Source organism: Leuciscus leuciscus, assembly GCF_965113295.1.
Source record: "Leuciscus leuciscus genome assembly, contig: HAP1_SCAFFOLD_179, whole genome shotgun sequence".
Lineage (NCBI taxonomy): Eukaryota > Metazoa > Chordata > Actinopteri > Cypriniformes > Leuciscidae > Leuciscus > Leuciscus leuciscus.
The window spans coordinates 21,811-93,899 of record NW_028118509.1 but is presented as its reverse complement, the minus strand read 5'-3'; the positions used below and the strand labels follow the sequence as shown (position 1 = coordinate 93,899).

General features: G+C 41.6%; 2 protein-coding genes across 4 annotated transcripts; both read right to left on the bottom strand.

The window, feature by feature from the left end:
• Positions 1–16,977: 16,977 nt before the first annotated feature.
• On the bottom strand, positions 16,978–22,571 carry LOC309491374 (uncharacterized protein). 2 transcript variants are annotated; one of them, XM_082190403.1, is made up of 3 exons: positions 18,360–22,571; positions 17,570–17,589; positions 16,978–17,192 (listed from the first exon to the last, which is right to left on the bottom strand). In XM_082190403.1, exon 1 carries the CDS (start codon positions 22,383–22,385, stop codon positions 20,925–20,927), a length of 1,461 nt encoding a protein of 486 aa, XP_082046529.1. In that variant the 5' UTR covers positions 22,386–22,571; the 3' UTR covers positions 16,978–17,192; positions 17,570–17,589; positions 18,360–20,924. The 2 variants fall into 2 exon arrangements, with proteins under 2 accessions (XP_082046529.1, XP_082046528.1); XM_082190402.1 differs by having other exon boundaries at positions 16,979–17,589.
• On the bottom strand, positions 17,667–62,898 carry LOC309491375 (uncharacterized protein). Of its 2 annotated transcripts, XM_082190404.1 has the most exons (10): positions 61,926–62,898; positions 61,345–61,434; positions 60,073–60,263; positions 40,803–41,120; positions 40,386–40,721; positions 39,805–39,894; positions 39,389–39,451; positions 26,093–26,140; positions 25,867–25,947; positions 17,667–25,755 (listed from the first exon to the last, which is right to left on the bottom strand). In XM_082190404.1, the coding sequence occupies exons 3-10, from the start codon at positions 60,131–60,133 to the stop codon at positions 25,700–25,702; spliced, it is 1,053 nt and encodes a 350-aa protein (XP_082046530.1). In that variant the 5' UTR covers positions 60,134–60,263; positions 61,345–61,434; positions 61,926–62,898; the 3' UTR covers positions 17,667–25,699. The 2 variants fall into 2 exon arrangements, with proteins under 2 accessions (XP_082046530.1, XP_082046531.1); XM_082190405.1 differs by lacking the exons at positions 17,667–25,755; positions 25,867–25,947; positions 26,093–26,140; positions 61,926–62,898 and adding an exon at positions 35,240–35,801 and having other exon boundaries at positions 61,345–61,657.
• Positions 62,899–72,089: the final 9,191 nt, after the last annotated feature.

Below are 72,089 nucleotides of genomic sequence, written 5' to 3'. Positions count from 1 at the left end.
AACCATCGCCCTGAACAAAAATAACAACATTTATGACAACCTATTAGCTTGCATACCATCTAAGTATGGCTTGTTCACCTTGCTTTGTTTCTGATTGCATACTTGGAGCAGTTAGTCTGGCCAAAGATGTGTTGTGTGTATGTTACGTGGTTTGGTGACAATTAAAGAGCGCCACATTTGACAGTATGACAAAGCCAGAGTACAGTAACATCACAGCGGCACCGTAACATCTCTCTTGATGCCAGGCTAAACAAAGTCAGAACACCGTAACTCAACTTCAGCGTGCTGGAACAAAGGCAAAGAGCCGTAACAACTGTTACGGTGTTCTGCTGTGGTTTCTCGTATGGTTTTGGAAGTTACGGTTGTCATGGCCCTTTATTTTCTCGTTAAAACAATCAAATTGACTCACGATATTTATTCACATGATAAAGGAGGTCTCAAATACCACAAAAATGACACTAACTCATTTTTGACCAAACATGATGTTACGGCGTTTTGCCTTTGTAGGGCAGAATAGCAATCCGCTATGGAAAAAGCGCTCCTGCTCTTAAAGGGAATGTGAGATGACGCTCTGATTGGTTTATTTCACGTTACGCCCAAACCACACCTATGAATAATGAAGCTACTTCAGACCAACCCATTTTAGATTTGCGCCTGGCGCAAGAGTAATTTATCCCGCCGGTATAATAGCAACAGCGCCGAGACCCGCCCACAAAGTTACTTGCGCTTTGCGCTTGACACTTGCGTTTCAGATCGTTAAAATAGGGCCCATGGTGTGAATGGTCCTTCACCTTTTGAAGAGTTGCAATATTTTGATGTGACAAAAGCTTTACCACTGGACATAATGCACGATTTGTTAGAGGGTGTAATTCCACTTGTTATGAAGCTAGTTATTGGCAAAGCTCATACAGAGAAACATATAACTATAAGAGAAATAAATGAAGAACTACAAAAACTGTGAATTGGTCAAAATGACAAGGTAAACAAACCAGTACAGTTATTAGAAAGACTGCAGCATGTTGGTATTACTGGATCTGCTTCTCAAAAGTGGTGCCTTTTCAGGCTTTTGCCTTTTGTAATGGCCCACCGTGTGCCACCTGATTGTAAATATTGGCATGTTTTTCTGTTGTGTCGAGAGATTACTGAGATCGTTATTGCTCCAAAGAACCTTTTTTTTTGTTAAATGTACTTGTTCAAGAGTTCCTGACAGAAATGAAAGATGTGTTTGGGGGTGTTATTACTCCCAAGTGTCATTACTTAATTCATTAGTCAAGACTGATACAGATGTATGGGCCCCTGCGTTTGCTATGGTGCATGAGATTTGAGGCCAAGCACCAATATTTTAAAATGGTTGGCCATAACTGCAGACATTTTGTAAACATAGCTACAACACGGAGCAACAGACACCAGTTCAGACAGTGCTGGTAGTTTTGTGGGAGTATGCTGGGTGAATTTGAGAAAGTCCCGGTAAAAAGTGTGACCACTCCATTTTTATCTTTACCTGTGGAGCTGCAGAGAGCCCTGATGGTCAATCACAACCTCGGTGATGTAGATTTAACAGAGAAAGCCATCCAACGTGTGTCTGAAGTAACAGTCAACAATGTGAAGTATGCGGTCAGAGATGTATTTGTCATTGATGTATTGCATTCTGAGCATATTCCATTGTTTTGGCAAATCAAGTAGATATTTAACATAAACACCATGTGGATCCTTTGTGGAAAAATGTTGATTCCTCTGTCCTATGACCATCACTTTCATGCATGCAGTGTCAAGGTTGATAAAGAATGGACTTTACTGAAACCAGGAGATGAAATGGACTTCCAGGCTTTGGCCTTCATGGCTAAGGGTTGAATAAGTACAGGGCTCTGGTCGTTGTGAGATAAGGGCCCGGCTAGCTGACTGTTTAATGTTTCCCTGCCCGTGCGAACGGCGCTCATACACAGAGGCGCACGCTTGAGCGAGCACGAGTCCCCTATAGCGTCTACAGTGTGGGCATTGACACATAGCGGAGCATTGATAGCAGTGGGTACACGGTCTATGTTCATTAATTTTTCTACCCTGGCAGGGGGAAAAACTGGCACCGTGTTGGAATGTGTAGGGGCGCACAAGTTGTACTGGGCGCTCGAACTGAGCTGGCTCGAACAGCCTGAGCTGGCGAGAGCTTTTGAGGTTGTGTGAACAGTGTCTGAGACTACATGCACAGTGCTTGTACAGTGTGTGCGGGCCGTGTGAGGGGCGCACCTCCCACATTTGCTGAATTCGCAGCTTGAGGTGGCGAATTGGTAACTATGGGGATAGTGCTTATGTGCAGGCATGCAAACTTTATAGCGGGCACATGACCTACATATGACACATGAGAAAAGGAGCTCTTTTCTTGGATTATTTGGGTCGCCATAAAAACTGCATTTGTTTGCAGGTGAGCGTGCAGTGTGGCAGACTCGATTACTGCTGGCTGTACATTTCCAGCCGTCTGTTAGGGAGCTGGGAAATGTCTGGGGATTTTTAGAGAGATCGGTCCGGCCTCGGCGGGACTCGAATTCTCTCTTTTTCTCCTTATAGCTAGGAAAGCTTGCGCGGCTCGGGGTCCAACACAATCTTGGGTCGGGGTCCCCGCCTCTCAGGGAATGGAGCGCGTCTAGCAGGGCGAGATCGACGACGGACTCCAGCCACTGGGCGGGGCTGGGTGACCGGCAGTGCTGACTTTGCTTGCTGCGAAGGAGGCTTCCTCCTGTTCTGGTGACTCAACGCCGAGCTGGAGCGATTGGGGAGGAAATGGCGCATCGCCTGTGACACCTTCTGAGCCTCGGTGTAGCGCTCGGAGAAGTTTTTAACTGCAGGGCCGAAAAGGCCGGATGTCGAGACGGGGGAGTCCAGGAAGGCAGCTTGGTCAGCATCTTTCATGTTCGTCAATGTCAGCCATATGTGCCGCTCAAGCACCGTCAGGTTGGCCATACTTCTGCCGATGGCTTGGGCTGTGGATTTCGTAGCTCTACGCGCCAAGTCGGTGGCGCTGCGTAAATCCTTAAAAGCATCTGCGTCAGGACCAGACTCGTCCAGGGAGTGGAGAAGTTTGGCCTGGAAGACTTGTAGTACAGCCATTGTGTGAAGCTCCGATGCTGCTTGTCCGGCGGCGGCGTAAGCGCGGCTAGCGAGGGTGGAAGTAGTGCAGCAAGGCTTCGAGGGATGAGAAGCTTTTGTCTTCCATCCCGCGGCGGTCGAAGGACACAGGTGGGCGGCCACCGCTCTCTTTCTCTTTGGCGCCGTCCACATTAGAGAGCCTTCCTGGTAAAATAAAGGTAAAAAAAAAATGAGGGTTTGATACGAGCTGAGTGTGGTGCCTTCCACGATTTGGTCAGCTCTTCGTGGACTTCGGGGAAGAAGGGAGCGGGTCTCTGTTGGGGGGGTCTGCCGGCGCCCCTGCAGGAACCACTCGTCGAGCCTGCTGCGCGGTGGTTGCTCGGGTGGAGACCAGTCGATCTCGAGGTCTGCCACGGCCTCAGTCAGCACTCGAATTCGGAGTCCATGCTAGCTCTCACACTGTCCTGAGTGGATGGCGGTGGGCCGGAAATGGAAACCATTTTTCACCGTCCGAACCCTCAAGAGAAAGGCTGTCCTTGTCGTCCTCTTCCTCGTCTGAAGCCCCGAACGACACGAGGTACGCCGCTTAAAGAGAGGGGCGTTGCTCGGCCTAAACAGGACTGGCGAGGGGGAATGCTGGAGAGAGACCGAGGCACGGGGGGACTGAGCCGGCGTGAGCTCGCTCGTCTCGGCTGGCTCAGGCTCCCTCTGGGAGCGGCGCTTCTTCTTGCGCAGCTCGAGCAGAGGAGCGGCTTTGAGTGGGTCTACGTCGGCGAAGCTGGTGAGCTGCGCTCGCAGAGTGGATAAGTCCATGACGTCACATTCCGGGCAGCCGCCCTTGGCAAGTGCGGCTTCAGCGTGGTCACGGCCCAGGCATGAAGTGCACAGAATGTGGCGGTCTCCACCGACGAGTGGGCCTCTACACGAGGCGCAGTTAGTCCGAGGCATTTGAAACAATGCCTGAAATGAGCTCTTTTAGAGTGTGGATCGCAACGGCGAACACACGAAGCAGCGGAAAAAAAAAGGATATGCACGCCGGATGGCGCAGCAACACGGCTTGCTGAAGGTGGCTAGAAGCCGGCGTCCTCAGAAGCTCTATCCCGCTGAGTTGTGTTTCGACGGCGGCGAAGCTTTGTATTCCGGAGGTCAGCGAAGTGGATGAAGTCGCTGAAGGAGTTAGATCTGAAGTACGAAGGCGAGTCTCGCCAATATATAGCCTCTGACCACGCCCATATTGGCAGGCTGTGACACGCCAGGGAACCAAGCGCCCTGATTGGTTCTCGCGTCAGAGCTGCCTCGCTATAGGTTCGTGCAGTTGCCGCAGCACAGCCAATGAGCGCGCCCGCGCTCATTTGTGCTCGCAGTGCAGCTGCAATGTGTTTTAAAAGTTTACTTAAGTATTCTTGAGAAAAGGAGTTTTCCCATAGCGTATCCTTACGCAATATGAGAGACCTCTCGAAAGGGAACTAAAAGTCCATGAGAACAAAACTAAAAGAACATGACTGTTACACACTACTTGTACATTGCTGACAGAAAATGTTGCGGTTTTAAGTGGACTCGTTTTCATGGTAGGCCTACAAAATGTTCTTCTTTAGTAAGCTACACAGAATGTTCTACATTCAATATTTAGCTAACAGTCTGAAGTTACCAAGCAGCAGTGTATGTTAACGTTAGCTCAGTCAACGTAAGGCTAACATCAACAGGTGTAGACAGAAAATATGATTATCCTGACCTGAGCTAGTTTACTGAATCCACCAACTCACATCTCCTTTCGTTCTTTTCATCCATGATGACATTAAAGTCACCTGTTGTAGTATCTGGCATTTCATCGCTGACTGTGCCGCAACCGCAATACCACGGAGGAGCAGAACCGAGCTTGTGTCGATGCGCGCGTCCAGATCCAGGAACGTCGCGTGCACACTCTAAAAATAGCTCACTGAAGGGTCTAATGAGCAGGTATCGCGGTTGCGGCACAGACAGCGATGAAACGCCAGAAACAACAATAGGTGACTTTAATGTCCTTTAATGTCCCCCCTGTCCCCATAGGAAAGAATACCTTTGAGTACAGCATAGCTGAATACCACTGCATAGTATAATAGAGGAATAATTGGTAATGGGACATTGAATTACGGCCAGACGAAACAAACGTTGAAAGCAACGCTATTTAACTCAACACCATACCCATCAAACTCCCTCAGGCACAAAGAAATAACAGATGCAACCGCATTTCACCTGGCAAAAGATATGGCTCCCGTGACCACTGTTGAAAAAAATGTGTTTAAAAAACTGATTAAAACCCTTGATAAGCGCTATTGCATGCCCTCTCGTAATTATTTTTCACATGTTGCAATACCTTCTCTGTACAGCAAGTGTCGTGGAGCAATTGAAACGGAACTGCGAGATGTACAGTATTTTGCAGCAACTTCAGATTTATGGTCCAGAAGAGCAAAGGAACCATACATGAGCATAACGATTAATTTCATTACTCATGAGTTAAAAAGTCGGTGCCTACAGACTGGGTTTTTTCCTGAGGACCACATTGGCGAAGCATTGGCACAGGGATTAAAGGGGTGGTATAATGCCCTTTTCACAAGATATAAATTAAGATATAAAAATGTGAAGTTTTAGCTCAAAATACCCCACAGTTATTTGTATATAGCATGTTAAAATTGTCACTTTTTGAGGGTGAGCAAAAACGCACCGTTTTGTGTCTGTTCCTTTAAATGCAAATGAGCTGCTGCTCCCGGGACAGGGGGCGGAGCTACAACAGCTTGCACTCACACAGACATGCACTGAACATTTCAAAAACTTTTAGCCTTTTATGTTCAAACCGGATTCAGACAATGATGGAGAGACTCAAGAAGAAGTGACAACATGTAGAAGCAACAGGACATTTCTGAATGGTTAGTTGATGAAATTATGTAGCTTATGTGTAGTTATCTTCTAGTCATTGATTAGCATATTCTGTCTTGATAATCTATAAATCGTGTTCTGGGGGCGGGGTTTATGTAAATTGTAGGGTTGGTGATGTCACTAACCAGGGAGGAATGTCGTGTAGTCCATACCAGCCGTTTGTTGTAGTCCTTAAAAAGCGATTTCTTTAAAAGCAAATATCCCCCTTTGCTTTGAACATTGAGCTTTGTAACTTTGTAGATGTTGTTTATGCTCAAACAGCAACATTACACACTAACTAAAGTTAAAAAAGTGAAATCATAATCAACCACCACTTTAAAGGGTGCTCACATAAACTGGAAATTGGAGGAGGAAAATCTTGTTTGCATAACTACAGACAATGGAGCCAACATTGTAAAGGCCACATCCATAAATGACTGGACACGACTGCAGTGTTTTGGTCACAACATGGGACTGCATTATATCCTACAACATCTGGACAAACTAGGGACTTATGTGAGGACTTCAGCTCGGCCTTCAACACCATCATACCAAACATCCTCCTGTCCAAACTAACCCAGCCTCCGCCAACTAACTGCGCCCGCCTCCATCTGTCAGTAGATCACAAACTTCCTGACAGACAGGCAACAGTTAGTGAGGCTGGGAAAACTGTCATCCAGCTCCTGCATAATCAGCACTGGCTGGGGTGCGTTCTCTCCCCACTGCTCTTCTTGCTGTACACCAACGACTGCTCCACAAAAGACCCCACCGTCAAACTCCTCAAGTTTGCAGACGACACCACACTTATCGGCCTCATCCAGGACGGTGACGAGTCTGTTTACAGACTGGAGGTTGAACAGCTGGCTGTCTGGTGCAGTTATAACAATCTTGAGCTTAACACACTCAAAACAGTGGAGATGATCGTGGACTTTAGGTGAAACTCCCTGCACTCCCCACTCTCAGCATCATGAACAGCACTGTGGAAGCAGTGGAGTCATTCAGGTTCCTGGCCACTACCATCTCTCAGGACCTGAAGTGGGACAATCACATTGACATTGTCAAAAAGCCCCAGAAGAGACTGTACTTCCTTCACCAGCTGAAGAAGTTCAACTTGCCACAGGAGCTGCTGATACAAGTATACTCTGCAGTCACTGAATCCTCTGCACTTCTAGAACTGTCTGGTTCAGCTCATCTATCAGATCTCAGAAGACTACAGCGGATCGTCTGCTGAGAGAATCACTGGTACACCCTTCCCCACTCTCCATGAACTGTCCTCATTCAGAGTGAGTAAAGAGCTGGCAGAATCACCCTGGTTAAAGAACGACCTCGATCCATCAGGAAACGCCACATGGGTCGCTGCATTAGGTAGGCTATAGCATTGCAGTCAGACTAAATTCAATTATAGACTTTATTCACGAGATCACACATTAATTGCGGGTGCAAAAGTGATGTTGATTTAATGCAGTTAACATTTAACATTGTTTCGATGGTTGCTTGCTATCTGGCACCCTCATCAAACACACCTGAAGCAGCTAATCAATGTCTTCAGGATTACTAGTGTAGCAAATTAGCTCTATGAAATATTAATAATCAATCATAACTTGTTATAATTGATTATGAATATTTGGATCAGTTAATCGGATTAACTTGATGTAGTCACAATAACATTACAACCAATTACTCAGTTCATCCTGTGAACCCTCAATATTGGTTATTAATTGAAATAGAAGTGTACATTTCCGGGGCATGGGAAATGTCTTTCTTACTGTACAGTACTTTTCAGAGCCTGTAGCCAAAATCGATATGATTAGTGACTCCGGATATGAGCTTGAGACACGGACAACTTTACGTGTGATATGAACAAGACTTTATTAACTAGACTAAACATTTAAACTACTCTAACATACACATACATACATGCATACAGTTTGCCAAGGGAAAGAGACTGAAGCAGAATACAGGAAAGCAAGAAGTTATAGCATTGTTTCAAATTCAGCAGATCATCAGCCTTGAGCAAACCATCAGTTTAGTTCTAACACGGCCTTCTTATAAAGGGTTAAGGATACTTAATGTATCAAATAATGAGACAAAGTTTGATACTTGCATGTCCCACCCATTTGAATTAAACTGTCCTGATGCAATTTGTTGAGGCTCCAGTTGATCTTTCCTGATGTTGTCTTGATGAGAGAGAACCAGTGTGAGTCAGAGGGTCTTTGGTGAATGAAAAGACAAGGCCGAAGCCTGGCACAAGCTTGGGGGTCCTTGGGGGACTTCTAGTTCAGCATCATCTTCACATTAAGACTTCTCAGGAGGGACCAAAAGAGTAAGAGAGCAAGAATCAAGAGAGACTAAGAGGCTAACTGTGCGTTCACACCGGACGCGAATAGCGCGTCAAATTCGCGTCTACCGCGTCTAGTTTGACGCTTGACCACTTTGTGTTAATTCGCGCGGTGACTCTCTCGATTAATGCTAATGCTCGATAAACATCTAAAAAAGATGGCCGCCAACGGGTTTCGAAACTTTCGCCTCTGACGCGCGTAAATTTTGCTTCAAACTTTTGTTTTTACGCGCGTCAGAGGCGAAAGTTTCGAAACCCGTTGGCGGCCATCTTTTTTAGATGTTTATCGAGCATTAGCATTAATCGAGAGAGTCACCGCTCGTATATGCTCTGGAGAGCAGAAACAGCTGCGTAGGGGACATCGTCGCTGTACTCGGGTCCACCAGACCCTCTGGAGGGTTTCAGGAGTTTCACAATTTGCTCCAGGAGCTAGGTTTGGTGGACCTAACGGTGAGGATGCTGACGAGGACAGCGTAGGCCGTATAAGGCCTCAGCCTCGAGTGGTCTATGCCTGTCGAGCCCGCGCTCTACAGCCCGGCGCGAGGTTCACCCTCGCCCGCACCCACCTAATCTGTCATTTATTTTTGTTTTGATAATAAATGGAGCCAGCCTCCAAAAGTGAAACCTGTCCTGTGATTTAAAAAAAAGTTTTTATACACTAAATTGTGTTTGTTGTCTTTACATTAGAATAATAATGTTTCATATAATCTAGAATATGGAATAAATAGCATTCAATACAAAATGAGTATCTTTCATATATTGAAATCGAGTTTTTATGTGAAAGATTTGCTTTGCACACCAAGCATTTTAGTCATATTACAAAATAGTTTATCGAGGCCAAACATAAAATAACATTATAAACTGTCACTTCACCACGTGACAGCAGCAATTAGGCTCCTGATTGGTTAACGCAGCGCGAATTGACGCAGAAGTTCCGATTTTTCAACTCGGGCGGCAGACACGAATTCGCGTCAAACGCGAGAATGCACAAAAAGCACTACATGAAACATTTGTGTGTAACGCGCTTAACACGCCAGACGCTCAATTCGCGTCTACCGCGCCACGCTCTACGCCTCATTCGCGCCGCAAGAATTTTTTACGTGCTTAACGCGTCTTTGCATTGACTTAACATTGAAATCACTCGCGCCTGACGCGCTATTCGCGTCCGGTGTGAACGCACCATAAGAGAGGAGAGGCTAAGAGTGTGAAGATGTCACACCCTCTGGGGGTCTGTGAGCCAATAAGAAGTGTTTCCTTTGGAGGAAAATGTTTACGACCCATTGTGTTCTAGGAGGCATTTGAATATGTAATTTCATTGGGTGTTTAACCCTCTGGGGACGGATTGGGCGGTACCGCCCAAAATGGCATACTTTTACAAATGTGTAATTATCTTAAAAACTATTAATGATAGAGAGATGGGGTCTTTTTTGCCGTCTTCCTCAGACTCCGCTGAAAACAGTGGTATATGGTATACACACTTCCTTGTTGCGCAATACCACTGCGTATAAGGCCAATGAAATCGATGTTGTTAGGAATATTCCACGCGCAAAGACCAATGGAAAAATTGCCGCTGGGAGGAATATTTTTCTTGCCCAATCAGAGGAAGGTTACCATGACATATTCTAGCTAATCAGAGGACTCTGTCCTTGCAAGGGGTGGTACTATAGTAAGTGATATGACGCAAACAGCGTCGAGTGGAGAAGGAGACAGAGAGCGAACAGAGCGTAGAATTACACACACAGATTTATATGAGAGAGACAGAACAATTATAATGTTTATATATATAGCATATTAGCAATTATAGCATTATTATTTTATTGTTTTAGCACTTTTATGATGGCAAGCAGTAAAATATTTACCTCAGAACAAGCTCTGGAACAATTAACAGTTACTGGAAAGTGACGAGGAGAAATTTGAATCACTGGCATGCCTGAGAAAAAACGCCTCGGACTGTTTGTATATAAAAGTTCATTATTTAATTGTTCTTTACACTTTTGATTGAACAATTACAAATGTCTGTCAAGTAAAGGGTTTGAAAAATATAGATTTTGTTCAAAAACTGTTCACTATTGTTGTGTAAGGTGTGATTTTCAGTAATAAATTACTAAAATAAAATTTTCGTTTTTGAAATTATCTAGTTTATTTAATTTTTTTTACTCATACTTCCTTTATAAACACATTACATGCATTCTTATGTTAGCTTAGGGTCTTCTGAATCCATAGATACCAAACATCTCCGGTTACTTAATTGTAACCTTGTTCCCTGAGAAAGCGGAACGAGATGCTGCGCTGCTCAGCGCATTGGGAACGTCTTTAATCGTGACCAGCTGTGAATATTGTGTGTAACACGTCGATAGAATTGACCCGGAGGTAATATAGCCTCGGTCGGTGACGTCATCGGCGCGCTCCCGCGACACGAGGCTATAAATAGATGAGCCACAGGTGCATCATTAGGATATTTTGTCTGAAGAGCAGTCCCGGGACATCTTCAGCACGGCAAAGTAGCGCAGCATCTCGTTCCGCTTTCTCAGGGAACAAGGTTACAATTAAGTAACCGGAGACGTTCCCTTTCGAAAGCTACAATCGATGCTGCGCTGCTCAGCGCATTGGGAACGAGAATACCCACGCCGCCGTGCTTGAACATGTCTGGACTCCCACGGTTGTGCAGGTGTGTTTCACAAGAACGTAAGAAGGCCTAGACATTAGCTTGCGATGTTGACTCAAGGACATGAGAGCCCGGAGTGGAATGAACATCCAAACTATAAAATCTTATGAATGTGTGCGGAGAGGACCAACCTGCCGCATCACAAACATGTTGCAAAGGGGCCCCCCTTGTCAGAGCACTAGAAGAGGCGACCCCCCTGGTAGAGGGAGCCCTAAGGCCTATAGGCGAAGCTTGGCCGCGCGCCTCATAAGCAAGAGCGATAGCATCCCTGACCCAATGAGACATAGTCTGCTTGGTAGCAGCTCCTCCTCTGTTGCTGCCCCCATAACAGACGAACAGTTGCTCCGACTTACGCCACTGGCTAGTGCGGTGGACGTAAACCTGAAGAGCACGGACTGGACACAGTCTATGAGATCTCTCCTGCTCCGGCGTTGAGAACGGCGGGGAGCAGAAAGCCTCAAGAGTGACAGGATGTACAGCCGAAAATGGAACCTTAGGCAGGGAATCAGGATGTGGATGCAAAATCACTTTCACCATTCCTGGGGCAAAGTCAAAGCAGGATGGCGAGATAGACAGAGCCTGCATATCCCCAATTCTTTTCAAGGAAGTTATTGCCATTAGAAAAACCATTTTTAAAGTCAGAAGTTTGTCAGACGCTGATTCTATAGGTTCAAAAGGGGTGTCAACCAGACCCTCGAGAACTATAGCTAAGTCCCATGAAGGGACCTTGGTTCTTGCTGGAGGCCTCAGTCGCCTGGCTCCCCGAAGGAAGCGAGAGAGCAGAGGGTGTCTCCCAAGTGGTGCCCCGTCAACTAAGGCGTGGCAAGCCGAAAGAGCGGCCACGTAAACCTTAAGAGTGGCAGGACATGTGCCTGTTGATAATTTCTCTTGCATGAAGTCCAGCACTGAAGCAATCTGGCAGTTAACTGGATCTACATTGTGTTCAACACACCACCTTTCAAAAACGCCCCATTTACCGGCATAACTTTTTCTAGTGGAGGAAGCCCTAGCACTCAGAATGGTCTCAATAACATCCGGCGAAAGCCCAGTGTCTCTTAATTGGTACCCATCAGGGGCCAAACGTGAAGATTCCACAGGCCGGGCCTGGGATGGAATATCGTGCCCTCCGCCTGAGACAGAAGGTCCCTCCTCTCCGGAATCGCCCACGGCGAGCCGTCGAGGAGAGACATTATCTCCGAGAACCATACTCTGTTCGGCCAACGCGGCGCTATCAGTAAGAGGCAAGACCCTTGTTGGCGAACTCTGGCTAGAACTCCCGGGAGCAGAGAAACTGGAGGAAACGCATACAGGCGCATCTTGGGCCATGAGTGCGCCATCGCATCCAGACCCAGAGGAGCTGGGTGACTCAGAGAGAAGTAGAGGGGACATTGCGCTGTCTGCTGGGAGGCGAAGAGGTCCACCTCCGCTTCGTAAAATTTGGTCCAAATCTGTTTCACTACTTCTGGGTGGAGTTTCCATTCCCCCGTCGGTAGTGTCTGTCTGGACAAAAGATCTGCTCCCACATTCAAATGCCCTGGAATGTATACTGCCCTGAGTGACAGGAACTTGCCCTGGGCCCAGATAAAAATCTGTCTCGCTATTCTGTTCAAACTGCGTGAGCGCAGACCTCCCTGGTGATTTATATACGAGACTGCTGCTGTGTTGTCCACCCGCACTAGGACATGACAGCCCCTCAAATGATGGAGAAAATATTTCAGAGCCAGAAATATGGCCATCAACTCGAGGCAATTGATGTGCCAATCGAGCTGATGATCCTCCCATTCCCCTTGAGCTGGACGGCCATCCAAGACCGCTCCCCAGCCCGTCAGGGAGGCGTCCGTTGTTAGCAGTTTGCAACGACACGGCGCCCCTAGAGTGGGACCCAAGGCGAGGAACCGGGGTCTGAGCCACAGAGATAGTGTACGAAGCCCGCGGCGCGTCACTTTTATTTGCCTTAGAGGATTGGCTCTTGGATGAAATCCTCTGGCTTTTAGCCACAACTGAAACGGTCTCATGTGCAACAGCCCCAGAGGAATCACCGTGGAGGCTGATGCCATGAGACCTAACATTCTTTGATACTGACGAACAGTATGAACTTGGCCCAGCTTGACTTTGGTCATGGTCTGCCGAATGGTCTCGATTCGAGCGGGAGACATTTGTGCCCGCATCGTAACCGAATCCCAAACGATCCCGAGATAATTCGTTCTCTGAGCAGGAGAAAGAACACTTTTCTTGGTGTTGAGTTTCAGCCCTAGAGAAACTAGATGAGCTAACACGATGTCTCTGTGTTGGAGCGCCATCTCTCGTGATTGTGCTAGTATTAGCCAATCGTCGATGTAATTCAAAATGCGAATGCCCTGGAGTCGTAATGGAGCCAGTGCTGCATCCATGCATTTTGTGTATGTGCGGGATGACAGTGCTAGACCGAATGGAAGAACCCGAAATTGGTACGCTTCGCCCCCGAAAGCGAACCTCAGGAACTTCCTGTGTTGTGGCAGTATTTCTATGTGAAAATATGCGTCCTTCAGATCGATCGTGACGAACCAATCGTGATGTTGTATTTGCGACACGACCGTCTTGACGGTTAACATCTTGAACTTGAGTGCTTTGACTGTGCGGTTTAAGCCTCGAAGATCTAAGATTGGACGTAACCCCCCATCCTTTTTGGGTACTAGGAAGTATCTGCTGTAATAACCTGACTCCCTCTCTGGAAGAGGAACACGTTCTATGGCCTCTTTGCTCAGAAGAGTTTGCAGCTCTTGCGACAGTACATGCATCTGCTCCGGTTTCACGGTAGTGAAAATCACGCCGTTGAAACGCGGAGGACGACGAATAAATTGGATTCTGTATCCTAACTGTACTGTGCTTAATACCCACGCAGAAACGCCCGGCAGAAGTTTCCACGCTGCCAGACTTTCTGAGAGTGGTATTCATTTTAATACTTCCTTTTGAGGGGATATCAGATGTTCCGTGTCCGGAATGACAGCCGGAAACGACGGAACATCTAATATTTCGCTGGAAACTGCTGCCCCCCGAAGCACGAGAGGTGGCGGGGATGGAGTGGTTTTGTGAGGGTAGCGGGAAGGGACGAATAGTTCTTGAACGCGCCCCATCCCGCGGGGGGACTACCCCCACTAGATTGGGCGCCAGACCATCAGGACTTTCTCTTTCTATTGATAATAGTCCTGAGGTCTGACTTGGGAGGTTGGCGAGTCTGCCTCCAGTCTCTCTGAGGGGGAGCGCGACTCGCCACGCTCTGCTTTTTCACCTCCCTGGCTTTTGAAGGACCGGGGCGGGGCTGGGTGGCAGACGGCCCCTCCCTTTGAGTGCGGCGAGGAAGAAACTGAACGAACGCTTCCTCGTGTTTCTTGACTTCCTTAAAGCGTGTGACTACGGTGTTAACCGAGTCACCAAACAGCCCAGATGGAGATATAGGAGAGTCAATCAGAAACAATCGATCTTTCTCTTTAATCCCTGTCAGATTAAGCCACAGATGCCTCTCCGTGCTGACTAAAGCAGACATAGAACGGCCGATGGCACGGGCCGTGTGCTTGGTCGCACGGAGAGACAGATCTGTGGCATGACGAAGCTCCGTGAAAGATTCCTCGTCGATCGTACTGCCCGCACTCAAATCCTTCAACAGGTCAGCCTGGTACGCCTGTAACACTGCCATAGTGTGCAGCGCAGCACCAGCCTGACCTGCAGCTTGATAAGCTTTTCCCACTAACGATGATGTAATACGACAGGGTTTAGTGGGGAGGGTAGGTTTCTTTATCGAAGATGCTGATTCGGGTGAGAGATAGCCCGCGAGCGTCTCTTCAACCCGAGGCATCTCCGTATACCCCCGCGCTTTCGCACCCACGATAGTCGAAAAAGTCGACGTCGAGGGCACAAAAACGCGAGAAGTATATGGTTTACTCCATGACTTAGACAGCTCGTCATGGAGGTCCTCGAAAAAGGGGAGAGACTGATGTAATGTTCTCTCCCCCCTGCCACCGGACAGAAACCTATCCTCAAGCTTACTGGGTTTGGGGGTCTCTTGGTCGCGTGGCCAGTCAAGCTGTAACCTGGCCACCGCGCGAGTAACCACCTCTAGCAATTCCTCGACAGATTTCTTATCACGAGTGGAATGCTCAGAAGGTGGCTGCTCGTTATGATCTGACGAACCAAGAGATATATCATCCCCCTCATGAACCGAAGAAGCACCGGAGCGCGCTTCGAAATCACGAGAAGGGATGTTTGGATCTGGTGACGCAGCAAGCGAAAGGGACGGACCCGTCTCTTGCTCGTCATGCAGATCCATGCGAGAGCCCCACAATGGTAATGTGGGTGCGGACTGGAAATAGTTCAGGCGGGCGCGGAGCATCTTAACTGTGAGCTGATCGCACTGCTCACACCCGCCCTTCTCTATAGCCTGTACCGCGTGCTCTTCCCCCAAACAAACAAAGCAATAATCGTGTGTATCCAGCTCAGACATAGGACGGGAGCATGGAGGAACACAACGCTTACTGCTTTGTTGACTCATTTCACTTCTTTTTTTACTTTTTAAACTCTATGATGTAACGAGAGAGAAAAAGTAAACTAACTCCTAGCAACAGATCTGTATCAGAACGAAGGTAGAGAGAGAGTTTTTGACGCACACACTGCACAGTAATGGTCTGAAAACAAAAGACCTGATGATGCACCTGTGGCTCATCTATTTATAGCCTCGTGTCGCGGGAGCGCGCCGATGACGTCACCGACCGAGGCTATATTACCTCCGGGTCAATTCTATCGACGTGTTACACACAATATTCACAGCTGGTCACGATTAAAGACGTTCCCAATGCGCTGAGCAGTGCAGCATCGATTGTAGCTTTCGAAAGGGAACACATGGTGTTCCATCTCCATTACATGGTTTATAAGCCCAAATGTAAAAATAGAGAAAACTGACCAAAAAGGGCTTAGTCCCCAGAGGGTTAAGAGAAGAATCTTCAAGATTCTTATAATACTAATGCGTCACAAAGTTAGCAAAATGTAATGTAAATTAACAAATGGGGGACGAAGTTTGGAGTTTATAGAGACCAAACATGCAAAACATGCTTTTGGTTAACCATAGTTTGCAAAGTTTGAAACATTAACCCATTAGAGTTTACAAGAAAACATAGGCCAAACCACATAAAAGGAAAATCATGAGATGGGAAAATTAGATAAATGTTTATACATTTCTCAAGTGGTTATACAGTATATAGAATATATAGGATTAACAGGGTTTATTTCTCGTCCTCAGCTAGAATTAAGTGAGTGTCCCAACTCTCTGGAAATTCCTTTTGGGGTCGTAAAAGTATTCTTATCAGTCTTACTGTGTCCTGTAACAGGACACCGGGTTCTGCCAGTGTTTTCACTTCATTTGGGATGTTAGTTTCGGGGGAAGTTTCATAGACCTTTGTTGGGAGAGTGAGTTTGCTGGATTATTCATTAAATATAATGAATAATTAGTGTGTGTCTGATTGGTCCAGACGCTACACTAGAAAGATACAGGGAGGAGAGTGTATCAGGGCTGGAGCTAAACTCTGCAGAGCTGTGGCCCTCTAGGACCGAGTTTACCCATCCGTGGCTAAAACCTTTGCTTGCGAGATGAAAAGTTTTGATTGCACGTGATAGTGATATGCGATAGTTTGGCCACACCCACTACACACTCCTGCCAGTCGGACTGATAACAGCTCCAAACCCTAAAAGCTCCACATTTCACAACTCCACGAAAATGTTTTCTGGATGTATCCATGCACAAGAGACACAAGCATAACATATTGTGCAAATCAAGAAGATCACATTTGCTTTTATTTTGGCCTTATGGACAATTAGAGACATTCTGTTTAGAAGGTTGTGTAGGCTGTCTGTATATGTGCACTGCATTAAAGCTAATTTGTTTTTAGTTTTTTCACATGAAGGAAAAGGATGCAAAAAGTAAAGTGTTTACATTCATTTACATTCATATCAGTTCTACCAGAAAGACTCGGAAGATAAAGTGATGTAACAAAGCATATATTTATTGGCTGCCCGGCAAGCATTGTAAAGTTCTTTGGCGTAGGCCCCGTCCATAGCTCGTAATCCGAGGGTAGCGGATCTGCATCTCCTGCCTGGAGACGAAGGCAGGGGCGCAGCCGACCCCCCTAGAAGGTATGGACAGGACCATCCTGGTGGTGGTGGGGAGGATGGAGGTTGATGTCGCGTCGGCATCTGCGAACTCAAACATGAGTAAGTACCATCTTTTATACAGAAAGTATGAAGACGTGATTGGATAGAGATGAAGGTAATAAGTGACGTAGTGATTGAGTCTTCCTGGCAGAACTTAGCTAAAGCTTCCATTTCTACCAGAAAGACTCGGAAGATAAAGTGATGTAACAAAGCATATATTTATTGGCAGCCCGGCAAGCATTGTAAAGTTCTTTGGCGTAGGCCCCGTCCATAGCTCGTAATCCGAGGGTAGCGGATCTGCATCTCCTGCCTGGAGACGAAGGCAGGGGCGCAGCCGACCCCCAAAAGAAGGTGGATTAAGAACCACCGGGACGGGGCCAGCCTCCCCCCAAAAATTGATAGATGAAAAGCATACGCACCGGTCGTGAATCCTGATTTTCTGAAAGATAGAAAAGGAGTTAACATAGTCAGTATGATGAACGTAAGATGGATTTTATGTACCTATGTTTGATTATGTTTTTTTTTATTTTTTTTTATTTATTTATTTATTTTTTTATTTTATTTTTTTTTATTAACCGAACCTAAACGGCCTTGTTAGACCACGCAGATATAGCCACGTTAGACCAGACATATACAGGCCTCGGTAGACCACACAGATATAGCCACGATAGGCCAGACGTACACAGGCCTCGGTAGACCGCACAGATATAGCCACGATAGGTCAGACGTACACAGGCTTCGGTAGACCGCACAGATATAGCCACGATAGGCCAGACATATACAGGCCTCGATAGACCACGCAGGTATAGCCGCATTAGACCAGACATATACAGGCCTCTCTAGACCACACAGATATAGCCACGATAGGCCAGACATATACAGGCCTCGGTAGGCCACGCGGATATAGCCACGATAGGCCAGACATATACAGGCCTCGGTGGACCGCACAGATAATAGCCACGATAGGCCAGACGTACACGGCCTCGATAGACCACACAGATATAACGTTAGACCTAGCATAAAGGCCTTGATAGACCGTACGGACGATACCATATGGCTGTAGCTATATATATATATATATATATATATATATATATATATAATTTTTTTTTTTTTTTTTTTTTTTTTTTTTTTTTTTTATTAGACATGGAGACGAGGCCACGCAAGGCCATTATCGTAACACCACCACCAGTATTGTATGAAATTTACCTGATTTGTTATTGGAGTGCTTGCTGGGCTTCGAGGATGGTTTTTGAATCGGGTCTGATGTATGATTCAAATGCTGAAGAAGACCATCTGCCCATGATCTTAATAGCTGACGTTGAGATTCCTCGTTCAGCTGCTGCGGTAGCTGCCCCGATCCTGAATGAATGGCCGGTATAGAGGGAGGGGGATAGGCTGCAGCTTTTGATAACAGTGGTTAAGTGAGTTCTGAAACAAGCTTTGGAAAGGGGTGCTCCGTTCAGTAATATAAATAGCGGTGCGTATTTAGAAGTTCTAGGCCGGATTTTAAGAAATTTAACCATAGCTGTGAAGGGACAGAAATTATTATCGAGTTTTGACAGTGTTAAAGTGACGCCGGAACCTTGAGCATCAGTTTTAGAGTGCTTAAGAAATAGTGTGAAGAATTTAGGTCCAAAGCGTAGATCAGAAAAGGAAATGCCGCGGGCTGGATCGAATTTATTAGATTCTGAAGTAAATTCCCCTGGACGCATAAACCCATAAAAGGCAGATAGAAACACTGCCTCTAGAAGGATGTTAAGGTATGCAGAAAAAAGGCCATTGCGGACAGAAATGATTAGTCTATGCAATAAAGGCAGGGAAATTGGCAGGCGTTTGTCTGTTATTTTGTTGGAAGATTTAGCTAACCCCTTAAGCAGTAAACGAACGGATGGTTCAGAAAAAAGGCTTTGGAAATTAGGATTATAATATTTCGCGTAGAATTGGATGCCAGCGAGGAGTCTGCGAATAGAAGAGATTTTAAGATTGCGATTTTCAAAGTTAAAAACGAGAAAGGAGCAAACGGTCGAAATAAGAATAGGAAAAACGGAAATTTGGAAGGAGAAGCAAAACATAAGAAAAGCAGACCATGCAGACGTATAGGCTTTAAGTGTAGAGGGAGCGACGCCTTTAGAAATGTAATGTTTCACTGACGTAAGCAGGTCGTTTAGTTTAGTATCATGTCTGCTAAGGGAGGGCAGGTTGCAGGATCCGGGCTGGCTGATGGGCACAGCTGTCTGAAAGTCTGAAATCGAAATCGAGAGAGAGAATCAGCAATAACATTGCAGCGGCCGGGTATGTGTTCAGCTTTAATGATGAAATTAAAAACGACAGATTGCCAAATTAACCGTCTCAAAAAAGGCATGATCGTATTGCAAGATGATCTACCTTTATTAATGATGGCGACTGTGGCTTCGTTATCGCAGAGCATCGTGATACGTTTGCGTGACCACTGTGGGCCCCAGATGACACTGGCAACGGCTATAGGATATAACTCGTAAAGCGCGGATGAAATGAAGTCGGATGCTGTTTTAGGAAAGTCGTTAGGCCATTTTTCTGCGAACCATTGTCCTTGAAAGAACCCCCCGAACCCGATGGAAGGGGCTGCGTCAGTGAATAATTGAAGTTGAAGCGATGATTCAAAATCGTCGTTGTAGAAGAAAGAAATGCCGTTCCAATCGTTAAGCAATCTTTTCCAGAATTGAATGTCAGACAAACAACCTTTGTCTAGTTGAATCTGATCGCTTAGTTTTTCTGCGGAATGGGCCAGAGTTAACAGACGTGAGATGAAAGCCCTGCCTTGCGGTATGATTCTCATGGCGAAATTTAGGTGTCCGAGTAGCGAAAGCAAATCGCGCTTTGATATGGAATGCAGGGAGGGAAAAGATTCCAAGAAAGACCTGATTCTTGAAAGTTTTTCGGGGGGAAGAGATGCTTGCATTAGATTTGAATCCAGAGTAATCCCTAGAAATTCTAATGAGGTAGAGGGTCCCAAAGTTTTTTCCGCAGAAAGAGGAATGCCGACGTCACTAAAGATAATTTTAAGAATGTCCAGAATTGAAGATTGCGGAGATGGAAAATCGATTAACAGAAAATCATCGAGCAAATGGAGAACGAAAGGGAGCTTGCTGACATTCAGCAGGATCCAGCACATCGCTTCAGAAAGGCTATTAAAAATGTGAGGGCTACTCCTGCACCCGAAAGTTAGTCTTAAGGCAAAATACAATTTGGAATTCCATTTAACGCCGAAGAGTGGCCAGTCAGAGGGGTGGATTGGCATGGTTTTAAAAGCATCAGTGATATCTGCTTTAGCTAGCCAAGCACCTTGACCGGCTATCTTAATTAGATGGATGGCATTGTCGACCGAGGCGTAATGTAGAGAGAAAGGTGCTAAAGGTATGCATTCGTTTACACTCGCTGTGTAATCAGAATGAGGGGATGACATGTCGAAGATAAGACGTTTTTTACCGGAGTATTTCCGTGTTGCGACGCCGATGGAATTAATGCGAAAAGGCGAAAAAGGAGGGGAAGCAAAAGGGCCAATGATATAACCTTTATTTATCTCTTTCTCTAGCAGATTAGAAACCACTTCTGGTTCAGTAATAGCAGATTGCAAATTTTTTCCTATGAAAGAGGTGGTGAGATTGGAAAGGATGCCCACCCGAAACCCTTGAGACAGACCGGTGATTAGATAGTCGACAAAAGTCGGATCGGGGTGAGAAGAAAGGTAGCTAGAGAGTTTAGGAACATTAACTGGAGTAGAAGGGTGGCTTTTCAGAATTTTTTTCGAATTGGGGCTTTTCCTCGGATTGGAGGTTTGTACCGGCGTGGGCAGACCGATTTCGGGTGCGGATCCTTGCAGAAACTGCAGATGTGTTCATATTTACATTGAGAGAAAGAACAGACAGATTCATTAAAATTGTTACAAATAAAGGTGCCGTTGTGTTCTGAGATTAAGCGATTCTTTCTGTCATATGCAGGCCTTACGTGATCAGCACCTTGGACAGCGCGCGGTTCTTGGCTGGCGAGAGCTTTGGGGCAGAAAGACGCCGAGTGTCCATGAGCGCTACAAATGTTACAAGCCAGCGTTTTTGCGCCGCCAAAATGACGGACGAGCAGTTCGGTGTCAGTCACGGACCAATCCAGTCTGGAGTTAAAAAGCGAAATGAAGGAAGCTGATTTGGCGGAGAATGATTTATGGTACTCGTAGAATAATGTACCGCCGTAACGTTGATTGAAGTCTGCCATCATAGCTAAATACAAATCCAGCTCTTCCCTTCGATCTGGAAAAACCTGACACAGAACGTCTCTGAATATGCTGAAAGCGATAACGAATTCTGCGAATGTAAGATTCCGTTGTAATCTGGGATCGGAAGTTTTAAGCAAGACTGCCACGTCACCGCAGTCAACCACCTTCCTGTCAGCCGCAGGCGAAGGAAGCAAAAGTGAAGCAAGGTTTAAATCTTTACCTTGGATGATGTTTGTTCTGATGTGAGGAGACACCGTAGCAGCGGCTGGAGAAACAAAACGCCTACCGAATAGCTGGGCAGGGGCTGCTGTCGAAAGGTTAAATGATGAAGTTTCAGGTGGAGCGGAAACATCCTGAAATGGAGTTTGAGCAGGTTGAAGAAAAGTTGACGGGGCTGAAGAGGTAGAAGCGAAACTCGAAGGATCGCTTAATCCGCTGGCAGAAGGACGAAATTGGGGAGTTACTGCGAAGTTGATAGCCGGATTCGGATCATTGGAGATAGCAGTAGAGTGTTCGAACTTTGACATCCTCGATTCGAGCCCTTTGACAGTTCGAGAGAGGCTTTGGACCGCTTGGAGAAGTTGAGAGTTAAATCCGTCAGGCTCGGTGATATCCGGATGAACAGTTGCCCGAACGTGCGGCGTAATTCTTTTACCGGGATGAGGTGACGATGATTTGGCTGTTCTCTTTCTGCCGGCTTGCTTTGAATGGCCGGGCGCTGAAGGAGTCGCGATATTAGTGACGGACTCCGGTGGATTACCCAGAGTATTTTGGGCGAGAAGAAGAAGATCCTCTCTGGACAGACCTTGGCTGATGGGAATGCCAGCTGATTCCAGAGTACTGTACATGTCCTCCGTAGACCACGCTGCCCATAGCGAGTCACGGCATTGGAGGCGCGTGCTGCGCCGTGTTGGAAGAGGAGAGGGCGGAACAAACTCGTCATCAGAGTCTGAGTAGTCGCAGACGATTGGGGTATCGTTGGACATTGTTGGTTAGCAGTGAACGCAATCAATTGATGTCGCGTCGGCATCTGCGAACTCAAACATGAGTAAGTACCATCTTTTATACAGAAAGTATGAAGACGTGATTGGATAGAGATGAAGGTAATAAGTGACGTAGTGATTGAGTCTTCCTGGCAGAACTTAGCTAAAGCTTCCATTTCTTGCTAGAACTAGAACATATACGGTAGCTTTAGAAAACATTCTACATTTTACAAAATTATACAGTTTATTTTATTAAAACACTTTTGGATGTCATACTGTAGAAACATTACTATAATCAATGATATGAAATTAACACACATGACAGTCTAGAAGAGATCAGCTGATCAGAGCACTACATGATGATTATATCGTTATCATCACGTAGCTGACATCATCTGATCACATTTTCTCTTACTGTTCTTGCCATAACACACAGTTCCAGCAGCCAGAGAAAAACTAACATTAAAACATCAAGAGTCAAACTGCCCAACTAAAGCAAACACTGAGCATCATAATGATGACATCAAACCAAACTATTAATGTCAATAAATCATCAACATCTAAACCTCTGTTAATCTCAATAAGAACTTTTCCACACATATGACAGAAATATATGGGGTTAGAATGGTTGCATTATTCCAAATAAATAGATACATATTTACAAATAAATGTAAAGAGTTTCACAAAAAAATATAAAATTCACAAATAAAAAGATTAAGATCCAGAAATAAATGTAAAGAGTTTCACAAAAATGAAAAAAAAAAAAATCACAAATACATAAAATGAGATTTGCAAATAAAAAAATATTTACAAATGTTTTATTTTACAAACACAACTGTGCCTGGCATTTATTTGTGAACCGCTTTCTGTGCATTTGTAAATCGCTGCACGCATTTGTGAATTGCTTCTTGTGCATTTGTAAATCCCCTCACGCATCTGTGGCTTTTGAAACACTTCTAGCGTCGACGTGCAGACAAATCCACAAATAAGTGGACTCCACCCACCGTTTACTCAAGCCAATCAGATAACGCCCACATTGAGCTGGCCAATCGTAGCTCGTTCTCACTACAACCAATCACGTTTGGCTTTACACTCTGGGCGGGAACTGATTATTGCACCCTTGAAAGGAGCAATATTAATCTTTGGGCGCTTCGTTCAAATTGAGTTGAACTGTTTGTGTGGTTAAAACTAGCGTGTTTGAAATGTTAACACAGTTTTCCCTACTTGACGTCTGTTTTTAATCGTACTTATATTACGGGGCAGCGCGACACGATGATTCATTGACAGTAAACGGATGCCCGTTCTTCTGAAGTAGCGGCTACTACACGCAATTACACGAGGACAAATGATTTGCACATTCGCTTTGCCCAGTGTAGATAGACTTGCATGGTGTAGACACGATGTAAGAAATTACAGAACATAAGATTTTGCCTTTTAAAGCACAATCGCAGTGACAAATAGATATAGGACATAAGTAAATGGCATGTAGAATACCAAATATGAGCCAAATGACCAAATGACCACCCAAATGTAACAGTACGAGCCTCAGCATCAGTGTGTACTGGGGTTGGATGCTGCAAATAAATATCTTGCAATGCTGAAAAATACATCTATGCATTTAGCCTACTTTAGATGCTGTAAGTTACTTTTACCATAAAAAACTATTAAGTCTGATTAATATGAAATATTATTTGTGTGATCAAGTGTTTTAACCGATCAATAAATGCATCGCTTGCCGGGCATATTTCACTTTTAAATGCATGATATCTCTTGGAATGCAACAACCTGTCACACGCTTAAAAAGAACCCACCTATATCTTCTCTACAAACAAATGGAATCGTAATACAGGTATTTAATATTTAAAATTCTATATATAATGCTCTATAGATTGTTAGAACCACGGAGCTGATCTTATGCGACATTAAAACTCCTTGACTGAAGAAGTGGGAAAAGCTGTTGGCTGTTGTGTGACAGTAATTTCCCTTTCACCTGTTACACAAACTCATGTATTTATCACAAGGTTGAACCCAGTTATTCATTAGTCAGCTACTTATTGATGCTTTTCTGTTATATCTTGAATAACGTGACGCTTCCATAACGCGTTGTTCCCATTACCGAGATGTAAAGCGCTGTTTCTCTGGCTTTTTCCAAGGCTCATAAAAATTGTGGCTTGGCTTGATACACAGTCTAATGGTCTAATTCTAACAAAATCCAAATTTTAAACTTCTTTTGCTGTAGCGATTTTATGGGCCTTACGCATAGGCTACACTTCCTATTTGAGCCAATGCAGATGATGAATGAGCAAAGTTATTTCAGAGCAAGAACGCCCAAAGTGTAAAGCCAAACGGGATTGGTTGTAGCGAGAACGTGCTACGATTGACCAGCTCAATGTGGCTGTTATCTGATTGGCTTGAGTAAACGGTGGGTGGAGTCCACTTCTTTGTGTATTTGTCTGAATGTCGACGCTAGGGGTGCATCTCAATATCCCCCCTCGTCTCCTCTCTCCTCTGTCCTCCATCCTATGACCCGGAAACCGATCGAGCTCAGCCATCTTGAAGGACATCTTAATTCTCTGATTGCACCGCGAGGAGTCGAGGATCGAGGAGTGAGGATCGAGGAGTGAGGAGGCCTCCAGAGGAGTCATGAGCGAGGAATCACAGGTGTATCCTATGCGGAAGTGTTTTATCGACTAAACTTGACACATGTATAAATTCTCCTCCCCCTTCACATAATTTTTTTGTGAAACTCTTTACATTTATTTGTGAATATGAATCTATTTATTTGGAATAATGCAACAATTCTAACCCCATAGAAATAAAGTCAATCTGGTTAGTAATAAGTGAAGCTGGTAATGCTGTTTGTGGAGTTGTTTAATGAAGTTGAAACCTGACATCAAATGTTTAGACGTCAACCCAATTTTAATTTTCAACCCAAATTTGACGTCTAAACGATGAAGTTCATGTCCAATAACATTTCTAGCTGGGGTGACCTCATATTGTGGCCATAATATGATCACACAGTGAGTGCGCTGTGAGTTACACTTTTAGCTCACTGTGACTCACATTGTGATCATATGGAGAGATCACTGTGAGATCAACGTGTTGACTGGGATGTTAATGAAAATAAATCTGGCCTTTTATTTGTAAAAAAAAAACAAAAACACATTTTAATCTAAACTTGGTGTCACTATTTCTTCAGGGTGATCAGAGTTTTTTCTTTGTTTTCTGAGAAGAAGAAAATAAAACGATAAACAATCCTCTGTAAGTTTTTGCTATTTTAAAGATTGTTGCAGATTTGCTCTAAACTCATCAGTATTTTATTGTAATATTGTCGGCATCTCTATTTCCTCTGGGTGCTTCGAGTCCTTCCTCCCTGCAAAATAAAAGCATTGACTGACCTCTCGTATGTGTTTTTATCATGATTGCAGATTGTTCCAGATCAGATGAGTGTGAATCATCAGATTGTGTGCGGCTCAAAACTCACCAGCTCTTCTTGCACAGATGATCTGAAGAAGAATCACAGTAGGAGCAGCAAACACTGCGATCTCAACAATAATCACAATCACTGCAGGAAACATGAGAGGAAGAAGAGAAACTGTACATGACTGAAGTCAAGGGTATTCAACTATCAACAGTTATTGATGAAGCTTTTACAGACTGACTGATAGTTTAATGTTATAAAGCTGTCAGTATAAATGAACGTGTCGTACCTCTGTATAATAATCCAGCATTCACACTGACTTCAGTTTCTCCTGGATCTGTGGATCACGTCTGTTAGTTCAGTTCAACACATAATGCCACATATACACAACATCATCATCACATAATACCTGAGCTTCACATCACAGAAATGATGAATATGTGCATGAGTCTGTCATCATTATCTTCTTACTTCAATCTCAAGGTGTCAGGAGGAGAAGGACTATCGCCATTGACCAAAAATAAATCTATTTGATGCTTTATTCATTCATAGATATTCATGTTATAACCTTAATATATCATATTAAATATTAACGTTAATATGATATTATATATTAATAATAACCATAATATATCATGTTATATTCATGTTATAACTCCTTTATAAATAAGTTTCTTTCGACCGTGTGGAATGGGCATACTTATTTTATACTTTGGAGAAATTCGGCTTTAAGGAAAATTTCATTTCTTGGGTGAAGCTTTTATACTCGTCCCCTTTGGCTTCAGTTAGAACAAATAATAATCAGTCTTCTTATTTTCCTCTTTATCGTTCAACGCGGCAAGGGTGTCCTTTAAGTCCTCTTTTATTCGCTGTGGCAATTGAGCCTCTTTCCATTGCGCTTCGTGGTGACCCGCATATTAAAGGTATTGTGAGTTGTGGGCAGGAACAGAGAGTGTCTCTATATGCTGACGATCTTCTTTTATTTATTACTGACTTCTCTGTGTCAGTTCCGGCGGCACTCTCTGTTCTTTGCTCATTTGGATCCATTTCTGGATACAAGTTAAATTTAAGTAAGAGTGAGCTTCTACCTCTTAATAAAGCAGCACATGAATATCCACTTCACACCCTGTCGTTTAAAGTTGCTCAAAACAAGTTAAAATATCTTGGGATTCAGGTTACTGCTAAGTTCAAGGATCTTTATTGCGCTAATTTCACTACTCTTCTGTCTCAGGTACAAAGCAGTTTTAACCGTTGGTCAGTGTTGAACTTATCCCTAGCTGCTCGGATTAATAGTATTAAGATGAATGTTCTTCCCAGGTTTTTATATTTGTTTCAATGTATTCCGATTTTCCTTCCACAAATTTTCTTTCGTAAATTAGACGCCATTATTTCGGATTTTGTTTGGAATGGGAAGCCACCAAGATTGCGCAAACAGTATTTACAGAGCCCGAAGAAGCTAGGAGGTATGGCCTTACCCAACTTTAAGTTTTACTATTGGGCGGCTCATCTTAGAATAATTCAGTTTTGGCTACATTCTGGTCCACAATTATTATCGTCAGTCTGGTTGGGAATGGAACATTCTTCCTGTAAGCCTGTTTCACTTTCAGCTTTGGCTCATTCGCCTGTTAAATCACCTATAAAAAGTTACACAAAAAATGTCATTATTAAGACAACTGTGAAGATTTGGAATCAGTTTAGACGTTCCTTTGGTCTTCAAACATATTCTATTTTGGCGCCAATAACAGCTAATTACTCCTTTCCTCCATCGTTAATTGATCGTGCATTTGAAGTTTGGTCCAATAAGGGTATTAAAACATTTAAGGATCTCTATATTGATAACACTTTCGCCTCATTTGAACAGTTGTCCCAAAAATTCTCCCTCTCAAAACAACACTTTTTTAGATACTTGCAGATCCGTAATTTTGTTTTTCATAGGTTCCCCCAGTTTCCTTCTATACCCTCTGACACACCCCTAGATATTTTTTTAAAACCAGCTCCTGCTTTGAAGGGTATGATCTCATTCATTTATGCCCAGATTCACTCACTCAGATTGGTTTCTTTGTCGTCAATTAAAGCGCTATGGGAGGAAGATCTGGGGATTGCGTTCACTGACGATATGTGGGGGAATGTTCTCGACAAAGTGCACCGCTCTTCAATTTGTGCCAGACATGGACTCATCCAATGTAAAATTGTACACCGTACTCATCTGACTAAGACCAGGCTCTCTAAGATGTTTAGTAATATTGACCCGACTTGTGACCGATGTCACCAGGCAGCAGCAACACATATACATATGTTTTGGTCTTGCCCAGTCCTAACAACTTATTGGCAAAATATTTTTGATTCCTTGAGTGAGGTCACAGGGAAGAGATTAGTGCCTGATGCGGTCACTGCACTTTTCGGGGTAACTCCGGTTACAATATCATTGTCTGCGGAACTCAAGATGTTCATAGCCTTTGTTAGTTTGTTAGCGAGGCGCTTGATACTTTTGAAGTGGAAGTCTCCTACACCTCCATCGTACTTTCATTGGATTAGGGATGTCCTTTACTTCGCCAAACTAGAAAAAATTAGACATTTGTTAAGGGGCTCCCAGGCTAAATTCTCAAAGACGTGGGATCCCTTTTTTGAATATGTGGGGAAGTTGACCTTCCCAGATAATCCTGAATAAATTTAGTGTCCCGCGTCTTTGCTGCAAACGATTGGGCAGTAGTCCTCGGATCGTTACTCACAGCTAATAATTAATGTGTTTTTTTTTATTATTTTTTATTATTATTATTATTTTTATTTTTTTTTATTATTACATTTTTTATTTTTTTATTATTATTTATTATTATTATTATTATTATTATCATATATATATATATATATATTTTATTTTTTTAGGATGTTATGTTTCTGTATTCTATATGTGTAGAGGGATTTTGTTTGTTCTTGTTTCATGTTTAAAATTGAATAAAGAGATTTGGAAAAAAAAAAAAAAAAAAAAAAAAAAGTTTCTTGCACACTTGCATTTCTAAGTTTGCAGAAACATTGAAATGTGGAATATCTATTTATTGACGGCATCTAAAACATATGTTTCCTGTATGAAAACATTCAAATGCACAAATATTGAGGAATCCTTCGAGGTTGATGTATGTGCCAGTGATCATGTGATCATGAACCTTGTGTAGAAGCTGCTGCTGCACTGTAAAAAAAAATCGTAATTTTAACGGCAAAAAACTGTAAAAAAGCAACGGAAAAGAAATGTTAATTGCTTAACAGTATGTACCCTTACTATATACAGTGAAAAACTGTAATAGCTCTCACGGGACATTTCATGTAATTTTACAGTAATATACTGTTAAATGTACAGATTTTGGAAGTACACTGTAAAAAAAAAACTTACCGTTGCATTTACCGTACCTTACCGTAATAAATACGGTAGCATTTTTTTTGTTTCTAATTTACAAAGTTTTACATCATTGAACTAAAAATGACGGTAAAAAACTGGTAGCTGGTTGCCAGTACTTTACCGTAAAAAATACGGTATAAATATTTATGTTTTACGGCATTGAACTAAAGTTTACAGTAAAAAACTGGCAGCTGGTTGCAAGCGATTTACTGTAAAAAATATGGTAGTAATATTTTAGGTTTTACGGCAGTGATCTAAAGATTACGGGAAAAATATTTTAGTTTTTACGGCACTGAACTAAAGTTTACGGTAAAAAACTGTCAGCTGGTTGCAAGTGCTTTACCGTAAAAAAAATACGGTAGTAATATGTTACGAACCCATCAAATTATTTATGGATCGACATAACATATAAAAGACCACAGAGATTCGATGACAGTGTAAATAAATAATTTTAATTAAGTGATACGCCTTAGCGTACGCAAAGCATGGTGGCAAAAATAAACATAACAAAAACAAAAGAAAACCCTGACCCACACTATTCTTCAAAGCGGATGAAACTTGCCTGCCTCCCGTTCAAAACAAAAGACAGAGTTTGTGTGAGTCTTCCGGGTCCTCTTTCTCCTGCTCTCCACTAATCTATACTAAATAATATGCAAAAACCCATCACCAATTACCACCAGCTGTAAAATAAATACAATAAACTAACAAACAATAATCCCATATCGGGATCGTGCTTGTGAAACCAACATTGAACCAAGCTCTAAACAAGTACAAAGGAAGCAGCAGGCCGAGCACGCGTCGGAGCTTGTGCTCCGCCTGCTACCAGGAGCAGATGGGAAGTGAGAGAGAGCCCCCGGTCTCCAGACTGGGCGTCTTTAAAGCAGTTGCCCCGCCCACAATCACAGCCGGCGGGACCTCACGTGATCTGTATAGGAAATTAAAAACAGATAGAAATAACCGCACTCAGCAGCAGGTAACCGTGGCCATTTAGCAACGTAACACCCCCACCCTTAAAGAAAATAAATTGTTGTTTAAATGACAATATAAAATATACAAACCATTAATGTTCAACAGAAAGAAAAAAAAAAACTGCTAAACTAAACAGAAAAAAAAATTAAGGTGCAATCAATACACATTTTTTTTTAAGCACAATTTATTTACAATATTTTCCTTCAAGCACGGGACAATGCATCTGCAACTACATTGTCGCGTCCTCGGATGTGCCTAATCTGCAAGTTGTACCCTTGCAAAATCAAACTCCACCGCATTAAGCGCTGGTTAGAATTGCGCATGCGATCGAGAAAAACCAATGGGTTGTGGTCGGTGTAAACCACAACCGGACATGCGGCACCTCCGACATAGACCTCAAAGTGCTGAAAGGCAAGCACAAGAGCAAGGGCTTCCTTTTCTATGGTCGAATAAGCACGCTGATGTCGGTTAAACTTGCGCGAGAAGAAACAGACAGGATGTTCAAGACCCTCCTCGTCATGCTGCAAAAGAACAGCCCCCGCTCCAAGGTCGCTCGCATCAACAGCGAGGGAAAAAGGCCGGGAAAAGTCAGGAGCAACCAACACAGGCGCAGTAGTCAGCAATGCTTTAACGGACTCGAAAGCCACTTGACTCCGTGAAGTCCAGTCGAAGGTCACTTTTGAACTGAGCAAATCAGTGAGGGGTGAGGCAAAAGCAGAGAAATTTTTGCAAAATGACCGGTAGTAACCTACCATGCCCAGAAAACGGCGGAGTTCGCGACGAGTGGTTGGAGGAGGATAATTCAAAATCGCCTCAACTTTTGACTGGACAGGACGCACCTGCCCACGGCCAACCACTTTACCCAAATACACCACGGTGGCCTGGCCAAACTCACATTTAGCTAGATTGATGGTTAAATTAGCTTCTGATAGCCTGCGAAACACAGTAGAAAGATGGGCCATATGCGAAGGCCAGGTGGCACTATAAATGACCAAATCGTCTAAATAGGCCTCGCAATTAGGCACACCATCAAGAACGCCGTTGATAAGCCTTTGAAAGGTGGCGGGAGCGTTCCGAAGGCCGAAGGCCATGGCGGTGTACTGTAGGAAGTGGTCGGGTGTCACAAAAGCTGAAATCTCTTTGGCACGGAATGTCAGCGGAACTTGCCAGTAACCCTTTAATAGGTCGATTTTACTGACAAATACCGCTGAGCCCAAACGATCAACACAATCGTCAATACGTGGTAATGGGTAACTATCAGGTTTTGTAACGGCATTCACCCTCCTAAAATCCGTGCAAAACCGCATGGAACCATCACTTTTTGGCACCAGCAAACAAGGCGAACTCCATGGGCTATTACTAGCTTCTGCAATGCCATTTTTCAACATGAATTTTACCTCACTTTGAAACAACAACCTTTTATGTGGATTTGTACGATACGGATGCTGTTTAATTGGACATGTAACCCCCACATCAATGTCATGTTCAATTGCCGTTGTTCGACGAGGCACATCAGGAAACAAACTCTCATTTTTTTTAATCAAGGAGATTAAATCGTTGCGTTCTGATGTTGATAAATTAGACAAAAATAAATCTAAATCATTAAGAACTTCAGAATTCTTCATTCTTCCTTCAATAACCTCCATCGATGGAGTACGACCCTCATCTTCAAGGTGAGGACTCGCCACAACACCGTGTTGTACTGACAGAGACGCATTTTCTCCTTGTCCCACAACCGCCAGTGAAGAAACAACTTCAGCACCACGCGCCTTGGACAGCGCCGATTTAGTTGCGCAAGCATTTTCACGGACAGTGGAAGTGCAAGGCGGGGTAAGTTCCGAGATTGAATCTTCTCCTCGATCACAGTACAATTTTAATCGGTTAATGTGACACAGTGTGGTCTTTCTCCTTCGATCTGGAGTAGAGATGACATAATTCAAATCATTCATTCTACGAGCAACGCGATATGGTCCACTATAACGAGCATGTAAAGCGGAACCCATCCCCGGAATCAGCACAAGAACTTTATCACCAGGACTGAAACTTCGGGAAACAGCCTTCTGATCAAACCTCTGTTTCATTCTCTTCTGACAAAGACCTAAATTGTCTCTGGCCAACTGACATGCACGGCTGAGCCTATTACGCATGTTGGACACATAATCAGTCAAACTGGAACACTCTTTAGGCTCGGCGAGCCACGACTCTTTCAACAGCTTTAAAGGTCCACGAACCGTGTGTCCGAAAACCAGCTCTGAGGGGCTAAAACCCAAACTCTCCTGTACCACCTCGCGTACAGCAAAGAGAGTAAGCGGTACACCTTCATCCCAATCACGCTGGAACTCGAGGCAGAAACACTTAAGCATACTTTTCAAAGTTTGATGGAACATCTCAAGTGCACCTTGAGTCTGTGGACGGTACGGGCTGGAGGTAACATGATGGACAGCGAGCTGACGCATAGCTTGCTCAAACGCACGGGACATAAAATTAGTACCGCGGTCGGTCTGAATGGTTTTCGGAAGGCCAAAAACAGAGAAGAAACCCATCAGGGCTTTAATAATGACAGGAGCTGTGATTTTACGGAGCGGTATGGCCTCTGGAAAACGAGTCAAGCTACACATTATGGTGAGTAACCACTGATTCCCAGATTTTGTTCGAGGCAATGGGCCAACACAGTCTAGTATAACGTGTTCAAACGGCTCAGACGTAACCGGAATCGGCTGTAAAGGCGCAGGCGGAATCACCTGGTTAGGTTTACCAGTGACCTGACATAGATGACATGTTCGGCAGTATCTCACGACATCCCTTTTAATACCTGGCCAGAAAAAATGGCGTAAAATCCTGTCAGTAGTCTTATTTACGCCAAGATGACCCGCGAAGTGATGGTCATGAGCTATACTCAAAACGTTATCACGAAAAGAAATTGGGACTACAATTTGAAAGAGAACTCTCCACTCATCTTGCGCTGAGGCCATAAGAGGTCTCCACTTGCGCATTAAGACACCATCTCGTAAAAAATAGCCGTGCGGCGAATGCTCAATGTCTTCTTCAGACATAGCTTCTGAAAGAAGAGAAGACAGAGATGGGTCAATTTTCTGTTCCTTGATAAGCTGCTCTCGACTCATAGATAAATTAGAAACATCAGAGGAAAACGACAGTGAAGCAGAATTCAAAGACAAATCACTATCGCTAGAGAGTGAAGGTCGAGCAATAAAAGTATCACTAAGATCAAGTTGATCCTCAATTTCATCTTTTTTTTCTTTCTTCGCCATCGCACGAGTAACCACGCTAGAGGTAAAAACCTCAGGGAAATTAATTGACAGGTCATCGGTACATGATTTTGGAAATGCATGAGACACTATTGGGCAAGGCAAAACTTTTCCACCACACAAATCGTTACCAAGCAGCACAGCTACATTTTCAACAGGCAGAGAAGGGCGTACGCCCACGGTAACTTTGCCAGTGACCAATTCAGACATAAGAGAAATCTCATGCAGAGGGACATTAACATAACCCATTTCAAATCCACGTACAAGAATACTATCCCCAGTAAAAGTCTTCTCACTAAAAGGCAACACATCTTGTACGATAAAGCTCTGTGAAGCGCCAGTGTCACGCAGAATTTTTACAGGAATTTTTGAGCGTTCACCGGGCAAAGAGACAAAGCCATCCATTATAAAAGGCGCAAAACTGTGGTTATCAGTATCGTCCCTACTCACAGGCAAGTTCGAAACACACAACCCTACCTCTGATCTACCAGAAGCTGGTTGACTCGCTACCTTATTTTTACGTTTCAGAGAATAACACTCTGCCAGAACATGGCCACGTTTCTTACAGTACGCGCAGGTCGGAGCTGTAACGTTAGACCCCGACGGACGCCAGTCTGAAGAGCGGCCAGAAACAGGCACGGTTTCTCTAGAAACCTTGGACACATTTGGATGACTAGAAACGTTTTGTGAAAATTTTAAATTAGAAGGAACACGCTTGTGTGTGAGTACATACTCATCCGCAAGTACAGCTGCACGAGCCGGAGTCAGATTCTGATGCTCACTAACATGGGTAGCGACTATTTGAGGAAGGCCGTTTTTAAAATCTTCAAGAATAATCAAATCACGAAGAGATTGAAAGGTTGTCACTTCTTGCGAGCTAAGCCAGCGATCAAATAGCATTTCTTTTTCTCTAACATACTCGACATGTGTAAGAGCTTCAGGTTTATGATAATTGCGAAATTTCTGTCGATACGCCTCAGGCACAAGAGCATAAATGCGCAAAACAGCATGTTTAACTTTCTCGTAATCTGCTGCGTCTTCCAGAATTAACGAGGAATAAGCTTCCTGCGCTTTCCCAGTAAAAACACACTGTAACGTCATGGTCCAAATTTCTTTGGGCCATTTAAATGTTGTTGCTACGCGCTCGAAATGTGCAAAAAACTTATCAACTTCGCTCTCATTAAAAGGAGGAACAAGGCGAATGTTACGAGTTATGTCAAATTGATCTTGCCTAACAGAAACACCAGCCTCACGAGCCTTCAGCTCGAGCTCTTTAATACGTAATGCTTGCGCAAACTCAAGATCTTTCAATCTAAATTCATGTTCTCTCTTCTCCCGTTCTCGTACTGTCTGTCTATCAGCCTCTAATCTAATTTTTTCGCGTTCCCATTCAATTTCCTTCTCTCTTAACTGTAAACGTTTTAACCCTAGTGCTGCTTTACTAGGTGAAGGTGGAGGTTCAATAGGAAAACGCTTACCCTCAGGCAATGTAGATGCATCCGGAGATACTTTCAAAAATACTCCAAGTTCTCGCAAACCTTCAAGAAGCCTATCCTGAAGTTCAGCCTTGGAAGGGTTACCACTCACCTCAAGTTTATAGTGGCCAGCAATTCTAACAAGGTCATCACGCGTAGCAGTTAAGAAAACCTCCTGTGAAGGAGCGAGAATAAAGGCATCTAAATTAAACATTGCGTTAAATAAGAATAGGTCCACCCTAAACGAAAAAAAATTAAATACACTAACGAAAAGTCACCGAAAATCCACGGCATAATTAACAAAAGGCGATCACAGCAAACTAATGCGCGGACGAGCCCCCATTTATATGTTACGAACCCATCAAATTATTTATGGATCGACATAACATATAAAAGACCACAGAGATTCGATGACAGTGTAAATAAATAATTTTAATTAAGTGATACGCCTTAGCGTACGCAAAGCATGGTGGCAAAAATAAACATAACAAAAACAAAAGAAAACCCTGACCCACACTATTCTTCAAAGCGGATGAAACTTGCCTGCCTCCCGTTCAAAACAAAAGACAGAGTTTGTGTGAGTCTTCCGGGTCCTCTTTCTCCTGCTCTCCACTAATCTATACTAAATAATATGCAAAAACCCATCACCAATTACCACCAGCTGTAAAATAAATACAATAAACTAACAAACAATAATCCCATATCGGGATCGTGCTTGTGAAACCAACATTGAACCAAGCTCTAAACAAGTACAAAGGAAGCAGCAGGCCGAGCACGCGTCGGAGCTTGAGCTACCAGGAGCAGATGGGAAGTGAGAGAGAGCCCCCGGTCTCCAGACTGGGCGTCTTTAAAGCAGTTGCCCCGCCCACAATCACAGCCGGCGGGACCTCACGTGATCTGTATAGGAAATTAAAAACAGATAGAAATAACCGCACTCAGCAGCAGGTAACCGTGGCCATTTAGCAACGTAACATAATATTTTAGGTTTTATGGCATTAAACTTCAGTTTGTCGTCCCCTTGGAATTATAAGGTTCTATCTGCGTTCTGAGCAGTTTTGAGATATTGAGCTTCAAAGTTTTTGCATTACATATAGGAAAATTTATATGGGGAACAAGTTTCTTTCAAACATGAAAATAACAGGGACCCTAAATGTATTCTAAATATACAATATCAAAATCCTCTCAAATTTGTAAATGGGGATTTTTGGAATGGGTCAAATGCAGATAGAACCTTCTAATTCTACAAAAACACTTTTCGCTTAGAATTATAAGGTTCTATCTGCTAAAACATTATTTGAACACTAAATATAAAATTATTAATGTTGTAACAATATCTCAACATGTGTTAGAAAGTAAAATTTTATCCTTTCTATGACATTTATTTCATATTTTTAGCACTTCCATGTATTTAGGACATTTCAAATTAAGCAAGGTAGGTCTAAATATTTTGTCCAGTGCAGATGTTAATTTTTGATACCAATTTGGTGGGTAATTAAACACATTATTGCAGAAATTGTTACTTTAATCTTTCTTTTGTTTAGACCGAAAGCAGCTACTGTAATACATCTGAGCAGGACTTTATTCCACCTAAAGTGGGCCAGGTAAAATGGCTTTCTCTCTAGACATCAGTATGGCAGAAATAACATGCTAATGTTTATTGTTGTAATTAAGACCCCATCAATTAAATTGTTGACTATTTGACCTTTAAGGCTTAATATTGTAAAAATTAAGACATTTTAAGACTTTAAAAACTGCAAGAAAACAGACATGCTTCAGCAAATTAATTCATAGTTAATAATCATTGAAAAATGATTCACTGACTATATAATCACAAAAAATGTCGGACTCATTTTTTAAAGGGATAGTTCACCCAAAAATTAAAATTCTGTCATAATTTACTCACCCTCAAGTTGTTCCAAACCTGTATGAATTTCTTTTTTCTGCTGAACACAAAATAAGATATTTTGAAAAATTTTGGTAACCAAACAGTTGATGGACCCCATTGACTTCCATAGTATTTTTTTTTCCTACTATGGAAGTCATTGGGGTCCATCAACTGTTTGGTTACCAAAATTTTTCAAAATATCTTATTTTGTGTTCAGCAGAAAAAAGAAATTCATACAGGTTTGAAACAACTTGAGGGTGAGTAAATTATGACAGAATTTCCATTTTTGGGTGAACTATCCCTTTAAAACACAGAACTATAATACTCTCTGTGACTCATTTTTTAAAACACAGATTTATACTCTCTATGACTAATTTTTTGATTGGTCCTCTTCTCTGCATTCAAAGTGCTGATTGGCTCACGCAGATAGAACCTTATAGAGCCAAGTTAGAGTTCGACTTTGTAGATAGAACCTTTTTGTTTTTCAATAAAAAGTCCCAAAATGTACACAACTTAAAAAAAAAACATAATGTCAATAAGTTGTCACAGAATAAGAATATGTGAATAACTCAATTTTGACAAAAATGTCAGATAGAACCTTATAATTCCAAGGGGACGTTATGGTAAAAAAAAAATTATAATAATAATTGCCTTCTGTGGTTTCCTGTAATTTAAAAAATATTGTATTACTAACCAATTTGTCATAAAAGTTATTATTGAGAATTACCAGAGGTTTAGACGCTGATGTTTTATTGAAAATAATAAAGTTTGAAGTTACCATTATGGAGATTAATGTTTGCTGTAGTTGTGCTCTTGACCCTTGACTTTCTATCTTTAGATATTCTCTGTCTGCTTTAACTGTGTGTTTATAAAACACGTTCATTATGGCATGAAAATCAGAGAGAAAAAGTGATCAGGTGATGTTGGCAGGTTAATGATTGCATAATCGTCATGTAGTGGCCTGATTCACTGATCTCATAAAGAGTCTTATCTTTCATTGTATGAGAAATGTTTAATACTAATATTTTTCACATTTTTGATGTATGTCAGTATAATAGCTCTGTGACCCCACCGCATGCCAGCCAGCAGTGACAAACAGATATTCTGAAGAACTTTAAAATACATGGTGCATAAAAAAAGTTTTAAACTACTGTATGATTTAGACCAACACAGACATCAAGAATCAGCGTATGGATCTGAACAACGGTGACAAATCAACAAAATAATCAGATAAAACTCTGAACATCACAAAACAAGCTACTAAAAAGTTGCAACAAAAACAACAGCAAAAATAAAATCAGATATAATAATAAAAGAAAATACTGAAGCAATTCAGCATAATTTATTCATGCTGCAATGCATGCTGGGAGATATTGATGAGTTTTGATTGAAGGCTCCCATCAAGTGCACTGCGCTTTTATCATCACCGTTGTTGAGACTCATATGCTGATTCTTGATGTCTGTGTGTGTCTGAAAGATACAGTAGTTCAAACCTTTATTGTGCACAATGTTTTAAAAATACTTCTGATTATCACAACACTGATGTACTGCAACAGCAATTAATAACCCATAATCAAAGAAAAGACTCTAAAAAAGCTCAGTGAATCAAACCACTACATGATGATTGCCATCATCAACACATAATCAACATCACATGATTCATTTTCTCTCTCTGATTTCCCAGCCATAACCAACGTGTATAAACACAGAGTTACAGCAGACAGAGAAAATCTAATGTTAGAAAGTAAATTGTCAAGAGCCCAACGAAAGCAAATACTGATCACCATCATGACTACAAATGAAACAATAAATCATCAACATCTAAACCTCTGTTAATTCTCAAACATAACTGTAGACGTCTGACAGAAATAAAGTCATTCTGGTTAGTAATAAGTGAAGCTGGTAATGCTGTTTGTGGAGTTGTTTAATCCTCCTCTGCTGAGATCTTCACAGATTTAATGTCTTCTTTTCTCTTCAGTTGATTTCATCTTAGGCTGTGGCTGAAGTCAGTTGTAGTTCTTGTGTTTCTGCTCTCGTCGCTTCTCTTTTTTTCTGTTCTTGTTGTTTCTCTAAATTGACATTCCCAGAATTCCCTGCGTGACACTTCACATTTTATGTTATTTCATTTAAATAATTATGTTTCTTCTTAGTTTTTGTTATCAGTTATGTACATTTGGGGTTTATATTACATCATATATTGTTTAATGAATGTTTATGGCATTATTTGGAGTCATGTGTGTGTCACCATGATTGTGTTTTGTATTTGTGTGTATCACACTGTGCACCTTCTTTATATTAACATGTGCCTCAGTTTGTGGAAAACGAATGGTGTACTTTAAATCATCATGTGCTTTTTTTTTTACCACCTGCATTATTATTATGGTAGTAATCAGTATATTACAAAGGTATAAAGCAGATTTTAATACTTTAGTGAAATTGAATGATAACGTTTATCGGTTTATGAAATATAAGGGTTGTCCCGTGAAAACTAAAAGGTTACTACTGTATTTTTTATGGTAAAGTACTGGGAACCACAGCTGCCGGTTTTTTACCGTAAATTTCACAGTTTTTTTTAAGTGTGTAGTTCGTTCATACACACCTGGAATCAGAGAGTTGACTGTGTTGTCTGGAATCAGTGTTGTTGCTGTAGTTGATGTTACAACTATTAAAAACAAGATGGAAATATAAATATGATTACACAATGTCAAGGCATTTCTTTTACAAAATGCAGTAGTCTAGAGCAGCTCCGTATCAGTGTGACGCTCCTGGGATGACATACTAACATGGGATGAGTTGTGTTTAATAAATAGTGAGTTACACTAGCTGTATGATTATTTTGCATCAGACAACAGACTGTACATGACCTGTCATATTTATCAAAACTCACTGACAAATCTGATTAAAGAGCTTTTTTTGATGATAATATGTGTGATGATAAAGCAGTCTGTGAGAGCCAGTGCAAACCACTGAAGCGAGAGACTGATGATGTGTGACAGTGATCATGTGATCATGAACCTTGTGTAGAAGCTGCTGCTGTAGTTCGGCTTGATGTCTTCTCAGAGTTTGAGCTTCTGACTGGAGTCAGTGTTGTTGAAGCGACTGGAGCTGCAGAAGATGAATGTTCAGACGCATCAGGACATTAACATCATATTTTCATATTGATCATGACATGCAGTTTGTGTTCAATCATCACAGCTTACAGTGGCAGTAGTTGAGAAGAGAGATGTTACTGTATCATTTATTCCTGGTTTATATGAGAGTGAAACACAGTGAGCTGCTTCCCATAAACCTTCAGCTTTCCTGAATCAATGACATTATTAAGCCTTAGAATTCCTCAAACTGCATACAAATCCTTATAATTCCCAATATTGACGTCCCTCATGGGTCATACATGAAATATTGCATAAATCAGAAGAGTCTATTTTAGCCTAGTATGACCCATAGGAGGTCAATATTGGGAATTATAAGGATTTTTATGCAGTTTATGACTTTGACCACTAATATTTTACAATTGTCAAACGTATGAAGCCATCAGAAAGAGTAGAGCCAGTGTGTGAAAGTTTTGACAAATCTGTCAGAAAAGAGTGTTTTCTCACCTGAATACTTGACAGTGTATCTGACTGAGGTCTTGAGTTCATTTCTGTGAGTAAGCCGACATCTCCACTCTCTGTTGTTATCTTCATCCTGGAGTGTTGTAGTCAGAGTGATGATGATACAGCGATAATAATCTGATGATGATAATATCTGATATCTGGAGTCTGTCTTCAGATCAACACCAGCCTGATTCACCCACAACAGCTCAACTCCCTCAGAACGAACCCAATAATCACAGGAGAGTCCAGTATCTGAATACAACTGACAGGAGAGAGTCACAGAGTGGCCTGGACTGATCTCAGTCTGTGAGGATGAAGATGATGATGACGATACTGAAACTGAACACAAGACACAAATCACAGACTCTTCAATCATCATCTGAGTTTAATAAATACTCATAAACTTAATCATAAACTTACCATGAAGAACATTCAGATAAACACGTGCATCAGGTCCTTGTTGTCTGTCATTCACATATTGTCTGCATCTGTATAATCCATAATCTTCTACTGTGACGTTCTTGATGTTCAGAGAGCAGTCAGACTCCAGACTCAGTCTCTCATGTTTCTCTGTGTCTTTTTTCTTTATCCCTCCAGCAATCAGTTCAACTCCTGCTGAATGTCTGTTGTAGATCCATGTAGTTTTAGATTTGCAGTCAGAAAGAGCATTATTACAGGACAGACGCACATTTTCACCAGAACTGATGAACACATGATCATCATCCACTCCACTGATACCTGAAACACAGCATATATCAGTGATCATTATGATATTAATAAATGAAAAAACATAAAACATACCAGCATAAAAAAGCAGAAGATTCAAATCATACAGTCTTTTTTCCGGTGTTTGATAGTTAATGCTATCATAAACATTTATGATAGCAAATGAAACGCCTCTTTAAGAAAGAATAAGAAATACCCTGACTTAATATTTAATAATGTAATATCATCATATCTTGAACTTTTGATTTCAGCTTTCTCCTAAACATTACTGGACGGCACAAGATTAGTTGATCCTCCTCTTCAACCGTAGAAAATACACTGATGTAACCCAGCAGGCAACACTGGCTAGTGGCTACCAATAAAGAGAAGTTACAAGAAAAAAGAGAGAAAAAGAGTGTTCTAGACTGAAAAGAGATTTACCCAATCACACATTGTGCTGCAGTGACTGACACCTCCGTAAGCCAACAGTAGTGGCACATTGATAAAGCCCGCCCACAGGCTGCGCGGCACTACTTCCAGCAATGAGCAGATGTGAGAGTCAGAGTCAGAGAGTTCTTCAGAAACTCCTTGCATTAAACATTAAGAGCGCCTGGAAAGTTGGACTTTGCATCAGCCTGAAGTAGTGTTGTTGAAGAGAGAGAAGAGTGAAGCAGAGATGGACAATAGATGGAATGGATTTGAGAGTGAAGCGATGTGGATAAACTTTCTTTTATGAAATAGTTATTCTATTTCGTTTTGGTGAGTGAAAATTCAGATATTAATCTGATTCATATAAAAGATAAGCCACAATTTCCAGAAAAATTCAGTAAGAGTTGAGTTTGAGCTGACCGCGTGCAATGCGTGAGCTGAATTGAATAGCACGTGGGTTAAAGCTACCACATCCCAGCTAACAGGGGACGTCCCCCGGACTTTTCGAACGTCCCCTAACGCCGCCTTCACACTGGCAGTTGAAATCAGCTCCGTAATACGCAATACGCCCCCAGCGGACGTCGTACTACACCGTTGAAAAGCTTCGGAAGCGAGTAGAACAAAAATGGCGGAGAGATTAACGGTTGATTTTGTCGGTGTCAGAATGTACAATTCTGTATGATCTCTCTGATGAGGGTTATAGAGACATTAATCGGACGGCTGCTGCGTGGAGGAAAGTTCCCCAGGACGTTGATATGTCAGGTCGGCTAAATGTGATATAGTGGTATATAGGGCTTTTAATTGTATTAACTGCCCTAATAACGTTAGAAAATCATGAAAATAAAAAAATGACATGACAACTTATCGTTATAAAATCATTATTTATTTGATTAAAAGTTGAGAATTCAGGTTTGTTTATCAGTACCATAGCAACGCTAACTTCCGCTGGAATTGTCGGATAGGAACCGTCCGTAGCCTTTCGCAAGAGTTCAATTTTTTGAACGCATCCGGATGACCAACGGACACGATTTTTTTCGCACCGCACTCGTTCGGACCCGGTTCGCACCCATTCGCATGCGGTCTGCGAATCTCCATAGGAAATGAATGACTTCCGGTCGTTTCGTAGCCGTATCGGAGCTGATTTCAACTGCCAGTGTGAAGGCGGCGTTAGGTCCGCATTAGGTCCGGTTTGTAACGTTCGCTGACGGACATTCTGATGACGTCCGCATTTGGTCCGCTTTGTAACGTTCCCGAGCGGACCTTCGGAGGACGTCCGTATTTGGTCCGCTTTGTAACGTTCGCTGATGGACGTTCTGATGACATTTGTCCGGGCCAGTTTGTGAACGTCTATTTCGTCCCTCACCAGCCATTTCCATGACAACACAATCCAGTCGCCCATGCCTTTGATTTTTATCATTAGACCGGACATCTTGCAACTCAGACAAACAAATAATTAAACTAAAATATAAACCCATATTGGATTTAAAAGGAGATTTGTTTATCCATTAAATTAACTGTGATAATGGATTTTATCTAAAAACCATGTTTTTTTTACATTTAGTACAAGTACTTCAAACGAAATAAACTTATAACCCGTTTTCTGAGTAACATTGAGAATATCTCTATAGATTGTTGCAACACCGCCGCCACGACCAATCATACGGGGCTCATGCTTATAACAGTATCCTGATGGACTCATTTAGACCGAAATAATCATTTGGTTTAAGCCAGGTTTCAGTAAGGCAAAGTACATCGAAGCTATTATCTGTGACTATTTCATTTACAATAACTGCCTTAGGTGTGAGTGATCTAATGTTTAGAAGACCTAGCTTTAGAAATAGTTTTTGTTCACTAATAGCAAAATTTTCTGTTTTAATAACAATTAGATTTTTCCTAGATCCTGCAGTAGATTTATTATTTGATCTCACTAAACGAGGAATAGACACGGTTTCTATGCAATGTTCTACACTAGTATTTATATCAGTTAAATTGGTGCAGCAGAGACTATGATTTGGACTTTTGGTTACTAGTCAAAGGGTATTTAACATTTTGGAGATGTTATCCGACAGAAGATCTGCTCCGAATTTGCTTGGGTGTAAGCCATCAGCACGGAAAAGCCTAGGACGCTCCCAAAACAGATTCCAATTATTTACAAAGAGCAGTTTCTGCTCATTGCACCATGACATTAACCATTCATTTAGCGCAAATAATCTGCTGAACTTTTCATGCCCTAGTCGGTACGTGGGAAGCGGTCCTGACACAATGATCATTGTTTCAGGCGATGTGCTGCGTACCATATCGATCAGGCTCCTGAAGTCTTTCTTCAGAACCTCCGTCTGGCGCAGCCTAATGTCGTTCACTCCCGCGTGCAGGACCACAGTTCCGACACGCTCGTCACCGTTCAGAATCTCGGGAACGCGAGCAGCGATTTCAGAAACACGAGCACCAGGAAAGCAGTGACTGTGCACCTTACTTTTACCTAGGGGTGTGCGATATGACGATTTTTGATCGTGGACGATTAAAATGTCTCCACGATCTGCTTTTGAAGAAATATCGTAGAATCGTGCATTCTCAGTTGCTGTTCTGGTGCCTCTGTCCCAACATACTGAACAACACGACGTATATTCATATAAAATGTTAACGCAGCGGAACGGGACACTGCAGTTCACAAAAGTTCATAATTTGCATGTGCTTTAATGCCTTGTCGGTTAAACATTTAATTCGCGTGCTTATGCGCTGTTCTAACGTGTGTGTTTCTAGCCTGTCTACCAGCGCCTGGATACTGGACTAAGTTATCTTTCGAGTCTTATTGTGCTAATACTGTCAAATACACACAAGGTTTACATAAACAAAGTCGGTTATGTCTAAAGTGAAAGCAAACTTGAGAAAATTGAGAGAAAATCTGCTTGTCAAATGCGTGTATATTAGACGCGTTGCGCGCAGCTCTTAAAGAGACAGTAGTAACAGTAAACACGCTGCCGCTTGTCCTTGAAGGGATAGTTCACCCAAAAAAAAAAATTTCTCTCATTATTTACGCACTCTAATGTTGTTCCAAACCTGTATTAATTTCCTTCTAACATTTTCTAATATTTTTCTAATATTAATATTTTGAAGAATGTGGCTATCCAAACAGTAGCTGGTCCCCATTGACTTCCATAGGAGAAAAATATACTATGGAAGTCACTGGGGTACATCAACTGTTTGGTTACCCACATTCTTCCAAATAACTTTTATTTTCAACAGAAGAAAGAAACTTATTCGAGTTTAAAACAATTTGAGAGTAAATTATGACAATTTGAATTTTTAGGAGAACTATCCCTTTAATGTTAATAAAACAACAAAATGCAAAGAGAAAATCACTCACTGCTCTTGACTGATAACTTTAATAGTAGCTTTAATAAGTATCAATGTATAATTTATACAGTGAAGTCTATGTTTTGTTTTATTTTCATATTTGTTAATTTAATTACTTTCTTCAATGCTACTGTTAAATACACCTACTGTAGCTGAAAACATAAAGTACTGTTTATTTAATTTGTATATTAAGTTGTGTATGTGTAATATGTATCTTTGATCTTAATATTTAATAACAAAGAAAATAATGAAAAAAAAATTATCTTCGCCCCTGTCTGCCATTCTTTTTTTTTTTTCTTTTTTTTTTTTTTTTGCAATTTTTGTAAAAAGCCTAAGGCTTTGTTTTTAAAATATGGACATTAGTTTGGCTGTAATGCTCAGTCACAAAATAGTAAAACCAACATAAAAAAGAATCGTGATAAAAATCGTGAATCGTGATTTTCCTGAAAAAAATCGTGATATGATATTTTTGCCATATCGCCCACCCCTACTTTTACCTAACGTAGCGTGTACGTGCCGAACGATGGAATCGCCGATGATCACAGCATCGCGTTCTGTTTCGCGAAGAGGGGAGAAGCGGTTTTGTAACGTTAATCACTGATTTGTGTACATCGGCGCGTGATGTTTCAAGAGCTAAACGCCGGTCTCTTAGCTCGGCCTGTCTCAATAAAAGGTTGTGGATCTGTTTCTCAACAGCTTCCAGCTCAGACTGCAGTGCGTGCAGCTCAAATGTGTCCTCACCTGCACCAAAAGGTAGACTACTTACATCTGATATATTCGCCATTTTAACAGATGGACAGTGAGTTAGCAACGAAGCTACCAGTGATGCTATCAATATTAATACTAATTTATGACTGAAGTCTTGGATATAATCCGTCTTTTTAGTGGTAAGGGTGTAGAGTAGACGCACGATAGGCGAAAAACTGTTTGTTTGTAAGTGAGTGTGGAGAAGACGCGTTCAGCCGTGATCCACTGGAGTAACCTATAAGAGTATCCGGAGTTGGATCACTAAAAGGCTTGAGACGCGTCTGCTCAACAGTCCGCGTTGTAACTATGAGGTTTGAGCAGTAGTGCTTCTCAGTGAGGAAAAGTAGAAAATGTTCGTTGTAAGTCAGTTTAAAGAGAAAAATCAAGAATTATAAATCAAATCGATAGAGCTCCAAAGACAACAACACGTTCAGACGCAACGCATGCGCATTCATGTGCAACTAGCACTCCCCTTGAGAGTAGAGCCTGAAAACCCAGTCAAAGCGAACATAGGCGCAGCGCCGCCTCACTGTTTGAATGATGCTGATGCCGATTCTGCAGAGACGATATCTGTGAAATTCCCCATGTCTGCTATGCACCCTCCAGGAATTCAGAGGGTGGTGATGGAACACATTGTGAGAACAAGTGACTCCATGTCCTCGCAAAGTGCCCCATTTCGTCTAAAAGCTTTCTCTGGAAGGAGCCCCCGCCCATGTAATGAGGCTGACTTCGACACCTGGCGGGCAAGCGTTGATTACCTGCAAAACGATCCATCCCTTCCTGAGTCGCACAAGACACGGAAAATTCTGGACAGCTTGTTACCGCCCGCTTTAGACATAATCAAGCATGTGAGCCCGAACACTCCATCGTCAGAGTGTCTTAGGCTGGTGGAGTCCGTCTATGGGTCAGTGGAGGACAGAGACGAATTATTAGCCAAGTTTATAAGCACCCTGCAGAATCCTGGCGAAAGGTCATCCGCCTACCTTCACAGATTGCATGTAATTATGAGTGCTGCCATCAAACGGAACGGAGTTGCAGAGAGTGAACGAGACCATTGTCTGTTGAGGCAGTTCTGCTGTGGCTGCTGGGACAATGCCCTGATAGCTGATCTGCAGCTCGAAAAGAGAAAAGCAGACCCACCTCCTTTTGCTGAATTAGCCATACTCATCTGTTAGGGCTGGGCGATATGGCCTAAAAAAAAAAATCCCAGATTTTTTTCACAAAAAATCCGATTTACGATTTAAATCGATTAATTTTTCTTCCCTTACTTAAAATCAATCTGCAGATGACAAAGAAATTGTTCAGTTTTAACTTTATTTTGTTTTGATTTTCCCTTCTGGGATTTGATCTGGATTTCCCCCTTGGGGTTAAAGTGCAATCAGAAACAACAAGCCAAAAAGACAAGATGGCAGACCCTGCCTTCGTAAACAGTGAAAATGCATACAGTAACATAACGTAACATAACATGAAATGGGTGGATTGGGATTGGGGGGGGATGTGAATTTTTTTTTTACAGAATTTTATTAAGTTTAGTGACAACACAATGTTTACATGGTACAATGACTGGTATGCTACTGTTTTTATTATTGCTTTCACAATTTCAATTCAATTCTTGTGATTTGATTCTATACTAGGTACTGTAGATACATGTTAATTTAAAGCCCTGTCAGCTGACAGAAGTAAATCTGGTTTGTAATAAGTGAAGCTGGTAATGCTGTTTGTGGGGATGTTTAATGAAGTTGGAGCCTGACATCAAACAAATGTTGTCAACCCAGTTTTCATTTTCAACCAAAATTTGACGTATGAGCGATGTTGGAGTCCATGTCCAATAACATTTCTAGCTGGGGTGACCTCATATTGTGATCATAGTATGAGAACACAGTGAGTGCACTATGAGGTTACACTTTTAGCACACTGTGACATTGTGATCATATGGAGAGATGTGAGATCAACGTGTTGACTGGGTGAGAGGGCCCAATCATAATTAATTAACTGTTAACCACTTACCAAATTCAGCTCATGATTTATTTTAAACTTACTATCAAATGCACATGATGTTCTAACACAACAAGTATTCAGCCCAGTTAAGTTGTTGTGGGACTTTTCCAGAAGTCAGAGAACGGAGGTGCAGTCAGGGTACTTCTTATTCCTTCTTAAAGAGGCAGTTTGATTTGGTTTATCCATAAAAGTTAATGAATGCATTAACTATCAAACATGTACTAACATGTAGTTAAGGCTGTAGTCATTGGTTCATGATTAGTTCATGCTTTCAATTATCATTAATTCATGTTGAATTAAGTATTAATCCAGGTATTAGTACATGATTATTATTCATATACCCTTATTGTAAAGTGTTACCGTTTTTTCCTCACTTAATGCAAACAACACACTCTCCAGAAGAAACTATTAGTCTTTATCAGAGAGCTGTTCAAATCACTGACACACTCTTGTAGAATTGAAATAATCTTGACTGTTTTTCTACCCCCTCTTTCCACCACAAGGACCATTTTGAGTTCCAAAATACACAGATAGTGATCAAGGCCTGTTGGCCAAAATGTTTGTATTTTGGGGGAAGTTCAAATTATCTGATTGGTCAGTTTAAACGTCTCACAGTTGGGTTAAAGTCACATGGTCAGGAAAGGATAAAAGAAGTTATGCTCTCTCTCTCTCTCTCTCTCTCTCTCTCTCTCTCTCTCTTTACTTCCTCTTTTCTTTCTCTCTCTCTCTCTCTCTCTTTACTTCCTCCTCCTCTCTCTCTCTCTCTCTCTCTCTCTCTCTCTCTCTCAGGAAACATTTACATGCTGGGTAAGATTAATGGTATAAGTTATCATCATCTCATACATCTATTTTGTAACTATTTTAAGTATAACTATAACCATATTTTGTCATTAAACCTTTTCAATTACAAATAATGTTCTAAATAGTTCTGATTTGGTATTGACTTTGAAGTGCTACCTATTGCAATACAATATCGTCACTCTCTATAGCAACGCTCTCCCACATATTAATCTATTGTAACTGTGCTTATTTCCGTCGTTGGTATAAGTAGCAGTGGGTGGAATAGACAAGAAATGTACAGTTCTCTTACGAGAGGTACTCTCGTACTGCGTAAATCTTACGCTAGGGGAAAATCTCTTTTCCGCGAGATACTGAAGCCAAAAAATTATCCTTAATTTTGAAATAATGTAAAACGCGTTGCGGCAGCATGCAGACACAGGCGAGACGGCTTGTGCGCCTATTGGCTGCCCTGCGGCAACTGCAGCAGCCTATCGATAAGGCCCACTCGTGACGTCAGCTCCAATGGGGGCGCTTCGCGCCCAATACGTCACGTCCAATACGTCACGTCCCGCCAGAATGGGCGTGGTCTAGGGCTATAAACATAGCTTCGAGAGGCTAGCTCACTGATTTTTCATCTCTTCAGCGAAGCTCTCGCATCGCTGGATCCGGAGAGAAGCCGCGCCGTCTGAAAAAGCCTTTCAGCGGGACGAGTCGACACTCTGAAGCCGCTGGCCGCGCCGCCTTCAGTCGCCTTCCTGTTGCGCTATCCGGCGTTATATCCTTTCTCTGCTACTGTGTTTTGTGTATGTGTGTGTGCTCGCCGCCGCGACACACACTCTCATTGCACTAAAAGAGCCGGGCGTCTTTTTCAAGACGCCCCTTTCCTGAGGATCATGCAGCTCTCGCGCTCGCGCTCGCTGACGGCGACCGCCCTCACTGCGAGCCAGTTACTGCCTGGTGACTCTGAGGACTCACCTGGCATCCTTCTCCGAGACTGCTCCTCCGCCCCCCCCCAACCCGCAAAGCTCGCCGGTGCGCCCGCTTGCCTTGCCTGCTTGGGGGATGATACCTGCTCTCCCTCTGTTCGAGCCGCGCAAACCGCGCCGTTCACAGGGGATGTCAGGAGCGGACGGTCACGGGGCTAGCTTTCTCTCTCCCTCTGTTCGAGCCGCGCAAACTGCGCCGTTCACAAGGGAGGCTGGAAGCGGACGATCGGGGTTAGTTTTTCTTTACGTTACAAGAAAGCTACCCTGCCCTTGCGCCCCATTCACGCGTCACTCACCGGCGAAAAGACAACTCAGTTCCCTGATTAGGCGACTGGAAATATCAATATTGCAGCAAACGAGCCTGTTGTAACACGCACGCTTGCAAGCAAACGCCGAAGAAAACATGTTGACGCTCTTTTATATGCTCATGCATCTATACACCTTTGTGTTCCCCCCCTGTGGCTCAGTGGCGGAATCTTAGGTTTTTCGCACGAGGGACCGGGGTTCGAATCCCGGTCTAACGGCAGATATATTATGCCGCCAATGCTTCGCTCTGTCAGTTCCCTGAAAGGCGACTGCAGATGTGCATTTTGCAGCCAACGAGCGCGCTGTACAACCCGCTCGCCTGCACCCAAACACCGTTTCTATGGTTCCCGTGCGTCACTGGCGAAAGGAGAAAAGGGTGTTTTTAGCCCCGCTGCGGCCGGGCCAACCTCCACTCCTGACACATTTCTCATTCCCCTCTTAAGTTCAGGTGACTGGAAATGTCAATATTGCAGTGAGCGAGCCTGTTGTTTTGCACGCACGCCTGCAAACAAACGCCAGCATGTTGACGCTCTTTGATAATACTCGCGCTACTGAATGTCTATGTGTCTTCCTCTGTGGTCCAGTGGTAGATCGTCAGATTTTCACGCGAGAGACCCGCGATCGAATCCCGGGTCTACCGGCAAAACACACTTTTTGCCGTCAATTCTCGCTCTGGCAGTTCCCTGAAAAGGCGACTGCAGATGTGTATTTTGCAGCCAACGAGCGCGTGGTACAACCCGTTCGCCTGCACCCAAACTCTGTTTCTATGGTTTCCGCCTCTGAAGTTCAGACGACTGGAAATGTCAATATTGCAGTGAACAAGCCTGCTGTAATACACGCACGCCTGCAAACAAACGCCAGCATGTTGACGCTTTCTGTTTCTATGGCAACTTCTCGCTCGTTCAGTTCCAGTAAATGCGACTGTTCCAGTGTATTCTGCAGTAAACAAGTCGGCGAAATAGCCCGCTTGCCTACACACAAACGCCGCTTTTACGGCTACCCAGATAAATCCCATAAGAGTGTATTTTCTGGTGTCCCGGCCACGGCCGATGGTGTTACGAATGTAGACGAAATTCCTACACACAAACACAGCCCGTCACACAGGGCTCGCGCACATGAAATCGACCCAGGTCGATTGCGCATTAAACGTGGTAAATGTGCCCACTGCCCAGTGCCCACAAACACTACGTTCCGCATATCTCAAGGTTTCTGTAAAAACAAAACCAACGTGCATTCGCTCTGCTCAGGCGGACAATGCTCTCAGTGTTGTAAATGTGCCCGCTATCCCGCGCCCACATTCACACATAGACATGACAGGTCCTACGGGACTCGCCCAGCCCTCCCCTCTCGGTTGACCACCGCAAAGGAGTCGAGCGCGGGCAATCTGCCCGCTGTTATCAGCGCGCCCCCTGCCTCGAAGCGCGACGCTTATGTTACAGCACACCGAAGCCCCTCTGTCGCTGAGCGACCAGAGCGCGCTCCGCATTCAGCCCCTAGCCATTCGTGCAGATGCATGGGCAAGGCTACCCGGGGGTTTTGAAGTGGGTGCTAGACATTATAGAAAGAGGCTATTCGCTACAGTTTCGCCGACGCCCTCGCCGCTATGTGACGCACGTCGAAGCTACGGTAAAAACAGAAGTAGCACCACCTACTTCGAGCCGAAATTTTGAAACTGTTGAGCAAAGGGGCCATAGAGCCTTTATCTCAAGCTCAGAGTGAAGGAGGGCTATACAGCAGATACTTCCTGGTACTGAAAAGAGACGGGGGTCTCAGACCCATACTAGATCTAAGGCAACTGAACAGAGTGCTTGCGAAGCAACAGTTCGGAATGCTCACGACCAGAAAAACCCTCACGCACATTCGCCGAGGAGATTGGTTTGTGTCAATAGATCTGAAAGACGCATATTTTCAAATACAAATAGCGTCACGTCACAGGCGACGTTTGAGATTCGCCTTCGAGGGCCAGGCATATCAGTGCTCAGTCCTACCGTTCGGCTTGTCTCTAGCCGCTCGCACCCCTCAGACTACAGGGCATGCGAGTATTGAACTACTTGGACGATTGGCTGATTCTAGCTCAATCTCACTCGGTGCTCATAGAGCACAGGACCATTTTGCTCGATCACCTCGAGAATCTGGGTCAATTGGGCGAAGAGTTCTCTGTCTCCCAGACAGATAATATCTTTTCTGGGCACAGAACTGGACTCGCTGTCTATGATAGCGCGACTGTCACCAGAGCGCGTACTAGACATTCAGCGCGCAGCGAGCTCTTTCCGCTGCGGCGCATCTGTCCCGCTCAAGAAATTTCAGAGGATGCTAGGTCTCATGGCCTCAGCATCATCAGTACTTCAGTTGGGCTTGCTTCGCATGCGCCCGCTACAGTTCTGGCTGAAAGCGCGAGTACCGCGCCGAGCGTGGGCTTCCGGTCTGCTTCGTCTCAAGGTCAATCAGAAATGCATCGCAGCTCTGAAACCTGGGAAAGCAAACGACTTGTACCAATCAGGTGTTAGCCTGGGGACTTCCTCGAGTGTGAAGGTAGTGTCTACGGACGCCTCCACCTTGGGATGGGGAGCACTGCTCAAGGGCAGACCGTTCTTCGGCCAATGGTCAGAACGGGAGAAGCTTCTACACATAAACTGCCTCGAAATGTTGGCAGTAGACAACGCACTGACGCGTTTTTGTCCCTAAATACGAGGACACCACGTCCTGGTCCGCTCGGACAACATGTCAGTGGTGTCCTACATAAATCGCCAGGGCGGCCTCAGGTCCCGAAACCTGCACAGGCTGACAGAACGCCTCCTGGTGTGGGCTCAGCGCAACCTGCTCTCGCCGAGAGCAGCGCATGTGCCAGGGCTCCTGAACGTAGGACCGGACAGACTGTCCAGAAACAATGTTCCGACAGGCGAATGGCCTCTACACCCACAGACAGTCCAGCTGCTGTGGAAGAAATTCGGCAGAGCGGAAGTAGACCTGTTCGCGTCTCAAGAAAACGCTCACTGTCTGGAATTTTTCTCCAAGAGCAGGGACGCGCTGGCTCACGTATGGCCCCGCCGCCCGCTCTATGCCTTTCCTCCCGTCTTTCTCCTGCCTCAGGTGATAGAACGGATCAGAGAAGGATGCTCAGTGCTACTCGTAGCGCCGTTCTGGAAAAACCAACCCTGGTTCCCAGTTCTGATGCAGCTAGCAAGCACTGCCCCATGGCCAGTGCCAGTGAGGAGGGACCTCCTCTCTCAGGCCAAGGGCTCGTTTTGGCATCCGCGCCCAGAGCTGTGGTCCCTTCATGTTTGGGCCATCAACGGGTACCCGCTGACCTCCCCAAGCGGAGTGTTAAACACGATCACGCAGGCTAGAGCTCCGTCTATGCGACGTCTCTATTCCTCGAAATGGTCAGTGTTCTCCAGCTGATGCACAGCTCGTGGCGTGTCGCCCCTAGACTGTGGGGTGACGGAGGTTCTCTCCTTCCTACAAGAGCTGTTGGACAAGGGCAGGACCCCTTCCACGCTCAAAGTGTATGTGGCGGCCATAGCAGCGTTCTCAAAAACAACGCTGGGTCAGACAGTAGGAAGGAACGATTTAGTCATCGTCTTCCTTAGAGGAGCTAAGAGACTGAATCCTCCCAGGCCTCCCTCAGTCCCTGTATGGAACCTTTCTACAGTGCTGGAAGCCATGAAAGGTGACCCATTCGAGCCTTTACAGACGATTGATCTTAAACACCTGTCTTTCAAGACAGTGTTTCTTCTGGCTCTCGCTTCAGTGAAGCGCACAGGGGACTTACACGCGCTCTCAGTAAGCGCGACGTGTATGGAGTTTGGGCCTAATGACTCAAGAGTTATACTCAAACCTAAGCACGGTTATGTTCCAAAATCCCTCAACACACCGTTTAGGGCGCAGGTCATTCCCTGTCAGCCTTACCGGTCTCTGACGAGGAAGGAGACGCAAGCTTCCTTTGCCCAGTCAGAGCATTAAGAGCTTATGTGTCTCGCACGTCTGTTTTCAGACAGACAGAGCAGCTCTTTGTTTTCACTCTACGGACGTTCTAAGGGACTTGCCGTGTCGAAACAGAGCCTATCCAGTTGGATAGTTGATGCTATAGCGCTGGCTTATACCTCTAAGGGCTTACAGTGCCCATTTGGAGTCAGAGCACACTCCACGAGAGGCGTGGCCTCGTCGTGGGCTTGGTCTAGTGGGATTGCCTTGCAAGATATCTGTATGGCGGCAGGCTGGGCCTCCCCGTCTACATTTATAAGGTATTATAACCTAGAGGTTCCCGCCTTGCAGGCTAAGCTGCTTTCGGTCTAAAATCGGTACTGTCTGCCCTGATGTGTTCGGGCCAGAATACTGAAACTGCTTGAGCAAATGCTCGCTGTTGGATCGCGCAGCTCTATGGGCAGTGTGTAAGACCCACTATATTCGTCAGTCCAGGCCGGGGGTCGCCCTGACTGTACGACACATCATCAGTATAACTGCTCCTTATAAGATGTTATATTATTACAGGAATGATGCTATTCTAGCCACTCTTTCCTGGGCTCTCTGTGAGTCCATTATGATCATGTACTATATGAGCCCGGGCACTTGCCCTTGGGACTTTGGTGCTGGATCTTAGCATGCACGGCGTTTTACACTGTTTCCCCTAGCGTAAGATTTACGCAGTACGAGAGTACCTCTCGTAAGAGAACGTACTCGGTTACTAACGTAACCTCGGTTCTCTCTAGAGAGGAAACGAGTACTGCGTATCTTGCCGTGCCTGCACACGCTCTGGTTCGCTTCGGCGATGAAAAACCAGTGAGCTAGCCTCTCGAAGCTATGTTTATAGCCCTAGACCACGCCCATTCTGGCGGGACGTGACGTATTGGGCGCGAAGCGCCCCCATTGGAGCTGACGTCACGAGTGGGCCTTATCGATAGGCTGCTGCAGTTGCCGCAGGGCAGCCAATAGGCGCACAAGCCGTCTCGCCTGTGTCTGCATGCTGCCGCAACGCGTTTTACATTATTTCAAAATTAAGGATAATTTTTTGGCTTCAGTATCTCGCGGAAAAGAGATTTTCCCCTAGCGTAAGATTTACGCAGTACTCGTTTCCTCTCTAGAGAGAACCGAGGTTACGTTAGTAACCGAGTACGTTTTCTACCATCTTGCTGACAACTTTTCTTTAGTCATTCGGCAGTCTTGCAGCTTGAACCACTGCAGGAAATCCACCCTTACACTCTTAACCCTCTGGGGACCAAAAACGCGCCCCGCGTATTGCTAGTTTTTTTTTTTTTTTTTGCAATGTAAAATAAGCTCAAACTGCTCTGTTCATTTTGATCTTTCATTTTCGTGTTATACATCAATCGATCCTGTTCAGTTTCTATTTTTTTTCTGTATACTCACAATAAAAATAAAGTGTTGTGCTTTTTGCCAAATAAAGAAAAATAAACATGATTCAAGTTCTGCACTCTCTCTGTCTGTGAAGTCCAATTTGAAACGCGTTCGAAAATTATCTGATACTCCGCAAAAATTCAGTCAAACAGATAAACATACCCACGGGCATAAAGCTTGAAATCGCTTCTCTTAAATTAAGTAATTTATATAAAAAACAAATATTCTCAGCTGGTGAAATCTGTATTAAAAGAGAGCGATTCCAGTCGAGCTTATTAGAGCTCATTCAAATGTAATGTAACCACGCCCCGGAGAGCGAGCGCTATTCAAACGCAAATTCTGAACCATTTCAGACCTGTGAAACGCCCACATCAGCTGTAAACACATGCAGCGTGCCGCGAGTGAGGCATAGCCTACCTAATAATCCTGGAGAAAAGTTTCCTGAGAACAGTGCTGATATGAGGAGCAATAGATGAGGAGTGAGGTAGGCTAAGTTATCTTTTCTCAAATGTTGTGTGGAATAACGTTATGGAATAACGTTAGTGTAGGCCTATGTAAAAGATGAATCGTGTTTCTATAATATGAATCGCGTTTCTGTGAGATGAATGAAGGGTACATATTTGTAAAGACTGTTTAGCCTCAATATGAATCGCGTGTCTGTGTGTGAAAGAATAAACCTCTTTAATCAACTAAAATGCTTTGTTATAGCCTACGTTACTGAGATGAGTAAAAATCGACTGAAATATGTTGAAATAAAATGTCTTTGTATAAGCAACGTATTAAACTAGGGGTGGTGGCGCAATGGATAAGACACATGCCTTTGGTGTGAGAGACCCGGGTTCGAAACCACTGTGAGACACCAATGTGTCCCTGAGCAAGACACTTAACCCCTAGTTGCTCCAGAGGCGTGCGACCTCTGACATATATAGCAATTGTAAGTCGCTTTGGATAAAAAGCGTCAGCTAAATGAATAAATGTAAATGTAAACTGCAAATTAACATTTATATGCCCTAATATTTCATAAAAACAACGTTACAGTCAGGCGAAATATGAAAGAACATTTTGTTGACTAGATTTGGGTACAGTTTTTACTGTAGAATATACTGCCACATCAAATATAGAATATATATATATATTAGGGGTGTAACGATACACGTATTCGTATTGAACCGTTCGGTACGAGGCTTTCGGTTCAGTTTTCGGTACGCATTTTCAAACCGAACGGTTCGTTGGACCATTTTTCCTGCCGACCAAAATTTTGTTATTTCACATGTAGGCGCATTGCGCGTGGCAAGCGCGCTCATAATGTAAGAGATGCCGGCGCGACCACAATATTGGCCAACATCAAATGGCAAACGTAATGCAAGCGGAACGAAACTGCTCGTTATTGTGTGGTTGAAGGACCGTTTATCAGTTTGCGAGCCGATCGTGATCATGCGACACTGTTACTACACAGCGCTAATAAGAGATCCAGTAAAGAAAGCATTTGAACTCTCCACACAAGTAATAACATCGCTGCGAGATCTAGTGAGAAACATTCACATTTCTCCGTTATTAACGGATCAAACAGCGCTGACGTGGAAACCTGGAAGAAACATTGTGCCATGAATGAACTATCCAGTGTCCACAGATCAGCAACATTCACCATGGATTTACTGTAGTAACACTAACTGCAACCATAGAGACAGAGCGTATTTAGGCCACACCCACACCCAGGGGGAAAACAAACCAACCGTCCCCATTGACTTTGCATTGCGAGAGGCTGCCTCCTTGTCATTCCTTGCTTCTAACAAAAGACAGAAAAATGCCTAAAAGCTGCTTTGTGACAAGGTGTACAGCAAAGAAGCTAAAAAAACCAGAAATAAGTTTTTATTAGCTCTCGACCCCAAAAAACGAGTGTTCAGGACATAAAAGTGGATACAGGCAGTTGAGACAGAGCGTCACGTGTCTCATTACTCTGAGAACTAACGTACGTCCGCTGGAGGAGACCGTAATCGGCAACACAGGATAGTTTATCTTACAGAAATATAATATATAAAACTGACATTTGGATATTTGGCTCACCAGTGACCAAATGTTTAACTGTATTTTTAGTGCATACTGAGTGTCAGGATGCCACAATTTACCCATTCGTTCCAGCCTGTATCCACTTTTATGTCCTCAAACGCTCGTTTTTTGGGGTCGACAGCTTATGAAAACTTATTTCTGGGTTTCTTAGCTTGTTTGCTGTACACCTTGTCACATAGCAGCTTTTAGGCATTATGCTGTCTTTTCTTAGAAGCAAGAAATGACAAGGAGGCAGCCTCTCGCAATGCAAAGTCAATGGAGACAGTTGGTTTGTTTTCCCCCTTGGTGGGCGTGGTCTTCAGATTATGACGCGTTGCGCTCTGTCTCTATGGAAGTTTGGCAGGAATAGTAGGCTATAATGCCTTCAAGTAACATTACGTCGGTTTTATTTTGACATTATGAATACAATTGCTGCCCTCAAATGTTAATCTGAACTAAAATAAACCTTTGTTTATAACTACTACAATATTACATTTCATTTTTTCGAAGGAGCTGTTTTGTTTTATGTGCTCCTAAGAAGAGTCAATTATAGCTCCAGAATTGCTCAAAGAAAAAAAAAAAAAATCATACTTTATGATGTTAGTTTTAATAAAAAAAAGAATTAAAAAAATTAAATCAAGGAAATTTCTCTGGCATTTCTTTCTTTTTGCTGTATCGAAAACGTACCGAACCGTGACACAAGTGTATCGTATCGAACCGAACCGTGAATTTTGTGAACCGTTACACCCCTAATATATATATATATTAGAGGTGGGCATAGATTATTTTTTTTAATCTAGATTAATTTTGAAATTAATCTAGATTAATCTAGATTAAAATGGCTCATTTGAATTCTGCCGAAGGCATTCAGAATATGTGTGCTACCCAAATAATGACTATAAAAGTAAGTCTTTGAGAACGGGTTTCTCAAGCCAGGTGGCGCATTAGACCAGGGACTCATCTCCTGTTTCCAAAATGCATCACAAACTGCTTGAGAAAGCTGTTCTACTCATAGACTGTAAAAGGTTACTACTGTACCGTTACCGTCCATAGGCAACATTAGGTAGGCCTATGTTATTATCAACTACTATAGGCTATCAATTAGGGATGGGCGATATGGCCTAAAATCTATATTGTGATATACATTGCAGCCTCTTGCGATAACGATATACAGTATATTATAATAAAACCATTTCAGAACAGATTACACAGACCCATGCTAAACAACTGCTAAATGTATTTTTTTTTAAAGGGTGTATGTAGTTTTGAGAACATATATTTTGCAAAACTGTAAGTATACAACATAATTTTGCAGATAAATAAAATGTAAGTACACTAGCTGCAGAGACTTAAGTAGGTCTAATGTTTATTATCGCTTGGAGTTTATGAAACCCCAAATTTAAAATTAGAATATTGTCTAACTGATGTCTTTTCAGTTAAAAAGAAACACAACAACGATTCTTAAAATCGAGATTATGTGCTACACCACTAAGATATATTGGAATGGGAATAATACGCGCGCGCTGGTATTCAGTGATATCATGTTTCGTTTTGAATTTGAGGTGGTCGAACGGATTAGTCGTGTGTTAACTTACCGAACTGTTACCCCACACACTCTGTATATAGTTTGCTGCTGCTCGTCTGACGGCTTAAACCCGAACCAAGTCCAAATAATGGATGTTGCACCGATCTTTTTCACCAGCTTTCACTTTCAGCCGTGTTTACTTAAGATGACGACGAATATGCGTTGCAGCCGGGTTTACCTCGCGGCCGCGGGTAGATTGCGTCATCATAGCTTGTGTAGTATATAGAGCCATCTCCCAACCCAACTTGGAGAATAGATTAACGGCGATATTTTTTTTGTCTCGCGTTAACGCAGCACGTTAACGCCGATAACGGCCCACCACTAATATATATATATATATATATATATATATATATATATATATATATATATATATATATATATATATATATATAAAATACTATTTTTGTCAAAAATAAAGTCATCAACTAAGATGTTAGATGTTCCAATGTTGGCTATATTCAAACTAATGAATACATAGATAAAATGTAGGCCTATAATATTTTTTTTACAAAGAAAGAGTACACTTGAATAATTGTTGAAATTGTAATTATTGTTGTAATTGTAACCTTATAAAATAGCTAAACATATTTACAAGATAGATGTAATCAAAATCTTATATGGTCAATATAAGTCTTCTTCTAAATATATCTTTTGTCATTGCATTCATTCTTGTGCCTCAGTCAGTGTCACACCTGAATGAATGGATCATTATGCAAGTAATTACGCATAATGGGTGGGACATTGTATTCTCAGGTGTAAACCACTCCTCCTTCACGCCCCCCTCACATATTGGCTTTCCAAGCAAAACCTGTCTTACACAATTTAAATCAATGTATTGTTTTATGTGAACGATAAAGCAAGACAATTTTCACTTAATTTTGAAGCCAGAACTCGAAGTGAAAACATCCATTAGTCAAAAGTCTTGTGGACACATATTTAGTATGTGTTTTGTGGTCTTATTTCAACAACTTTCATTTTAATTTTTTTCAATAACCACGCATAAACATTATTCTCTTAAAAATACAAACATCTACATACATGTTGCTCACATATTATGCTAGCCCCGTTTGTGCTATATAGAGTGAATTTACACCTTTGCCATTAACATGTTTATAAATAACTGAAAAAAGCACAAATGTCAGGGCATGTCAGAACATCTCAAGGGCCCCAAAAACACCTTGGTCCCCAGAGGGTTAATATGAAGATAATTCTTCATCATCAGATGTTTGAGTGACACTATGTCCAGTATCAGGAATAATACAGTATGATCTGTGTTTATCAATACACAACTCTGAGATCACAACGTGAATGTGTGCAAGAATAAACTGAGCATGTTCAAATGAACTCTTTCCAGACTAATTCCACTAAATGTCTTTAGAGAAAATACAGATTTCTTTACCTGTGAGAAGTGAAGAGAGAATGATCAGTCCCAGCAGACACAGATCACACTTATCAGCCATTTTGTGTTTCTGTCAGTCTTCCTCTTCATTATATATAGTTACAGCTCTTCCTTTAAACATCATCAGCTCCTCCTCTGGTTGGTAACTTCCTCTGATCTCATCAGTGTTTAGTCCTGACTCTATGACACAGCTGAAGAAGCGATCAGAAAGATCTCTGGTGTAAAACTGTGTTGACTTTGAAAAGCTCTGGATCAGAAAGTGAGCTGAACTGTACAGTGGCGTCCAGAAACCAACCAAGTCCATAAAGAAGTGTTATGTTTGACACTGAACAAAGTGCTTTGAATGAACAGATCCACACAAATCAATACAAACATATATTTATCCTCTCATTAGCAATGTTTCCATCACCCTGTTTTTATGCATATTTTGAAGTATTGCATCAGAAACGAGTGATGGAAACGCAAAATTTATAAACTTTGGATGTTTGGATGGAAACCCAGCTATTGTAGCTACTGATTATTTGTCAGAGAAAACAATTTCTACATAATGAAATATATTTATTTTTAAGTGACCCAATACAGTGTCCTCAGAGTAATTTTAATGTGTCTATTTTTTATTTATTTATTTATTACACTTTTTTTCCCCCCCATCACATCACTAACACATTGTGTTGCTAAATGTGTGTGTGTACCATGAAGCTTTTATTAGGCTACTAAGTTTGTGCTTGTGAAACCACAAATTCACAACCTCCAGAAGTGTTTCACTGACAGATGCGTCAAGATCACACTTCATCTATACACAGCAAAAACTCCAGTGTTAAATTAACTCTCCTGGGAATTTATCTTAGACCACACTCAAAAAGTGTTAAAATAAGGGTACATTAAAAAGTCAAGGGCCCAACTAAAGCAAAGCGTTCAGTATTTCCGCTTGCAAATTCCGTCATGTTAAAAGCGCACCCTATGATTTATCAGCACCGTATCAGTGCTGAAGCTGCTCACACTAACATGGGATGAGTTGTGTTTAATAAATCCTCACTATGATTTTATTAATTTATCATGTGAGTGGAGTGAGTTACACTAGCTGTATGATTATTTTGCATCAGACAACAGACTGTACAAGACCAGTCATATGTATCAAACTCACTGACAAATCTGACTAAAGAGCTTTTTTTGATGATAATATGTGTGATGATAAAGCAGTCTGTGAGAGCCAGTGCAAACCACTGAAGCGAGAGACTGATGATGTGTGACAGTGATCATGTGATCATGAACCTTGTGTAGAAGCTGCTGCTGTAGTTCGGCTTGATGTCTTCTCAGAGTTTGAGCTTCTGACTGGAGTCAGTGTTGTTGAAGCGACTGGAGCTGCAGAAGATGAATGTTCAGACGCATCAGGACATTAACATCATATTTTCATATTGATCATGACATGCAGTTTGTGTTCAATCATCACAGCTTACAGTGGCAGTAGTTGAGAAGAGAGATGTTACTGTATCATTTATTCCTGGTTTATATGAGAGTGAAACACAGTGAGCTGCTTCCCATAAACCTTCAGCTTTCCTGAATCAATGACATTATTAAGCCTTAGAATTCCTCAAACTGCATACAAATCCTTATAATTCCCAATATTGACATCCCTCATGGGTCATACATGAAATATTGCATAAATCAGAAGAGTCTATTTTAGCCTAGTATGACCCATAGGAGGTCAATATTGGGAATTATAAGGATTTTTATGCAGTTTATGACTTTGACCACTAATATTTTACAATTGCCAAACATATGAAGCCATCAGGAAGAGTAGAGCCAGTGTGTGAAAGTTTTGACAAATCTGTCTGAAAAGAGTGTTTTCTCACCTGAATACTTGACAGTGTATCTGACTGAGGTCTTGAGTTGATTTCTGTGAGTAAGCCGACATCTCCACTCTCTGTTGTTATCTTCATTCAGGAGTGTTGTAGTCAGAGTGATGATACAGCGATATGATGATGATGATGATAATATCTGATATCTGGAGTCTGTCTTCAGATCAACACCAGCCTGATTCACCCACAACAGCTCAACTCCCTCAGAACTGACCCAATCATCACAGGATAATCCAGTATATGAATACAAATGACAGGAGAGAGTCACAGAGTGTTACCCTTTTCCCCTCACTTAATGCAAACAACACACTCTCCAGAATAAACTATTAGTCTTTATCAGAGAGCTGTTCAAATCACTGACACACTCTTAATATGAAGATAATTCTTATCGAGTTAAAGTTCCCCAATTATGTTTTTTCGAATATTCCCTTTCACGCAGTGTAATATTGCTGTTTGTGAATGTAAACGTTCTAAAAAGTTTTAAATTCAAAAGTGCACGATAAAAGTTATTTTCTCCCAAAAGAAAGAATCGTCTCTGATCCGCCGTTACGAGTCGTTTGTGTTTCGAATCCTACAGCTTTACGGCTCTACGTCACTAGAAGACACATTTGCATAATGCCTTCGCTTTACGTGTGGATGGAAACCCAGCTATTATTGCTACTGATTATTTGTCAGAGAAAACTATTTCAACATAATGAAATATAGTTATTTTTAAGTGACCCAGTACAGTGTCCTCAGAGTAATTATGTGTCTATTTTTTTATTTTTTTTATTTACACAATCTTTTTGCATCACATCTCTAACACATTGTGTTGCTTGTTCAGTTAACATACAGTTTTATTTTTTTTATTCGCTTTGGTACTATTTTCACAAGTAAGGTGAAATTTTTTTACGTTTTGTACGTTTACACTTTTAGTTCTAATATCACAACAGATCATCAAAAGTGCACTTTTTTCAAACATTTCAGCATGTTTTCAATTGTGTTAGTAGAATACACAAAATCACAAAAGTGTGTGCGTGAGAGAGCGAGAGCGAGAGAGAGACTTACCATGGTAGAGACATTACTGTAACTCACCCTTCATCTGTAAAGATCAACTACAGTATAGCTTCAGTCTTATGGTTCAGTGAGAACATTTACTGTATCGGCAGCAAACTCTGTTCACAAAACCTCATGGGAGTTTCATAACTTCATCACACCTTCCCACATATCAATGTTTGTCTGGTCCAGCTCCGGTCCACAGAGTCCCTTTTCCCTCGGTCCTCATGCTGCAAATAATGACGGTCCTGGAATGGCCTAGATCTGGATTAAAGACAAGGGCCACACATGGGCCATAACTGGCTGAGAGGAGGCCAGCAGAGGCCACATTCAGGCCAAGATCACTTGCTCTGTGTGTGTGTGTGTGTGTGTGTGTGTGTGTGTGTGTGTGTGTGTGTGTGTGTGTGTGTGTGTGTGTGTGTGTGTGTGTGTGTGTGTGTGTGTGTGTGTGTGTGTGTGTTTTTGTGTGTGTGTGTGTTTTTGTGTGTGTGTGTGTTTGTGTGTGTGTGTGTGTTTTTGTGTGTGTGTGTGTTTGTGTGTGTGTGTGTGTTTGTTTGTGTGTGTGTGTGTTTGTGTGTGTTTGTGTTTGTGTTTGTGTGTGTGTGTGTGTGTGTGTGTGTGTGTGTGTGTGTGTGTGTGTGTGTGTGTGTGTACTCGTCTATCTATCTAAGAGGGGACCTTGGTGTCGTTACACACTCACTAACAGGGGACCGTCGAGCCAAGTGGGGACATTTTTCAAGTCCCCTGTTGGTCATGCTTTAAAACATGTTAAAATCAGCTAAAACACGCTCTGGTTAATTTTTTACATTTTTGACCAAGTGGGGACTTACATGTGTGTGTGTGTTTAAGTCCATACTCAGCAGCGCTCCTGTAGCCTGGAGCAGGAACTGCAGTGGCCCATTAACACACGTCGTTCACACTTCTCTATTGTCTGAATGGCTGCTGTCCTAGAGAGGCTCTGAGACTGTAGAGCTGCTGTTTAACTGCTTAGTTCAGGAGCTTTCAGTAACACTTAATAATAACTCCACGCTATTAATCATTAGTTAAGCATTAGTAAACAGTTAATTAATTTATAAAGCATTAATATACACTAATAAGCAGTATATAAATGCAGTTATAAATGCTTTATTCCTGTTTTAAAAGCATATCTATAATGTGTTTAATAATTGTATTTTCATACTTTATTAATGATCAATTTATCATTTCTAAATGAAGTATAGCATCATTTACAAAGCAGTTATTTAGGAGTTGTCAGTGGTTCATAAGATCCCTTAGAAAGTGTGAGTAAATGATTCAACTATTTCAATGTACATTCATACATCATACACTTATTATTCAGACATATAGTAATAGTTACTTAGTGTGTTAATAAATGCTTTATTAACATGTATTTCTACTGTAGTTCAGGTAGTTATAAAACATTTAGTAGAGGTCAGTTCACTATTTTTTGTGAGCTCATCTAAAGTGAGGACTAGTTATGCTAGTTATGTAGGAGATTTAAAGGCTGTTCATATTTCTATGTTCTCTATCACTGTGTTGTGTTGTGTGTGTTTCCTTTTTCTGTTTAGAAGATAAATTAGTCTTTAAATCTCCTTTATAAATGCTTTAAGCATAACTAGTCCTCACTTTTGCTCACAAAATAGTGAACTGACCACTACTAAATGCTTTATAACTCCCTGAATCTACTAAATTTACTCTAAGTGATCTTATTAATCACTGACAACTCCTAAATAACTGCTTTGTAAATAATGCTATACTTCATTTAGAAATGATAAATTGATAATTAATAAAGTATGAAAATACAATTATTAAACACATTATAGATATCCTTCTAAATCAATAATACAGCATTTAAAGCTGTATTTATAAACAGCTTATTAATGTCTGCTTTATGAATTATGATTTAACTGTTTACTAATGCTTAACTAATGATTAATAGGATAGTTATTATAAAGGGTTACCATATATATTATATTATATTTTTCATAATATAACTTCAAATATGCATTTTTTTATAAAAAAAAAAAAAAAACATGCCAAGAGGGGATCTGCAACTAAATGTCATAATTATAATGTAATTATTATTATATTATTAAGATATTAATAATGTGACTGATAGTATTGGCTGCCTATTAATTAAAACATAATTTCTACTCTTAAAAAAAATCAATAGACATGTCCTTATTTTTCTGTTTCCTTTGTTTCTAGGATGTTGATGTACAGAGATATTCAGTGTTTGAAATATTGCTAAATTTAAATGCAACCAAACATATGTCGTTCGTTACCATCCAACAGTGGACCTTTCTTGATCTAATTCAAAACTTTTGAGTTGACTTGCTGCATCTGGTCATTTTGAAGAAACAAAAATGAAATACACAATTTTCTTTTAAGGTCTTTTTTCATAATATAACTTCAAATATGCAAAAAATAATAATATTTTAAACATGCCAAGATGGAATATCATCTCTGAACGATTTCTACCTGTACAAGAGGGGACTCGCAATAGCCTGCAATGGAACTGTGTGTGTGTGTGTGTGTGAACAGTTAAGTCTGTCTTTATTTTGTAACTATAGTTACAAAATAAAGACAGACTTAATTGAATGTAATTGCTTGAGGAAAGACCATTTAAATCTACAACGGGGTAAAAAATACAGACGGTCCGGCAGCAACAGTTCAAAAGCAGAGGCGAGAATATCCTCTTATCATTCATAATATAATTTTTTTACTTTCTATGCTTGGTTATGCAGTCCCTAACAATTTACTTGCCATTGTTATGTGTCATTGCACACACACATACATATCTATATTACTAACAGACCAATGTCGCTCTACACTGGCCGAGAGGGGACTCTCGGAACGATCTCTATCTATACAAGAGGGGACTTGGCTGCAATGGAGCTGTGTGTGTGTGTGTGTGTGTGTGTGTGAACAGTGAAGTGAACTGGCAGTGAAGTCTGTCTTCATTATGTAACTATATATATATAGTATATTATATAGTATATTATATATTACGCCTTTTATCATTCATAACATTATTTTTCTTATTTAACGCTTATTTTCTCTCTTCATAGATACTTTCTATGCTTGGTTATGCAGTCCCTTTAGGGTTTATAGGATTAATCAAACAGAAATAGCTCTTTAAGGTAACGATTTCAGGTCACTATAGTGACCTATATTTAGTATAGCGTAAAGCATACTTTATACAGTGAATAATGATTTTATTAATCAAAATGAACTTCGCGTCCCCAGTTGGATGGTAAAGAACGATACGTGTTTGGCTGCTTTGTACATTTCTTGCCATCACAAACACACTGTAAAGATTTTGGAGGTCAATCTCAAAATGTTATGTCGACTTGCTGCACTGAACATTTTTAGTTGGTTCAGTTGAAATATATGAAGTAGGGATGTTCATTTAACATTTTGTTTTCTGACTGAAAGCTGATGGTTGTTAACCAGTCATCATCAGTTAACTGACATGATTTGAAGGTTAGATTAGAATTAAATGGACTTAGAATAGAATAGTCTGTGACCGATTCAAATACCTAAAAAATGTAGATTTACATGTGCAAATAGCAGCATAAACAACAGAACATGAGGATTCACACATCAAGCACCCGCAGTGCTTCTGTGAACACAGTAAACCAGAATAAAAGTGTATATATAACTGTATATATAATAAATAGGCCAACTTAAATGAACAATTAACAAAACTAAAGTGCAATAAATAATACACGCTTTAGGGTCTGTTTACACGACATCATTTTCAACTGAAAACTGAAAACGTTTTGGCCGTTCATTTCAACGAAAATGCCATTTTGGGGGCCTGACAATGCAAGCTTTTGAAAACGAGTTTTTGTGAGCTCATCTAAAGTGAGGACTAGTTATGCCTTGTAAAGCATTTATAAAGGAGATTTAAAGGCTGTTAATATTTCTATGTTCTCTATCACTGTGTGTGTTTGTTCCCTTTTTCTGTTTAGAAGATAACTGAGTCTTTAAATCTCCTTTATAAATTATTTACAAAGCATAACTAGTCCTCACTTTAGATGAGCTCGCAAAATAGTGAACTGACCACTACTAAATGCTTTATAACTCCCTGAATCTACTATATTTACTCACACTTTCTAAGTGATCTTATTAATCACTGTAAACACCTAAATAACTGGTTTGTAAATAATGCTATACTTCATTTAGAAATGATAAATTGATAATTAATATTTAATAAAGTATGAAAATGCAATTATTAAACACATTATAGATATGCTTCTAACTCAATAATACAGCGTTTAAAGGTGTATTTATAAACTGCTTATTAATGTCTGCTTTATGAATAATGATTTATCTGTTTACCAATGCTTAACTAATGATTAATAGGATGCAGTTATTATAAAGGGTTACCATATATATTATATTATATTTCTCATAATATAACTTCAAATATGCATTTTTTTATATATATAAAAAAAAAAAACATGCCAAGAGGGGATCTGCAACTCAATGTCATAATTATAATGTAATTATTATTATATTATTAAGATATTAATAATGTGACTGATAGTATTGGCTGCCTATTAATTAAAACATAATTTCTACTCTTAAAAAAAATCAATAGACATGTCCTTATTTTTCTGTTTCCTTTGTTTCTAGGATGTTGATGTACAGAGATATTCAGTGTTTGAAATATTGCTAAATTTAAATGCAACCAAACATATGTCGTTCGTTACCATCCAACAGTGGACCTTTCTTGATCTAATTCAAAACTTTTGAGTTGACTTGCTGCATCTGGTCATTTTGAAGAAACAAAAATGAAATACACAATTTTCTTTTAAGGTCTTTTTTTCATAATATAACTTAAAATATGCAAAAAAATAATAATATTTTAAACATGCCAAGATGGAATATCATCTCTGAACGATTTCTACCTATACAAGAGGGGACTCGCAATAGCCTGCAATGGAACTGTGTGTGTGTGTGTGTGTGAACAGTTAAGTCTGTCTTTATTTTGTAACTATAGTTACAAAATAAAGACAGACTAAATTGAATTGAATTGCTTGAGGAAAGACCATTTAAATCTACAACGGGGTAAAAAATACAGACGGTCCGGCAGCAACAGTTCAAAAGCAGAGGCGAGAATATCCTCTTATCATTCATAATATAATTTTTTTACTTTCTATGCTTGGTTATGCAGTCCCTTTAGGGTTTATAGGATTAATCAAACAGAAATAGCTCTTTAAGGTAACGATTTCAGGTCACTATAGTGACCTATATTTAGTATAGCGTAAAGCATACTTTATACAGTGAATAATGATTTTATTAATCAAAATGAACTTCGCGTCCCCAGTTGGATGGTAAAGAACGATACGTGTTTGGCTGCTTTGTACATTTCTTGCCATCACAAACACACTGTAAAGATTTTGGAGGTCAATCTCAAAATGTTATGTCGACTTGCTGCACTGAACATTTTTAGTTGGTTCAGTTGAAATATATGAAGTAGGGATGTTCATTTAACATTTTGTTTTCTGACTGAAAGCTGATGGTTGTTAACCAGTCATCATCAGTTAACTGACATGATTTGAAGGTTAGATTAGAATTAAATGGACTTAGAATAGATAGGTGTCTGTGACCAATTCAAAAACCTAAAAAATGTAGATTTACATGTGCAAATAGCAGCATAAACAACAGAACATGAGGATTCACACATCAAGCACCCGCAGTGCTTCTGTGAACACAGTAAACCAGAATAAAAGTGTATATATAACTGTATATATAATAAATAGGCCAACTTAAATGAACAATTAACAAAACTAAAGTGCAATAAAGAATGGACACTTCAGGACATAATTTTCAATTTTCACCTGACAATGCAAGCTTTTGAAAACGAGTTTCAAAGTGCAAGGTTTTGAAAACGATGCCTTTACCATCTGCATGTAAACAACATAAACGTGAATTTGTGAAATTGGTATGTCATTCCAACCCGGTCACACTAAATGTGTCTCTATAGCACACATTGTGTTTATTGTGCAATTTATACGCGAAAAGGAGTTTCTGTGTGCATATGATACGCATGGGTGGGTTTAGGGTAGGTTTAGTAATGGTGGTGTGTAATATGTAATATGTATTATATGTTTGGTTAGGATTAGTGTTGTAGGGTGCATGACATGTGTATTCACCTTATTTTCCACGAGGGTGACGCCATTACGTTCGTTTTGTCATCTTACTTTGGGCTGAGAGGGACCTCAACTTCCGTCTGAAAGGACGCTAGTTTCTAGACGTAATTCTATTGTTCTAACGGTAAAATATGTCAAGTATTATATGGTCAGTTAGGGGCTGCCATAACAATTGGATTAAGAGGATAGAACAATTTAACCAACAGTGTTACGAACACAATGTAAAGCGATCGGAATGTTGTGGTGTACTTTACGATTTACACCCGGATGTGCCGTGTCAGTTTAGCGGAAGTCGGATGACAAATTGCGGAAGCGCAAAGTATTAAAAGTGGGCGGGGCGGAATAAGGTGAATTACACGCAATAAAGTGCTATCATATGAATGTATTAAATGCATGAATAAGCCTTTCTGCATCTGACAGGGATAAATAAGTTTGAATTCTGGCAATATTTTTAAGATGGAAAAATGCAGATTTTGAAACCATTTTGATATGGGCATCAAATGACAAATGCGGATCAAAGATAACACCTAGATTTCGCACTTGTGATGCTGGAGACAATAATTCAGAATCAGAAAACAGACTTAGACAGTTATGTTTGTGCAAATCTGTCAGCATACCAAAAAGTAACAGTTCCATTTTTGATTTGTTAAGCTTAAGATAGTTGTCATGCATCCATACCTTTATTTCTTCCAGACATACGGTAAGAGCTGTAATTGCGAGATTTGGATCAGGGAGTGAGCTAACATAGATCTGCATGTCATCAGCATAACAAGGAAAAACCCCGTACCGTACTTTCTAATAATGTCACCAAGCGGCAACATATAGATGCAGAACAAAGTAGGTCCTAGTACTGACCCCTGCGGGACGCCCTGCTGTACTAATGTTGCCTCCGATTTGTTCTTCCCCAAATAAATATACTGCAAAGAGATGCCAGAGGTGCCTAACAAAACACGCAACCTGTCAAGGAGGATGATATTTTTTTTTATTTATTTTTTTTTTTTTTTTTATTCATTTAGCTGACGCTTTTATACAAAGCGACTTACAATTGCTATATATGTCAGAGGTCGCACGCCTCTGGAGCAACTAGGGGTTAAGTGTCTTGCTCAGGGACACATTGGTGTCTCACAGTGGATTCGAACCCGGGTCTCTCACACCAAAGGCATGTGTCTTATCCATTGCGCTACCACCATGATATGACATATAGTGTCAAAAGCAGCGCTAATGTCTAGCAGAACCAAAATGCTGCAAGCACCCATATCAGCAGAAACATTAGGCGTTTCTCAATAGCAAGTACGCACAGTTTGGACTTGCCAAGTCCAGCTCAGGAGAATGACTCCCGAGGACGCGAGTCCGGTAATTCTGCTAATGGAACAGCACGTTCTTCAAAGCGTCAGTCAGCTCGCTCTGCTACTCCGGTTATCTCTGTATGTACATTTTAGGCAACAATAAAACAAAATATGTTATAAAACACCACACTGCCTCTTTTCGTTTTCATTTAAAGAAATCTTAAACATTATAGCCACACAAATGGTGATTGCCTGGATCTCACAACCTGGATCAAATTTTCATAAATCTTTATAAATAAACCACAGATTTGAGCTTTAAACAACTACATTCTCGCCTGAAAAACTCTTAAATTTACATTTCGTGACACAGTAACAGTAGTATTATATGTCAACTGTAAATTAAAAGATGGCGCTTCTTATGTTGTCATTCCCCTTGTAGCACGCGCAAGTGACGATTCTCTGTCAACCAATCAACGTCCTGCAGTTAGTCTAGCTCCACCCTTTAGTACCATACCACTGTGCTGGTACCCCAACGGAAGGGTACCCAAAAAGTGTTAAGGTTCGGCTTTTTGGTACCATTCACAACTTTTGACAGTGGAAACGGAAATAAATGCATACCGTACCGTACCGTACCGCTCAGTGAAAACAAGCCATTAGAGATTAGAGTCGAATCTTCCCTAACAATTTTTAAGTCTCTTTTAAAAAGGTATTTGTTTTCTCTGGCGTATTGATTTTTTTTTTTTTTTAATGTATATATTATATTATATTTTTGTGTATTAGAGTGTGTATATTTAGGATACGTATTTAGTTGTCTTGTACAGCACTTTGGCCAGTCTTGTGGCTGTTTTAAATGTACTTTATAAATTAATTAAACTTGAAACCACTGATTGTAATAATACATCAAAATTCTTACTGTCAGTTAACCGGTTAGTCATAGTATTCTCAATGTATTTTAACACTGGCACTTTAGTTGAACCATCTGAATATTTTAAATGCAACAATCAACATAAAATTGAGTTTTGACCTTTGTGTATTTTTTTTACAGTGTATTTTTTAGGGCAATAAACCCAGACAGCAACATAGTGTTGGCCCAGATCCGGCCCACATCCGGGCTGTGTGGATTCCAGATGTGGGCCAGATCCAGGCCGATACTATGTAGCTGTCTGAGACTGGTGTTTTAGTGTTATTATGAACATCGCCATCACATTCAGAGATACTGCTAAATGTAAAAGCAATCAAACGTGTCATTCTTTATTATCAAACAGTGGACAAAATAAGTAAATTTGTGTAATGAAATGAATATAACATGTGCATGCATACTGCTGCTGCTTATCTTTAGCATGTACACTAACTTGTGTGGAAATGGGCATGGAATGGTGAAAAAATGCTGACCTAAAAATTGTTACACTTAATTTAAGTGATATTACTTAACATTAATGAACCAACATACAATAAAACTACCAAAACACATCATTCATGTCTCAAATTAAGGCATTCTTTCAGAACTCTAGTGAAGGTTTCAGCCAACAAACATAAATTAAATATACAAAACAAAAAACACACAAACAACAGGCAGCAATATGCACTATGTTCTGCTGTTCAGAATTCAATGCAGTTTATGTTACATGGTTCATGTTTACATTAATGTACAAACCTTTTGTATAGATGGTGAT

What these genes read in the sequence shown, in the direction of transcription:
- LOC309491374 (XM_082190403.1), bottom strand. Translation starts at nt 22,385, where the DNA reads ATGTCCAACGATACCCCAATCGTCTGCGACTACTCAGACTCTGATGAC.
- LOC309491375 (XM_082190404.1), bottom strand. Translation starts at nt 60,133, where the DNA reads ATGGCTGATAAGTGTGATCTGTGTCTGCTGGGACTGATCATTCTCTCT. An exon ending in TCTCTCTTCACTTCTCACAG is followed by an intron (nt 41,121 to 60,072) that starts GTAAAGAAATCT and finishes GCTGTGTTTCAG; the next exon opens with GTATCAGTGGAGTGGATGAT. An exon ending in TTATCTGAATGTTCTTCATG is followed by an intron (nt 40,722 to 40,802) that starts GTAAGTTTATGA and finishes TCTTGTGTTCAG; the next exon opens with TTTCAGTATCGTCATCATCA.